A 72,089-nucleotide genomic window follows, 5' to 3' on the forward strand; every position below is an offset into this window, starting at 1 on the left:
CCATGTTTCCGGAGCTTCCTCCTGGTCAGAAGGTTGTATTGTCATTGTATTAATAGATTCTGAATCCTCTTTTTTTTGCATAAAATTTTGTAAGTATTATCATCTTTTCTTATTGAAGAATTATTATTAAGAGCGCCCCACAAAGGAGTCAGCTTTTTTTCTTGTGTTGACAAGAATCTTTTGTACATTTAGTCCTGGTATATAGCAGACTGAACCCGGATGCAGTATCCTAGGAGGAAGGAGAGAATATGAGAGCCGTCCTTCCTCTATGCTGACCGAAATGCCCTAACAAATCGAGGACCACACAAAATGGATTGGGGTATTAAGTGAAGATCACCACTGGCACTTTTGACCTCAGATCCCAAGTTTCACCTATAGGTACTCATGCACCAGGTGAAGACTCAAACTTGCACCAGAGTGCAAGGTCCACTATACACCCTGAAGAAAGGAGGATAGGCAGAGACAAACCAGCAGTAATAGACAGACACCAAGGTTGTCACCGGTGGTACTCTTGGGCTTCGTCCCACTCAATCCCACACACAGGTCCCTGTAGGGAAGAGAATAATACACCATGATGGGCTCTAACATAGTCTAGAAGGATGTATTTTTATGTTACCTAAATGCGTGTGGTATGTCAAAGCTGGATAATTGGCTGAGACAAGTTCAGTTTAAAATTGGATCGCAACGACACCATCTTGCGATGGGCCGCAAGACGCCATCTTGGAAATGAGATCGCAAGACGCCATTTTGCGAATGGCCGCCTAAGCGCCATTTTAGATAAACTCACACTTTAGTACATGTGGCGATATTACTATTAGCATCATGCGATTGCATCTGTGACCATCGCCATAAGTTACAGCAACTCATCAAAAGCCCATTTCAGGACTTTACGTAGTTTGAGTGGTCTGGATAAAGTGTGTATATTATTATAATTCCCCTAAAGGATATATTTCAGAAATGGCTGTACAGTATGTCAAAATTGGATTGCATTAGCTAAACAGAGCAAATGGCCATGTGACAACTAGCCTGTGAAGACAAGCTTCATGGACATAACGTCTGCTCTCACTCCAGGTGGCCCTGCTTGAACACAGCAAGAGGGTCGTTTGTAGCACCTTACATTAGCAGGCTTCCTACAATAAAATACATTCAAAGCCAAGAGTGTTATCTGAGGTTTGGGTCTTGTAGCTGTGCTAATTTGCATCTACACAGGCCCTGGGAGAACAAAGACCAGTATTTTGGAGCCTGAAAAGGGTGGGGGCTGCTGGGGCATGAGCAAGTCGTGGACTATAATGCTCAGCATTCCACACTGCTAGGTGTTCACTTAGTTTAAGTGAGATTTAAGTGCACCATTTCTCATACACACATTAATACGCAGAATTGCGCTGTTAACTAGTCGCATATTAGCGAATGCATAAGACCCTGTATGAAAACTCTGAATATTAGCTCCATGCACATGCATCTGCCCCAAGTTAACTAGCGTCTTTACATCAAACCCCACATACTCACACATTACATATTCACATACAAGGTTCCATAAGCTTTAAGGTATAAGATTCGAGTATGCACATTTATTATCATTGCTAGGAAATAAAGGTTATTTAGTAACTAAGGTTTTATACGTGATAAGTAATCCATGTTTGGTATTGTACTGATGCGTACTCTCTCAACAGTATTCCGGTAATATCGATGGAGAGATCGCAACATGCATTCTCAACTTATGGACCGCAGAGACTTCAAGCAACAAAATGTACATTATATGAACAACTGTTAGGATTTGCATGAGGCGGGAAACCAGAGACCACCAGTTGTTAGAGGCTAGACAGTGTCTATTTGAACCAACCTGTTAAATGCCTTGTAACATATGCCCTCTCCTTTAGGACCAATGGTATTAGCAACAAACTTCTCTATTATGTTGTTTATTTCTGGGGGGTACAAATATGTGTGCTCTGGGGGGTATAAATATGTGTGGGTTCCTAGTCTTCGTGCTGAATGCTGATTGACGAGGGGTTTCTTGCTGATGCCTAACATCTGGACCAGAGAGCACTGCATATGTATAATTGTACTTGGGTCTGTATAATCTCTAAGATTATATGAGGATCATAGCGTGTAACTGCTGTACTTTTACTTGAATAATACTTTGTGTTTTGGAACCACAGGTTTTAGATCTGGAGTCTTTATTTTCTGTATGACTGCGTACGCAAATTAGCGTCATCCTATAGGTTTATAGGCAGGATATTAGAAGGTATAGGCAGGGTTATATAGAGGTTCAAAGACAGAATCCTTAGGTGTAACAGAACCTTCTAATTCAACAAATAGCAACAGTGCTAAATAATCTACATGACACAACACACAATGTAATACAAGGACAGTTAAACCATACAAATGTTATAACAGATTAATAACCTAAGTACTGTCTCTTTAAACCTGCCTATCAAGAGCTGGCCAGCTCCTCTAGCATATGAGAGAAAGAACATAATTCAGAGCATGGGAGCCTGACAGATCTCCAAAGGATACTTGGAGGATGAGAGTCTCACAACTGCTCAAACGTCTATACACTAGCATGGGGCTACCTAACAGTGATCTGGGCTTTTACCGTGCCTACTGCAGGGCACAGAAAAGTCCTCCTTTTATAATTAGTACCTAAGGCCTACCTAATGGTGGCCACACTTTATGATCTGGGCCTAATGCCCAGAGTACTTTATTGTGGGCTCAGGCCTACAGGCCTGCCTAAAGGGACTTTAACTCAAATGGGCCTAATGCCCAGGGTTATATTATTGTCGGCTCTGACCTACAGTCCTGCCTAACTGAGGGGGATTTTAAATCAATTGTGCCTAATGCCCACCTGTATACCCACAGGCCTAGGGCCTGACTGATGACCACAGGCCTAATGCCTGCCTAACAATGACACAATCAGTGCCCTGGGCCTAATGCCCAGGACACTGTAATATGGGCATGAGACTTCCACCCACCTAATGATGGCACAGGCCTAAGGCCTGACTGTTACAAGTCACTATGGCATCTTGTTGAACACCTGTGCTCCGAGCGGTCCTTGTTCATCTGTTGCTAGGAGACTAGGATGCCAGGGTGCTTCTCCCACCTGACTGTTCCGTCACCTCTGCCTCACTCCTATTGGATTCTCCTCCTATTTACTCCTGTTAGTTCTCTGCTGCGGTGCCGGCTATAGTGTACGTAGCTTCTGGTTTCCTGTGAGTGAATTCATGCTCCTGTGTGTTCCAGTCCTTCGTGTCCAGCGTGTATCTCAACTATCTCTGCTGCACTTCAGCGTCTGTGTGGACATCCTGCTAGTAACACCATAGTGGACTTTGCTGCATTTCAGCATCTGTGTGGACAACTTGCCTGTAACACCATAGTGGTCTTTGCCGCACTTCAGCATCTGTGTGCACAACCTGATAATAACACCATAGCGGTCTTTGCCGCATTTCAGTGTCTGTGTGGACAACTTGCCTGTAACACCATAGCGGTCATTGCCGCACTTCAGCATCTGTGTGGACAACCTGCTTGGAACACCATAGCAGTCTTTGCTGCATTTCAGCATCTCTGTGTGGACAACTTGCTTGTTACACCATAGGAGTCTTTGCCGCATTTCAGTGTCTGTGTGGACTTTTTGCTAATAGCATCACAGCAGTCTTTGCTGCACTTCAGCCCACAAGGCTGCAACCAGCCAAGTTCATATCAGCCCACAAGGCTGTAACCAGCCAAGTTCATATCAGCCCACAAGGCTGCAACCAGCCAAGTTCATATCAGCCCACAAGGCTGCAACTTGGCCACTGGGCCGATCCTCAGACAAGGACCTTTTCAGTTGACCCCATCACTTCATCCTCAGAGTTATTGATTTAGTCAGAGGTGAATCTTTTCCCGTATCCTAAAACTATATGCCAACACCACTGTCACTACTCCTGGTCTCCTGGGACTGATCATTCTGTGTGATTTATCAGACGATCATAACATTATAGCCAGACCAAAAAACAGCCCAGATACAAGCCTTGACTCAAAAAGTTCAAGAACTTTCCCTCTGGGAAAGTGGATTCTTGTGGATTCTTGTTCTTCCTTCATTCAAGCAACAGTTAGGGAGCCCAAAATAAATCTTCCAGATCGTTTCTCTGGGAATCGTAAAGATTTTGTTAATTTCCGGGACAGTTGTAAACTATATTTCAAACTACGATCTCTATCCACTTGTTCAGAAACCCTCAAAACTGGACGTTTGGGTTGTCCACTACCCATACAGCACTCCACTCCATGGATGCCTTTTTTATAGCCCTTGGTCTCCTATACAAAGATCCGGATAAGGCTTTATGATAAGCTATGGCTGAAGCTAGTCTCCAATCATTAAGACAGGGATAGAAAGCAGTGGAAGATTACTGCACAGAATTTTGCAAATGGTCAGTAGACTGCAGGTGGAATGACCCAGCACTCTGTAGCTAATTTCGTCTGGGCCTTTCGGACCAGATTAAGGATATCCTTGTTCAGCATTCAATTCCTGAAAGCCTGGATGAACTAATGCAATTGGCCATCCATGTTGATCGATGACTCCCTGAACGTAGACTAGAGATAGAACTGCCTACCACTTCCCTTCGATCTCCTTTTTGGATGTTATCTTCTGAGCAAGAACCTATGCAGTTAGGAGCATTCTATCTGTCCTCAAAGGAGAAAGACAGGAGAGGAGACGATCTCTAGGTCTGTGTTTTTGTGGTGGTAAGGGACACACAGCCTTAGCTTGCCCAGTCAAGTTGGGAAAAGGCAAGGTCTAGATGTACAGGGGGAGCTACATCTAGGCCTGGCCTCTGTCCCTCCCAGTAATTGTATCCTTATCCCCACAGTAATTCAAATTCCTCGTATGGAGGTATCTACTACCACTTTCCTGGTGATGCGGCAGATAATTTTATGGACATCTCTTTCTTCAACTCTTTAAAAGTTTCCTCTGAACTCCTGCCTCATCCTATTTCCATTGTTGGCTTAGATGGCAGTCTTATGTCCAATGGAGTGGCTCGTTTCCGTTCTCCACTTGTCAGAAACTCCATTGGAACCCTACACTCGGAAAACATATTCTTTCTCTTACTTCATTGTCCTCTGGCTCCAATAATCCTGGGGTTGCCTTGGTTTAGAAACCATAATCCGGTGATTAACTGGCAGACTGGCGAGGTTCTCCAATGGGGGTCTACGTGCTTTTCTAGATGTATTAATCTTCCTGTATGAAGTGTCCTAACCATCAAATCAGACTAATTTCAACTATTCCTGCCCCTTACCGTGATCTTTTTGAGGTCTTCTTAAAAAATAAGCTGATACTCTTCCTACTCATCATGGTTATGACTGTGCTATCGAGCTATTTCCTGGAGCCAAGTTACCCAAGAGCAGGTTATGTGCTTTGTCAATCACAGAAAGCAAATTTATGCAGGAATACATCCAGGAAGGGTTACACAGAGGATTCATCTGACCTTCTAGGTCTCTCAATGGCGATCGATTCTTCTTTGTCCAGAAGAAAGATGGGTCTCTTTGCCCATACATTCATTACCGGGGATTAAATGAGATCACTGTTAAAATGTCATACCCATTGCCATAAATTTCCGTTCTGTTTGACTTCGTGAGGCAACCATCTTTTCTAAAATCTACCTGCTTGGGGCCTATAATCTGATCCTAATTAAAAAGGGAGATGGGTGGAAAACATCCCTCAATACTCATTCTGGCCACTACGAATACCTTGTCATGCCCTTTGGACTTTCTAATGCCCCGGCTGTCTTTCGAGATCTCATCAATGATGTCCTTCGAGAGTTCCTAGGGGTTTTTGTCATTGTATACCTGGACGATATACTCATTTATTCAAAGTCTCTAGAACAACATCATCATCATATCAGACAGGTATTGCTGAAGCTCATGGAGAATCAACTACAGTATATGCTAAACTTGAGAAGTCTCCTTTTTGGGATAAGTCATCTCCTCCCATGGATTTTCTATGGACCTGAGCAAAGTCAAGGCCATTTTGGACTAGGTTCAACCTACCAAGCTATCCAACACTTTCTCAGCTTCTCCAACTATTATAGGAGGTTCATCAAGTCTTTCTCTTCCATGATGGCCCCCCTTTGTAGAGTTGACCAAAAAAGGGTCTGATACAGTTAACTAGCCCATTAAAGCTGTTCAGGCTTTTGATTTTCTCAAGTCAGCCTTTACCACTACTCATGTCTTTTGTCATCCAAACCTGGGTCTTCCATTTGTATTTGAGGTGGATGCTTCAGAAGTGGGAGTTGGTGCCATCTTGTCCCACAAAGATCTTCAGTCCAATAAATTCCATCCTTGCACCTTCTGCTCTCGTAAATTTGCTGGCACTGAGAGGTACTATGCTGTCGGTAATTGGGAGTTATTGGCCATCAAATGGGCCTTTGAGGACTGGAGGCACTGGCTGGAAGGAGCGAAACACTGGATCACTGTTCTTACTTGATCATAAGAACTTATCTTATATTAAGAGAGCTAATAGATTAAATTCAAGACAAGCATGATGGGCCCTATTTTTTACCCACTTTAATTTCATTATTTATTTTCGGCCTGGCTCCAGAAATTTAAAAGTTGATGCTCTTTCATGAATGATTCAGCCCATCCAACTAACCACTGCATCTGAGGAGACCATCATTCCCGGTTTTCGCATCCATTTGGCCCTGACTCGTAATTTAGCTGACACCCTTCAAGCCTGCCAATCAGAAGCTCCGTCAGGAAAACTGTCCAGCTAACTTTTTGTTCCTAAAGGACTGAGGAAAGTGGTGTTGACAGACTTCCATTCCTGTTAGGCTATAGGCCATCTTGTCATTCAAAAACCTCCAACTTACTCACTCGCTCAGTATGGTGGCCAACTTTGCTTTAGGATGCTCGTGAATTCGTCTTGGCCTGTGATGTCTGTGCCCGAAATAAGTCCCCTTGGGTTGCTCCTCCTGGCCTCCTGCTTCCTTTCTACTCCATCCAGGCCCTGGACTCCTATCACGATGGATTTAATTTTTGACCTTCCTTCTTCACGATGCTCCGTCATTTGGACAGTGGTTGACCGGTTTAGCAAAATGGCACATTTCATACCTCTTACTAAACTTCCGTCTGCCAAAGAATTGTCTGTTTTATTTATCCAACATATATTCCATCTTCATGGATTTTCAGTGGACATTGTGTCAGACTGTGGAACACAGTTTATTGCCCGTTTTTGGAAGATCTTTTGTTCATTAGCCTCAGCCTCTCTTCTGGATTCCATCCCCAGTCCAACAGACAGACTGAAAGGGTGAAACAATCTTTGGAGCAATATCTCTAGTGCTATGTATCTAAATATCAAAATGACTGGGTCATCCATTTACCCTTGGCAGAATTCGCTTTTAATAACTCCTGTCATTCATCTTCCACAGTGTCTCCATTTTTCTATAACTCCAGTCTACATCCTAGTGTTAACTCCTTCGAAACTAATCCTGGAAGGTGTTCTTCTTCATCCTCTGTCTCTAGGCTCCGTTCCATCTGGAAGGTTCAACCAACCAAGTTCATATCAGCCCACAAGGCTGCAACCAGCCAAGTTCATATCAGCCCACAAGGCTGCAACCAGCCAAGTTCATATCAGCCGACAAGGCTGTAACCAGCCAAGTTCATATCATCCCACAAGGCTGCAACTTGGCCGCTGGGCCAAACCTCAGACAAGAACTTCCTTTTCATTTGACCCCATCGCTTTATCCTCAGCACTATTGCATTAGTCAGAGGTGAATCTTTTCACAGATCCTAAAACTATATGCCAACACCACTGTTGCTATTCCTGGTCTCCTGGGACTGATCCTTCTGTGTGATTTACCAGTGCTGGAAGACAAAAAGTGGTCCCAGCGCCGGACTCTCGCCGCGACCTTACCTCCGCCACTATATATAGACAAAAACAATCACACAAATATATATAAATATATATATATATATATATATATATACAGTCAGGTCCATAAATATTGGGACATTGACAGAATTTTCAGATTTTGGCCTCTATTCACCACCACAATGGCTTTGAAATGAAACAAACAAGATGTGATTTAACTGCAGACTTTCAGATTTAATTTGAGGGTAATTACATCCAAATCAGGTGAACGGTGTAGGAATTACAACGGTTTCTATATGTGCCTCCCACTTTTTAAGGGGCCAAAAGTAATGGGACAAACTAAACAATCCTAAATCTAACTTTCACTTTTTAATACTTTGTTACAAATCATCCTTTGCAGGCAATTACAGCCTGAAGTCTGGAACGCATAGACATCACCAGACCCTGGGTTTCATCCCTGGTGATGCTCTGCCAGGCCTCTACTGCAAATGTCTTCAGTTCCTGCTTGTTCTTGGGGCATTTTCCCTTCAGTTTTGTCTTCATCAAGTGAAATGCATGCTCAATCGGATTCAGGTCAGTGGATTGACTTGGCCATTGCATAACATTCCACTTTTTAGCCTTAAAAAACTCTTTGGTTGCTTTTGCAGTATGCTTCGGGTCATTGTCCATCTGCACTGTGAAGCGCTGTCCAATGAGTTCTGAAGCATTTGACTGAATATGAGCATATAATATTGCCCGAAACACTTCAGAATTCATTCTGCTGCTTTTGTCAGCAGTCACATCATCAATAAATACAAGGGAACCAGTTCCATTGGCAGCCATACATGCCCACGCCATGACTCTACCACCACCATGCTTCACTGATGAGGTGGTACGTTTTGGATCATGAGCAGTTCCTTTCATTCTCTTCTCTTCGCATGCAGTTGTTTTCCGTGGTCTTCCGGGTCTTTTGGTGTTGCTGAGCTCTCCGGTGCTTTCTTTCTTTTTAAGAATGTTCAAAACAGTTGATTTGGCCACACCTAATGTTTTTGCAATCTCTCTGATGGGTTTGTTTTCATTTTTCAGCCTAATGATGGCTTGCTTCACTGATAGTGACAGCTCTTTGGATCTCATATTGAGAGTTGACAGCAACTGATTCCAAATGCAAATGTCACACCTAGAATCAACTCCAGACCTTTTACCTGCTTAATTGATAATGAAATAACGAGGGAATAGCCCACACCTGTCCCTGAAATAGCTTTTGAGTTGATAGTCCCATTACTTTTGGCCCCTTAAAAAGTGGGAGGCACATATTGAAACTGTTGTAATTCCTACACCGTTCACCCAATTTGGATGTAATTACCCTCAAATTAAATCTGAAACTCTGCAGTTAAAGCACATCTTGTTTGTTTCATTTTAAAACCATTGTGGTGGTGAATAGAGGCCAAAATCTGAAAATTCTGTCAATGTCCCAATATTTATGGACCTGACTGTATATATATAAAATGCAACAAATGGCAGCACTCCATGACTTATATAATGCAAGTAGGTTTTATTACGACTGTTTGGGACCCATGCTCATCATCAGGGATACAAGTCAATAATGTGCAAACTACACATATATATACATATGAGGGTAAAATTACCTTAATCAGCAGATTGTTCACAGCCAGTCCGCGACGCTGCAGCATCTCAAAGACACGCGCCCTCACTCCGGCGTCGCTGCCCATTGGACGTCACAGAGCCGCATCCCCCGGCTCCACCAATCCACTGCACCATCCACCATTGTCAAGACAACGTAATACAATCTGTGTCCAAAACATATACACATTACAATCTCCTACAACAAAGTGCATCTATTATAACAAAGTGCATCTATTACATAAAGAGTAAAAATATTATACTCAAAATCTAAATGTACATAGAATTACATAAAAAGGTATTATAGATACAAAATTAGAGGAAGAACTGTAATCCCCAGGATTCATTAAGGCCTTTAGGGGCCATTGTATCCAACTTAAATATCCAACGCCATTCCGCTTGCAGTAGTCTTTTAGCCCTATTACAACCCCTCACACTTTGTGCAATGTGATTCTAATTCTGATATCATTCTAAAGTGCATATCTGCCACTCCATGTTGCACCACTATCCAGTGTTTAGCCACTGGCTGATCACTTGAGCCAGAATTAATACCTGAGCATATCGCAGATCTGTGGAGCGACATGGAGTCGTTCATCGCATCGTCCCAGCAGTCGTTCATCGCATCGTCCAAGCATCGCATCGTCCCAGCAGTCAGAGACCATCGCGACCATCGGGGCTTACGACGAGACCATAGGGTAGGGTCTCACTTGTCGTAAGCCCCGGAGAGCTTCTGGCTCTGTCAGAGCCGGAAGCTCTCCACTGACATTACTAGTGATGTCAGTGGGGCCTCCCCCAAACGGCAGGCATTCCCATGGGAACGCCTCCGTTTGGGCTGCCACCCCCCCGGCCCGCCTTCCAAACGGGGCGAGCTGTCAATCAACAGCTCGCCCCCTTTGGAAAGAGACCCGCTACGACCGGCGCTGTCGGTCGTAGCGGGTCTCACGCATGCGCACGAAGGAGCCGGCTCCCTCGTGCGCATGCGCACTTGACAAACATCGAGGCGGCCGTGCGGTCGTAGACCGTACGGCCGCCTCTGAATGAAGGCCAGTGTGTACCCAGCATACGATTGTAAGGATCAATTGATACATAAGGTTGCTGAATAGTTTTAATAATGAGATGTTTTATGTTCTTTCTTTCTAATAAATAATGCCAATATGTGGGGTTACATCCAAATGTAACAGCATATTAGAAGTGTGCCTGCAATTCATGCTTGGGGATGAAATATTTTCTATTCTCCCCTAATGTCCTAAATGAATTTGCTGGAATATCATTCTGTAAAATAATTGTATTTCCCCAGGGCCAAATCAGTACAATATACAGTTGTATCTGGAGCCAAAGTAAACCGTAAAATAGTTTGTTTTTAAATTAGATATCAAAATCCTTATTTGTTTTTGTCTTGTAACACTTGCACGTCTACATTCTCTCTCAAATAAGTGGCTGGCAGTAATGGAAAACACAGTATAGCATGGGTGCACAGTATGGTACAAAAAGCCGAATAAAATAACGTGCAAAGAGGATGGATCAGACTGACCCCAAATTACTCCTAATGGAGAATAAAAGTAGTTTTTACTAAAATATTTATTGTTCTAACTAGTGATCCCTGTTCAGGGGAACATGCTTTGTAACAAGCTGAAATGTAAACTCCACTAAGTGTTAATGAGATCCAAATCAGCATGTTCTACAGTTCCATGGGAAAATAACATTGTTATTGATGTAGAGTAACTGCTGTGCTTTAACTAACAGGCAACCAATGAAACTAATAACAAATAATTCATGTGATATTGACTGTCAGCTCCTATGACATACATATTGGAAACATAAACTTGCTTATGTACTACCAAATAGTAGTGTGTACTTGGTATCTCTTGATAGGATGGCTTCCTTTGTCAAGCATGCTACGCCTGAGACATGAAGTCAGTAGTAGTGATAGGACAAGTGGGTACACATCCATCCACCTCGCTGTAGTAGTGAGTAGGCTGGAGCTCCCTCCCACTGAGTGTGTTGTCAAACTGCTGGGGTGCTGCGATTGGTGCACACTGAGGACAACACCTGCTTGACTCCTTCATTCAAGTGACACCAGAGCTTCCAGGGGATATTTGAGGCACCCTCCCTCCCAGATGCGGATCAGTCCCAGTATTTGGTGAGCAGCTGAAGTTGCTGTGACAGTGTAAGGGGCAGGCTAGGGATAGGACTAAAGCACAGGCTGATCTTCCCTCTCAGCCTCTCACAGGCAGCACTCAGCGTAAGGCAGGAGAATGTGCAGAGAACTCCTTAGCAGGCTGGTCACACTGGGGCTGGTGTTCGCGAGCTTTGATGCCGTCTATGGGACCGATGCCACCGACCTGCCTGAAAGCAACCAAGATAGAGACAAGAAAGGACGGCTCTCGCTGCAGAACACAGGTATGGTACAGCCACAGCCCAGCATGCAGCTCCCACAATGCCTGCTGCAACTTTATCTCTCAAGCTTGGGACTAGAACGTGTGTGAGTGTGTGAATGTACATGACATACTGCACGTGCTCCATGTATGTGTCTGTCTGCGTGTGTGCAATATATATATATATATATATATATATAAAATGTGTGTACTGTATGTATATATATATATATATATAATATATATATATACACACATATATTGTGTGTACTGTATATATATATATATATATATATATATATATATCTACACTTATATTTATCACATGGGTATATTTCTGTCTTTATAGCTATCAATCTTTTCTTTTTAATCAGGATGAATATGACTTTAGGGAATTGTGTGTGTGAATTGCATTCTATACTTATTAATATTGTAATTATAGATAGATACGCACACAGACATAGCTAGGATTGTACATTTTGTGAAAACAAGTTATAAAGTACCTGCACATTACTATATAATCATATATTATTATTATTATTATTATTACATTTTATTTATAGGGCGTCACAAGTGGTCCGCAGCGCCGTACATACAGTAAAGGGTAGACAGAACATTACATTACAGTACAGTAACCAAAATATAAACAGAACACAAGTAACAATTAGCAACACAATTCTCCATACACAGTACAGCTCTGAAGGTGAAGGCTGTCATAGAAGTGCTAGAGAAGAGGGCTGTGAGACATTGGGGAGGAGGACCCTGCTCCTAGGAGCTTACAATCTAGGGGAGCTTACAATACATATACTGTATAAGCCTGAAGTCTCTCATGTTTGCAGGTTCAATTGGTATTAAGTGGGGGCATAAACTATTGTCTTAGGAACCCCCCTAGTAATTAAAGTTGACACTTCATTAAATGTTGCTAACAAATACCATGTTTAATATGAACATAAAGTTTATATATTTTCAAAAGTGAACAACTGAATATGAACTCATGCAATGTGCAATGATAACACCAATACAGCATTAGTACAGTAAGCACACTGTTTTGTACATCTCCATTTTGTGGGATGAGAGCAAGTATTTCCAGAATATCGTAAAAAAGGTGTTGGAATAAGTAATTTGTAGTGATATAATGCAGCGTGATGACAAGTGCTATGATTTGCAGTGTGAGTGTGCTAGATACTATCTCCCGTGCTTGTGTAAAACCACGTGCTAAGTGTGCTTAGCGGAGAAGGAATGTTACTCTAATCACATGGGGATTGCAGAGTTAATGTCTTCAACTCAGGATAAAAAAAAACACATCCCCAGACAGGCTGCAGTAGTAAATAGGTTGGTGTTTTGTCTGAAAGGACCAAGGCTGAGATCTTTTACAAGAAATGCCCTGTCTGATGCTTAGCAAACATGTCAGTGTTATCCAGTTTGCCAAATTGGGTAACAGTAGTACTTTGAGGTGATTGGTAGATGCCCAAGAAACCATTTTGCACAGAATGGTTGTACTGTAATGACTATCCTAAGTGTATTGGTATGTTCTGATTTTTAAAATTATAATTTACATATTTACATAACCCAGTTTTTTTAAGTATTAAAAACACTGTTTTAGACATGTAATGTGCTTTTCATTCTAGCTTTACACTATGCATTTCTTTGCCGTTTCTCCCTAGGGGAATGTTGCATTACCTCTGTGGTCTACAAAACCATGCCTGATTGTGCCTCGGCTGGGCAAAGTTACATTCCAAGCAAGTTAGGCTTGATAATGATTTATTCTGTTTACAAGCTACTGACTTGCAGAGGGCCAAGTGGATAGTATTGTGTGTGAAAGCTCCCGTTCTTGCTCCACAGAGCTGACAATTAGAAATAAACAAAGTTGAATCAACAGGCTGTTTCGCAGAGGTCCAAAGTACTGGCGATACAAAATTGTAATCTGCTATTGGTTTTCTGTTCTGCACTTTGATTGTACAAATTCATTTTGTTGAATTTATTGTCTATATACAGAGCTGGGACAACGACGGTCAATCACATCTGCTGTGTGTTGTGGTTGTGGTAGGACAGGAAAAACGAAATGCCAAATTCTGTTGGCCAAATGTATTACAATTTGTATCCAAAATGTGGAAAGAGGTGAATATTTCGCAGAACAGTTTTCAAAATTTCACTCATCCCCACTAACATATGTTAGTTGTTTCTCCTTAAAATATAGTGAAAAAAGTAGAACTTAGAATTGAGGACTTGTAATTTGATTAAGTGGGCAAGGACTAAAATGTTATGTCAGAGTAAATCGCTTCACAAGGGAGTGTAAAAAAAAGTTTTGAAAAGGTGATATTCCTAGTAATACTAATACACAAACTATATTAAACACACATAGTTTATTTGTATAATGATCTCCTTAAAATTGAATACATTGGTGCCTGACATATATTTAATTTATTTTATGTTTCCCTAATGTACAGTAGAATATAAAGATACTGAAAGTCACCTCAAGTTGCTGAACGTCACCTGAATGAAAGCATTGGCGTTGTCTCCTCAAATGACTTCTGATATCCTTATAGTTCACACTAGGGAGTGTATGATGCTATGTATACCATGGCTTTCATTCTAATGGTGGTAATGTAACCAATATAACATTTTCATACACTGCTAGTCATAAAGCAGTATTCAGTGTTGTGTGTGGCAGTGCTAAATTCTATTTTTTGGCTATAAAAGCACAGAAATGTGTGCGTACACACTAGGTCCAATTTAATGAGAAGCCAATTAACATACCAGTACATTTTTGGACTGTGGAAAGAACCTGGAGAGCTTGGAGGAAGCTTTTGCGGACGTGGGGAAAACACACAAAATCCATGCAAGTAGTCTCTGTTTCAGAATGGAACCCAAGGCCTCGGTGTTGCTTGACAATGCCCCATACAGGCACCACAGAGTCCCACCATTTATTTAATGTCCCACCACCAGTACAATCACCTTAGTGAATCAAATGCCTCAGGGGTAATTGAAAGTTTTTCTAATGCTCATTACTTAAAGCAGTGTGATGGTCACCTTAATACTTTGCAATGCACTTGATGGGGATACACATCAATACAAAAATAGAAAAACGCTCTTGAGCATTATATCATAGTATTATACTAGAATACACTTAGAGTAGTGAATATTACATGAGTAGTTGGTATTCCTTGCATGAGTTTGAACTGTACATGCACAGAACATCGGGTACCCGCATGTACATGTGCCTGATTCTGCAACTTACACCTGTCCACTCTTCGATGGGCTTAATGGGGTGGGACAGGGGCATTCTTTCATATTCAAGCACAGTAAGGACATGCTCGTGCCATCGCAAACATATGCAGTTAGGAAAAATAAGTATATATGTCTGGGAAAGCTGGGACTCTACATCGACCTGCTTGCGAGCGCTTCGGCGCTTGCGAGCGGGTCTGAATGAGACCCATGGTTTATATCAATGACACAATTAGAATGTAGGTGTCTGTGACGTGTGACTGGAATTATCCAGACAAATATGTTACTATAGTCACCGCAACGCATCTCAAGCTCTGCATATGGGTCAAAATACAGATGTTTCCTTGCTCATCCATCCTCGATACGCCATGCAGCGCAGTATGCTTGGCGTGAGTGAGACATCAGGTCTCGTGCTAGCGTCAGGCATCTTTTTTTGATGAAAATGCCTCTGAGACTGAGAATGGAAAGGGCACTTGGCGTGGTAAAAAGCTGTGGTCGTTGCATCGTTGCATTTCGCATACTGATTGATATACTAAATCGCGCCCAGATATACAAGTGTCACATATGAAATGAATCGGCACAGTCTCCTGGTGCATCCTAGTTGCTTCACATTGCTGCATTTTTGGCAAAAAAGATGCACAGCGCTAGCAGAGTCTCATGGGGCCTGGTGCACCAAGAGGGGCTGCTTGTCGCGATTGCAGCAAAGACAAGTGAGGACACATCTGTATGCTGGTTTTGTGATAAACTTTTTGATATGTAAGTTACACTCATTTTGCACCCAACTCTACATAGGCCTTTAAGGCCAGAATTAATTAGACTGATAAGTGCAATTACTGTAGGCTGATTTTTGCTTACACCTCCATAGGCTTCTAGTAATACATATCCCGCTTCCCCATAGTGACTGAATCTGGCCTTAGCATCCACTTTTGAAGTTCAGTTCCCAAATACAGAGTTATTCCCCCATTTTTTCAGGACACAGACTGTTTTTGCCCCATAGTTTCTAAAATTAGATGATGATAAATATATTTTCCAGATATCTCATTCTATTTCCCACAGAAGGCAGAAAGGAGAATTACCTTGCTGAAAAAGCCCATTGTTTATGAGTACTCTATTGTTATGAAGCGATGTAACTAAAGAGTAACACTCAAGTGTCATGTAACATCCCAAGGGGTTAATTCAATTCACCACAAGGGGGACAAGTTGCCGCTGCAACGGCATTTATACGCCAGCGACGGTAGCTGAATTTGCCCCCCTTGCGGCCTGGACTCACATATATTGTGCGTATCCCTGTGGGGCTGCAAAAAAAAACACAAGTTCAGAGCTATCATAAGTACGACATATAGCCGCAGCTATTCATTGGGCGAGCCACCTTGCAGCTAATTGAATTGACCCCAGTCATTGTTTTACTTGTATCAAGGAACTTGAAAGTGTGCCACCTAGACATCCTCCACACTAATACACTCCATCAGCTTGCATTGTTGGACAGATTGATCCATAATCATATGTAATTTTTACCAAATACTGGCCTTCCAGTCAGGGAGACATATCATGACTCAACAAACCAGACAGTCCCCCAAGTTTTATAGTTTGTGATCTTTAGCCCAATATATCTGCCTTTTTGTATTTTTTACAGACAGGAATGGAACTTTTTTATAGTCATCTGCTGCCATATCACTTTTGGGTTGCATAAAATTGGATTTTTAAAAAAAAAAATCAAAAACGGATTTATTTGATTTAAATAGGATTTTTTTTATTTGATTTTTTTTAAATAAACGTTTAAAAATGTAAAAAGTTAATTAAAAAAATTTTGAATAAAAAATCCTATTGAATTCCTAAAAATCTGATTTAAATCAAATAAATCCGTTTTTGATTTTTTTTTTTTTTAAATCCGATTTTATGCAACCCTGCCCGGCGGTGACAGGTTACAAAGAGTTGCACATTGTCATGTCAGATTCCATCTTTCCCTTAAATCTGCAGTCTGTCTCCAATAACAAGACCACGGTTGGCTGGGTCCATTATGGTGGTGGTCCATTCTCAAGTCATCTTTTTCAGATATCTGTGATAACAAGAGTAGAGACATGTAGCTTGATTGGGGCTCATTTCTATGCCACTTTCTGTCACTATCACTACCACTATACTATGACAAGATTCAATGCTGACCACATCTGTCCTCAATCACTGATGACCTGGGGATGACACAGTTGCTGCCCCAGCCCATGATGCTGCTGCTATCTATCACCAGCTTTCCTCCTCCTGTGTACACCACTGACTGTGACACATTCAATGGGGGATGAGACGTTATGACATAATGGTGTCTCATCCTGAGGAGGAGAGGAGCTGCAAAGAAGAGCCAAAAGCAGGGTGAAGAAAATATTGACAGAAGAGACTAGGAAGAAGACGAGGAGGAGCATGTAAGTAAAAGAAGGAGGGGAGAAGCGGCATAAAATCATTAAATATGTATAAAGGGTGGTGGGTTGGAAGAAAAATTTGTATAAAAAATGTATCTATCGGTGGGATGCCAGAAATAAGATAAAAATTATTGTTGAAACTTTAATTATAAGACTTTTGTCCCATTTTATACCAAACTTATTAAGTTTGTAATAGAATCATTTCCTTCTAAGGGGTTAGAAAAATGGCAGCATGGCTTAATTTATTTATGGAATATATAATGTAATGGCACAATTTAAAGGTTGGGGTTAAAGTGAAAGTGGCACCAAACTATGACATATTTTACAGCCCAGGGGTTCATGAATGGGGGTAAGATTGGCAAGCGGAGGGGAGCTAGCCACACCACCACCATAGCATTGGCCACGGCTCTTCCAGTGGTGCAAACTTTCACGCTAATATCAAGGCAGGTTACCAGAATGTCTGGTTACAGCTCTATCTGACAGAATGTTCAGAAAATGACAAATTATGAGGGTTCTCGAGGATACCCAGGAGAATAGACCAGCCTCCCAGATCCTGCCCACTTTCTCAGAATGGGACCGCATTATTGTGGCCCTTCCACCTGCTAGACAATGCTGTAAATCGCATTGTACAGTCATATTTACTTTGCACAGGCAAATGTATTGCTCACAGTATCAATGACTTGCAATAATCACATTCAAAGTGTAAGAACTCCTAAAGAAAGCCAATTCTAAAATTTGTTGTAAGAGTTTCTGTATACTAAAATATGTACTTAGTCCTTCTCAGTTTATTGTCCAATTGATAAACAGGGAGATAGGGAGCTGAAGTATCTCAAACCAAGAAATATTATGAAGAATAGGTAGAAAAAGTTGATTTTGAAGCTGAACTGCCACTTACCACTAGGCAAGGGCTGGCCCGTCTTTAAAAGGCAATTTTAGGAACAGTAAAGCCCCACTCTTCGATGTTCTGCTAATAAGGTGCTCTTTGTATGTGATTTGTTAATTATTTTTACAGCATGTGCCATTCATTTGGCGGTTTTCAGCTTGACGTAAGAACTTCAGAGAAGGGTGCCATTAAAGTACAGCGCTATACAGAATAGAAGCGTTAACTGGTGGAGATGAAAGTAGAGAGAAAAGAGAGGGAAGCCTCTTACCTTAAATGCTAAATTAGCATGATAAAACCTAGGTATGTCTATGGCTGACATAGGACATAAATTAAGTTTGACACATCAAACAGTATAGGTCTGCGCAAAGTGCTACTCCAGTGAGTTCTAAAGTTCTAAGAAAATGTAATGGACTTATTGCAAAAAAAACTTTAGTGACGTGGATTGAAAACCAGTCACAATGTGCCTTTAAACCGAGCTATCATGCAGGACAAGGCCTTAAATCTCTTCCATGCAATTAATGCACAAAAGAAGTGAGGAAACTTCTAATGATAAATTCTAAGCTAGCAGAGGATGTTTCATAGGTTTAAAGAAGAAAGAAGCCAACTTCACAATCAAAGTGCAGGGGGAAGCAGCTAGTGCTGATACTGTAGCTACCGAATGTTATCCACAAGAGCAAGCTAGCTTCATTTAATCTTGGGGATGCGGTCAGGAAGCCGACGGTCGAAATGCCGACCACCGGCTTTCCGACTGTGCAATCTCGGCAGGGGTCTAATGATAGGCGTTGAAATCCCAACACCTATCCCTACGCTGGGAGACCGACGCCTGGCATACCGAAGGAAGGTAAGCCGGGCGGCTGTCTATGTGGGGGGGGGGTTAGGTTAGGGGCTCCCGGGGGGCACTTAGGGTTAGGCACCCCCCAGGAAGGTTAGGTTTGGCTAGGGGAAGGGGGGGTTAGGGCTAGGCACCCCCGGGAGGGTTAGGTTGCGGGGAAGGGGGGGTTAGGTTTAGGCACTTACAGGGGGGGTTAGGCACTATTGGGGGAGGTTAGAGTTAGGCACCCCTAAGGGATGGTTAGGCGGGGGAGAGGATTAGTATTAGGTAAAAAACGTACCTGTCGGAATTTTCTGTTGCCGGTCTTCCAGCGTCGGGATCTGAACCGCCGGACGCATGTGTTTCATACCGATCCCTAATCTTGTGCATATACCAAGCAATAGATTTAGATCATGTGGATGAATACACATGGTGGGGATGATTCTGAGGCGTACACTGAGACCCCGTTAGCATGTTTTGCAGTCACGTCTGCAACTTTATGCTAATGTTAGTATCAGCCCTTCACTGGTGTACATCTGTGCGCCTAAATGTGCAAGGGATGAGATGCCCACATGGAGCGGCTGCAGTTGCAGCCATCCGAAACACAGTCTGGTCTAGCACCAGCCCCATGCTAGGTGGAGAATATGTCAGTCAGATTATGCCATCCAATGGATATGATTAAGCATCTGAGTCTGCAACCACTCCTGCGGCATTTCCATAAAACAGAACATCTCTGTGCTTCTGCATAGTCACCACCCAGGAATGTCTAATACATTCCAATGTCCATGAGGCTCAATCAGTTCTGCGACTGTATACACACATGTGGGACACATGTACAGTGCGACTTTTTGGGGATTTAGATGCATTTACAGTTGCAAAACATCGCCACCTCATGTGAATATCGGGAATCAGACCCTATCATGGAAGACGATGCCCTCTAGGATTTTTATTGCTAAAGATAATAATGCCTAGCTTCCAAGCAGCTGAATAAAGGATAATGCTTTTATTAGGGCTAATGCAGCTGGTGATTGATCACTCTGGCAATCATAGGGCTCTAAAGAACTGTGCAAAACTGGCCTCCCTGATTACTATATATCCAATTCAAAAGCTTCAATGACTCACAGTCGTTTGCTTGAAGGACTCATTTAGGCCGACAATTGAGGCTTACTAAAAAACAAATAAAATTTAAGGACAAATAAAATTCCTTTTAGGATTTTACTTCTTGCAGATGTGTACAAAGAGATGAATGTTGTTTTTCTGCTTGCAAATACAACTTCATTACTGCAGCCAATGGACCAAGAATTAATTGCCACATTTAAATCCTATTAGCAAATAAAAACTTTCGCTATAAATGGCTTAGATAGTGATACGTTACCTGGGGCGAAACAAAATAAATGAACAGCATTTTGGAAAGAATTCATGAATTTGGATGGTATTGAAACAATTAGAGATACATGGGGGAAGTTTAAGAAACTACACTGAAAGTTGTTTGGAAGAAGCTAATTCCTTAACTTATGGATGATTTTCAAGCCTTTGAAAATCCTGTGGAAGAAGTGATTTGAATAGGTTGTGGAAATGACAAAAGACTTGGAGGTTGACTGAGTATGTGACCAAATTGCTTGTCTTGCTTGATGAGATCCTAACAGATGAAGGTCTTTAAATGGAAAGAAGTATGTTTTATGAATAGATGATCCATCCTGAAGATCACTGGCCTAATGAAGGGGTGTTCTTGTGGGACACCTTGCGCCCTGTGTGCCATCTGATAGGCTCGGCAGAGGAGGGCGCAGCCGGCCAGGGCAACGTAGCAGCCAGCGCTGGGATCAGGTTTTTGATCCTAGCGCCGGAAGTCCTGATGTCCGGTGAGATGTGTCCCCAGTGGGACACAATGCTGGGACAGTGTGGCTGTCCCCAGTGCCGGTCAAGGACCAGCAGCGGGTGACATTTGGTGCCAGCCTCGATAATCGTGAATCTGCGTGCAGCATTGCAATAGTTCACAAAGGAATTTCTGGCCACACTACTGAGAGAGGACATACTTTAGTAATGCGTGTGGCCACTACATGCAATGGCAGTAGACATTGTATAAGCGCAAGTGTAGTAAAGTCAAAACAGGCCTTCAGTGCACCAGGGCAAGCCCCTACAGATACTCAGAAGAGAAGATCAAGGGATGTGGGAGGACAGACTGCATTCTCAGGCCATCCCTCCACATTTTTCTGCGGTGCCAGTAGTGTAGATTTCCATGCTAGTAAGCAGTGACCTGTCCACTTGTGCATTATGTTAGTGTGCAGGGCTTTATATGGCATGGAAGTTTCATAATATGAGGAGGGAAATGAACACAGCAAAAAACCTTAGACTGAGAGGTTGATAGTGGAAGGACAAAGGTCATTCAATAGTACAGACCAGCAAAAACAAACGGCACCAAACCTGGGCGCTCAACAGAAAAGCAGCGAGAATTTTCTCAAAAGCTGGTCACCCAAACTTGCTAAAATCACTTATATACAAACAAATAGAAATTCTTGCGCTAATCTTTGTTCCAATGGTTCACGCCTCAGTAAATGTCCAGATATATCCGATGGAACAAATTCTTCTATCACAAATTAAAGTCTTCGTTGAGTAGTATATGAGACCAAATAATAGAAGGAAAACATTTAGAGAGAAAATTCAAGACAAAGCTTAACACACGTTCTTAGATTATGTTGAACCACTGTATAGACCACAAGGTCCTATTCTCACAGCATTTATTTCAATACCAAGAAAAGGCCAAGTTGCTCACATCAGTGCTTACTTGAAACAGGTGTATGAAAATCGTATAAAGGTTTCTTTTACCCAATTGTGCCCATAACCTTAAGGATAGATTAAAAGGCAATGCTCACACTGTGGCTTACATAAGCAATATTCATGCAGGCATATAAAAGTTTCTTTCACCCCAAAGTGTCCTTGCACCTTTAAGCAGATCATAAAAGATGCTCACACTGTAGCTTACTTGAAAACCTTTAATGCAGACTTATCAAGGTCTCTTTAATGTCCTCATACAAAGAATGGCTTCCTCCAATGCTCATATAAAAAGGAAAACACCAATGAGCACCTTTATATAATTTTCATTCACCTGTTTCATGTAAGCACTGATGTGAGCAACTTGGCCTTTTCTTGTTATTAAAATAAATGCTGTGAGAATAGGACCTTGTGGCCTATACAGTGGTTCAACATAATCTATGTGTTAAGCTTTATCTTGAATTTTCTCTCTAAAAGTTTTCCTTTTATTATTTGGTTGCATATACTACTCACTGAGGACTTTCCTTTGTGATAGAAGAATTTGATCCATCGGATATATCTGGACATTTACTGGACAAGTACAGACCAGTAACTTGAGGCTTCTGTCAAAGCAATGTGGGAAGATTGTGTTTGATGAGAGCAGTTCTTTCCACTCAGTCATACGGTAAGCAATACATTTCAAGACCAACAACTAAATAGAAGATAGACATTTACAAAAATGATTTATATTAAGAGAGTAAAAATAATCAAACCATTTCATACCAGACTTTGGGGGCCATTTATCGATGAGTTTTATCATACGCAAAGAGTATTAAAACTCGTTGCGTTTGATAATGATGCCCAAGCCAATCAGCTCCCAATTGTCATTTTTTAAACAGATGACCGTTAGGAGCTGATTGGCTGGAGCACCATTATCATACGCAACAAGTTTTAAAACTCGAAGTGAACATTGCTAGCACACACATTGTAAACAAGTTTTTAGTGTGTGATGTAATCTGTTTAGAATGTCAGATGGATTGAAGTTGCTATAATGTTTGGAAATGATATGATCACTGTCTACAGCAAAGAAATGATAATTATAAATCATGTTAGCAGATAATATAGTAAACAATTATTGCTTCTGTTGTTATTGTTGTTTTGCATTAAAACTAAACAAATAGCCTCATCACAGCCCCTCTTATCCCCCTCATCACAACCCCTCACAGTACCATTCATCACAGCCCCTCCTTCACAAACTCTTCCATCACATCCCCCTCATATTTACCTGCCGACTCCTGTCCTGAACAGTGGCAACAGGGGACTGGTCTGTCGGCGACTGCTTCCTTCTGAGTAGGGATGGACATCGGAAGCCGATGGTTAACCATCGATGTTTCCTATTCAATGGAAGTAATTTTTCCATTGAATAGCGGGAATTCGATGATTGCCAGTCATTGGATGCAGCTTTCCGATGACTGGCTGTGGGAGAAGCACACACACCGCTGCTAAGCAGTGGGAGAATAGATGCCGTGCGCATGCACACAACATCTATACTCATTCTAGGGGGAGCTTGGGGGCAGCCCAGCATATCAAGAGAGTGCTTGGCACGCCCCCACAGTGACGTGAATGAGGGTACCGCGAGGCTCCGCTCCAATCCCAGAGGCTTCATCCCCTTTTTGTCCATAAGTGCGCATGTGCGAAGCTATGACTGCTTCTGTGCATACACAAAGTATAACCATCGAATGGTTGTGATGCGATGGAAACTAGCCAACTGGATTTGATGTCGGAAGACCAGCAACCATTCTATGATGGGCTTCAGATGTCCATACCTACTCTTGAGTGCTGTGTCGCGCCTGCACAGGCAGCTGTGTCACAGTGACACAGTCTGCCAGAGACCTCTGAGTACTTTCTAATTTGTGTGTCGCTCCTCTATGAGGCGCCCTACTTGGCAGCATAACCAGCGTATAGGTAAAACCGCCCCTGCATAGTGGTCTCTATGCAAGCCCTCACCTACCTGCTATGCTTTGTGATGCTTCCAATTTTCCAAGTTAAAGGATATGGCAGGACTATACAGCTGGCACAACTTTAAAGAGCAAGTGCACTGCGACTTTAGCTGTGCTGTTCTCGGGGTTCTCAATACTGTTATGCACCGTGTCACACAGTTTTAACTATACTTTGCCCATCTGTAAAGCAGACTACTGTACTCACCTTGCTATAATGGCATTACATTAATATATATGTAATTTTAAACAATATTGATTGCTATAGATCTTTTTACTTTGTAAAGCAGCAATACTCCCAATAGAGAAGTCATTTATTAATATTTTTGGTGATGCCAAGCAAACATTTGACAGCTTGTCCACATGATGGCTCTGTTAATGAACGCATGCTTACTTAAGAACATCTACATCAGCCATTCTTTATTCATGGCTGTGCTCTTAGGCAAAATTGTGAGTGATCCCACTCCCTTGGCTGAGAAGCAATCCCACACATGCATGGTCTCTGAATGCTTTACTGTTAGCATGACACAGGACTGATGGTAGCACTCACCTTTCCTTCTCCAGACAAGCATGTTTCCAGATGCCCCAAACAATCTGAAAGGGGATTCATCAGAGAAAATAACTTTACTCCAGAACTCAGCAGTCCAAACCCTTTACCTTTAGCAGAATATCATTCTGTCCCTGATGTTTTTCCTGGAGAGAAGTGGCTTCTTTGCTGCCCTTCTTGACACCAGGCCATCCTCCAAAAGTCTTTGTCCTGTGTCATGTCAACAGTAAAGCATCCGGAGACCATTCATGTGGGGTGGCTTCTCAGCCAAGTGAGTGGGCTCACTCACAATTTAGCCTAAGAACACAGCCATGAATAAAGAATGTTACCAAAACATCCTCCAAGAGCAACTTCTCCCAACCATCCAAGAACAGTTTGGTGACAAACAATGCCTTTTCCAGCATGATGGAGCACCTTGCCATAAGGCAAAAGTGATATCTAAGTGGCTCAGGGAACAAAACATCGAAATTTTGAGTTCATGGCCAGGAAAGTCCCCAGACCTTAATCCCATTGAGAACTTGTGGTGAATCCTCAAGAGGCGGGTGGACAAACAAAAACTCACAAATTCTGACAAACTCCAAGCATTGATTAGGCAAGAATGGGCGGCCATCAGTCAGTATGTGGCCCAGAATTTGATTGACAGCTTACCAGGGCGAATTACAGAGGTCTTGAAAAAGAAGGGTCAACACTGCAAATATTGACTCTTTGCATAAACTTAATGTAATTGTCAATAAAAGCCTTTGACACTTTGAAATGCTTGTAATTGTACTTCAGTATACCATACATCTGACAAATATGTCTAAAAACACTGGAGCAGCAAACTTTGTGAAAATTAATACTTGTGTCATTCTCAAAACTTTTGGCCATGTGTGTATTCATTCAAATCTACACAGATCGAATATTTGCTGTATAGCAATTATATAACTAAATACAATAATTAATAATAGAGACTACATTTTATTTATTCTCCAACAGTATGGGCTTTCTTAGTAAAGAATATTTGCAGAGTATAAGAGTCAACTTCAGTACAAGTAGGGTCACACTTCCTGGATGCTCCAGCAGATGTATAAAACATACACTGCTCCCATAGGTCACAAGGTCAGCAGTTTGTAGAGTATTTGATATCCTCAGTTTACAACTCATGGTACACGTAATAACCAGAGATGAGGGGGAGGACAAGAGGGATGTTTCCAAAATATTTATGTTACTTAGATACTTTGTGACGTGACTGAGGAACAAATTTAGAAAGCATGGATGGTTGAGAGTTTGCTTTTATCTCGAAAGATACCATTGCCAATTTTTTTATTTGTTTTTCAATATTAAGTATAAATATTCACTTTACAACTAAACATTGTGGTCAATTAATAAAATGTTTTGAATATATTTGTCGCTTTTTCTTGATTACACTTTTCTTCAATATGACGTTTAGTTATTTCTTATAGCCTGCAGTTGTCACTTTTGCTGATCATGAAGAGGTTTAATCTGTGAATAAGCGGCCTATTTATCATTGTTGGCAGTTGAGCTTCTAAACCTTCATTTATTATGGCCTCATATCAGGGCAATAAGAAATACTTTTTTATTCCCTATTTAACAAAATTATCTTGCCAGGATAGCGGCCATGATAAGAGTCTTTCCCACCAAAGGCCCGTATTCAATTTGAGGTGAAAATTCCGAGGTCGGACTTTTCGCCATCTTCAACGTTTTTTTCTGGTATAAAGTATCGGGTGCGTGCCCGCTTATCCCAGTATTCAATTATGATCCGACAAAAACGGCACCCGGCGGAAAGGTAAGTATCGGAAAAGTCCTGTAATTTTTCAGGAAATCATCCTGGCACCCCTCTATGTCCTGACATAGGGGATCACTATGGTTACCCCAGTTTTAGCCTGCAGAAGGTAAGTCGGGTTTTTTAATAATCGCGGCAGGTGGATAAATGAGGCTTTGCTAAAGTGGTGAAGAATAGCACTTAGTTATTTTTTAAAATTCTTCAAAAATGCACCGGCCGCTACCACCCGCATTCTAGAACACACCTGCCGCATACTTGGGGACCCTCCCTGAGTTTATTTCGCTAGATTTTAATTGTGTCCCCCTACATTTTTTTTCACCCACAAAATTAAAGTACATTTTTTGGGGTGTCCTGAGGATTTTTTTACTTTTTTTTACACAGATTACTTTTAGGGGACCCTCCCAGGGCTGCAGGCTATTTCTTTTAAGCCTGCACCCCTAAACCACAATTCTGCACTTTTTTCCGCCATGTATTACATGGAGAAAAGTTATCGCCGTTTTTTAACAAAGACTTTTCGCACCGGCGAAAAGTCTTTGAAATTGAATATGGGGATAATTGAAACAGACGAAAATGGCCCAAAGAGTGAAAAGTAAAGTGCTAGCGTAAGCAGGCAGTTTAGTAAATCGCTTACATGCATGCGTGGCCATAGGCGACGGCTAGAAGATACCTCTCTAGCGAAACACTAGGGAAAATGTAGCCTACAGGGAACAATGGTTAGCACCATCTAAAGATGGTGTTAGCTATAGGAGGTCAAGCCCTAAAAAGCTAGATTTTGGCTTAATAAAAGGGCCCATACATTGTTTCCATAATATTAATGAAGACAGATAAAGCTTCCAGTTTCCATTTCACAGAATTACATTTGGTCGCTGTTCTAGAACGATGGGTACTGATTCACATCCTTATGTTGTATACTCTGACACAGGTCATCCTATGATGAAAGTCATTTAGCTAATATTCACAATAAGATGGCAGATTTTTAAAGGCTGCAGACACTGCTTGAATAGCATATTTAATAATACATGACCCGATGTCCCACGCCATTGAAATGAGGCAGTTGGACAGCGAGACTGTATAAGTGGAATGTGAGACGTGTCATTTGTTTCATGTTACTCTGGGCTGTCAAGGGCAGAGGAATTTGTTATCACAAGACTTCAGAATCCAAGAGGAAAAATAATTTACAGTCATTAACCGGTAACAGATATAGGATCTCTTCCTCACATACCTGGATACACACATATACCGTTACAACATTAACAATCTAATTTTACAGAAGTTACAGCTACATCAAGCATCTGGGTGCCACTTACTTATCATGATGTTGTTGTGAATATATTGATTATGAAATAGAAACATTTACTACAACGATGGGCAATTAATACACTTTAAGGACCGCATGTGCAGCCCTCTAATCTACAACAAGACCACACATTACCCTTAATTTAAAGACTAAAAAGAAAACAGCATCAAAACAACATCAGCACCCCTTACATCTGTCATCCCAAAAAGAACCACATTTCCTTCACTTACTCCAAATGTTCACAACATACTACTTAGATATGCCACTTACTCCAAAATGACCTCACATGCCCACTTGCCACAAAGTGCCTCATCATGTTCTAAAAGTCCTACACTCCCTCAGTTCTTACATCTACTACAGAACTCCCCTACAGGCCACTTAGCCTTTCATACATGCTGATCAAACCTTCCCACATGTCACTAACCCCTCTTAAGGTGCCCATCCACTAGACGATTAAGTTGAGCGTTTGAACGATAAAACGTTTGCAAATCGTTTGCAAAACTGTCTAAAATGACCAGCGATGCGCGCTCCCGCTGGTCGTTTAGACATCTATCATTGGGCAAACATGCTGGACAACCTGAGGATAACGTCAGATTCAGTGGCGGAACTCCCGGAGACAATGGAGTCAGTTGCCACCGGGCTCCAGCACTGAAGGGGGCATCTGGCTCCATTGTCTCCAGGGTCCTGGATGTTCCACCGCACCTACACCTATAGTACTGCCGGCTTCGTTAACTTCTACTGTAAAAAGAAAGCCAGAGGAGCCGCTGCGTTCCTCCGGCTCCACTACACTCTGTGGTCTCGGCGGGTCGCGGACGTCACGTATCATGTGACCGCCCACGACCTCACCCTGTGCCTGCCCCTTCTGTCTGAGGAGCCTCCGACAGTGCACCTGCGGCTGGCAGTGGCACTGAGTCTGAACTTTGGTGGAGAGTGGCCGGGACCCGGGAGACAGGGCACGTGGTGTCAGCAGCCAGTCCCCGGCGGTCGGTGCAGTCTCCCAGCTGCTGCCCTGCACTCACTTCTCCCCAGGAAGAGAACCACTGGCCGGGACCCGGGATCTGCATAGAGGACTTCTTCCCGGTGAGTCCCTTCTCACTACTACTCCTGTCCCCTGCAGTGCTTCCCACTACTCCTCCTATCCTGCCCCCTGAAGTGCTTCCCACTACTCCTATTTTTCCCCAGTAGCATTTTGTAGTTTTTTTTTGGGGGGGGAGGGGCACCAACACTTGTCTTGCCTCCGGGCAACTGGGACGAAGTTACGCCACTGGTCAGGTTCAGCCTGTTTGCAGATGATTGATGTGCCTGCACTGAACGACTGCTCGTTCAGTGCAGGCTCATCACTCAGACTGACAAACGCCTGCACGATTACAATTTCGTAATCGTGCAGTTGTTTTAAGGTCTGCTAGTGGATGGGCACCTTTACATGCACCCCACATGCCACTCAGACTTTTCTACATGCCCCACACGCCTCCTTACATTTTTAGAAATACCTACAAAGCTGGAGAGAACCTGGTGCGGAATTCACTGCATTCTCTACTTATACATCTCAGATTAGCGGTTCTGCATTATGCAGCGTAGGTCAAGTAACACGGAAGTCAGTTGTTCACGTCAGTCTATTTCTCTCCATTACACAAAAACAAAACAGAAAATAAATTAGAGTGGTTCACAGAGCTGCGGGTCACAGGTGAGGGCTGGCAAGGCCAGTAGTGGACCTTGGGGATGCCTATTGCCCATCACTGACCTACTGGATGGTTGTGTGAGAATGTAATGCAAATTGGTTGCTTTAAGTGTTTTAACTGCATCAGTGTTAGTTCATTTTTTTAACACTCTTCAAATCTAAATATATCAATAAATAAAGTACATGTTGCACAAATGGTAACATTAAATACCAGACTGCTGATGACCACAATGTTTGGTTATGTTTCTAAGAAGAAATAGAAAAACTTCAGTTGTGCAGTTCAGAAAATTTCCAATGCAGAACTAAAATGAGCGCATGTGTATGTTGATTACACACAGGAACTTGGGAAACCCCTGGAGGATCCTGATGATAGTCGCTGATTGCACCAGAAACATTTTATGCATATTATCAAGTCCCAGTAAACATTCTATGTGTGTGTTCATATTACTTATATAATATATTTATCTTCCTTTGAACTCATTATAATGGTACGTTTTGACACTGCTTTCTCTGTGATCACAGCTGAGATCCAGCACTGTCTAGTCAACGCTGGAGATGTGGGCTGTGGAGTCTTCGAATGTTTTGAGAACAATTCCTGTGAGATCCGGGGTCTACATGAAATCTGCATGACCTTCCTGCACAACGCTGGCAGATTTGATGCACAGGTAATTTAAAAATTATCCTAAACAGATTGCACCAGAGAAGTTCATCAAGCGAATAATTAATTTTTTTTTCCTGATGTTAACTGCCCAGGCATTATTCTGATGCTAATATTTATCGGGTTGGGTACGCGATCCTGGCGCTGATAATGCCAGCGGTCAGAATCCCAGTAGTGGATATCCCAATGCATTCAGGCAAGTATTCTAACCCTTGCTCTAACTATAACCCAGCTATCCCGCAGTCTAACTCTAACCTCCCCCTTCAGCAGCCTACCCCTAAACCCCCCTCCCCGGCAGCCTAATTCTAACCATCCCCTCCAGCAGCCTGCCCCAATACTCCCCCTAGTGCCTAATCGTTATGGTCACTGGTTGGATCGCAGCCGACGATATTTTGACTGCTTTCGGCATTCCGGCGCCGGAATTCTGTTCGCCCGCATAGTCTACGACAGGATGCTGAATAAATCCCCTTATCAGAATGGGTCTTAGGATACATACACTACTTCCTGTCATCCCTGTTTGATACTGATTCACTTGCAGAGGTTTTCTAGAGCAGGGAACAAGCCCTGTATTATTCTGCCTGAGACCTTACATAGACTATCATATACATTTGTAGTGTAGTGTTCATTAAAAAAACATAGATTGTCGTTTTAATCATTAGTAAATCTCTCAACAAGTTGGAAACCACTAACTAAGAATTTTGAGATAAGAAACTATTTTATTAAAGTGATTTTTTTACAATTTTCTATGTCCAATCCCTGGTACAGTACCTGAGATTGTAGACTCAGTTTTCCTTATTTTAAACACTTCACTGAAACAGAGTTTTACATGGCCCACAGGGAAGGTTGGGTGTTAAGTTATGTACGCGGATGGCATTTAGCTGCTATTATGATACTTTATATAGAGAGCACCAGCAAAATAAGCAGCACTATACACTGAGTGGATCATGAATTGTGAATTAAATTTTGGATGAGAACAGATTGTTGGCAGCAGTGGTGGCTCCAGAGATGGGGCTGCAGCGCTGTCCAAAATTCAGATAAGGGAGCCACAAAAACTGCCACCCCATACGCTGCCAAACATCGCTGGCCGGGACTCACTGGCAGTTGGTGTGGCTCCCCTCTGGAGCTGCCAATGGCTATTCTTGGAGTGCTTTCTCACTGTAGTAACTCACAGACTGTAAAGCTGGTTACATTCTCTTATATAGTGTCCTGTCACACAATCAATTCTACTCTATACAATCTACTGCTGGCCAAAGACTCAATTTATAAGGATTCAATTGAAGGCTCTTACTTTAATATGCTGATGCTCTGCTGACTGAGCTACTCTAGCTGTTGGACAGCTCCTTGCCATTGTCATTTGTCCAGCTCAGCCTTGCTGCTACTGTAGCATGACATTCTAGCATGTTCTACATAGCTCCAACCCCTGGCTTCCTATATAAGACAGCACTGTCCCCTTCTTCCTGTCAGACTACTGTGCTCCTGCCTACAGTAGTTATTTAGTTGCTGCTGTTTCCTGCTGCATTCGGACTTAAGTTATTCTCTACACAATTACTGTTACTGACTTGTCCTCTACCTCAACCCTTTCTCCTAATCTGCGTTGTTGAGTACCATACCGGTTGCCTATCATTCTTTATTCCTGTAAACCTCTTTGGGATCTGCCTTCCTATCCAACTTTTGGACTCTGCTACTGACTACAGACCACTACACTATTGCTGGCCACACACACTGTGTTATTGTCTGCCACATACTCTATTTCGGGTAATACATTCTGTGATATTGCCTGCCATAAACTGTATTGCGGTTCACTCAGGGCCTGATGTGGCTCCATTCTGAGTGCAAATGGAACGCTAATCCTCCTATACACACCTACTCATGCACATGCATCTGTGCGATCGCATCTCCCCATACGTAAAAGCAGCCATCATCATTTTTTTACTAACTACCCGACAAACCCACAAGACAGTTATTTTGTGTGTGTTCACTTTGTTACCCACCAGAAATAGCCATTTAGCATTCAGAGATCTGAATTGTGTGTATGTTCCCGAAGATGACTCTGCTGCCCGGGATGCATGCACAGTAAGCGAGAAAGCACTAGATGTGACAACTTATGATGTTGCATGCAACTCAGAATCAGTTCTACAGTTTGCAATATTGCCTGTCACACACTCTATTGTTGGTTGTATACTCTATGATTTACCTTACCCACACTCTATGACTACTTGGCTGGCATACACTCTATTATGTGGTACATGCACTAAGCCTTGGAGAGTGATAAAGTACAATCCAACCAGCTCCTGTCAGTTTACCGGCTGTGTTTGAAAAATGACAGGAGCTGATTGGTTGGTACTTTATCACTCTCCAAGGCTTATTACATTTCCCTATTGCTGGTCACAGTCTCCAGTGTCCCCCCCGGCAATTTTTTCCAGCCGGTGGGGGCCTTCGCAATAATAAAATGTTTTAAATAATGACCTTATAATGTTTTAAACTTGAGATAACAGTTTATATATGAATATTCCTCTTCTTCTTAGAAGCCCAGTCGTTTGCAGATTTTTCATAAGCAAAGTCTGTAGGATCTGTTTCCTTTAGTGAAATCAGCATCACGTTACTTAGTGCTGGCACCACATAATACATTTTTTTATACAGCTCCCAGATACAATGTCCTCAATTGCAGGCTCCACAGATACTGGCCCCACTTGCTGGCACCACAGAATTATTTTTTTTTTACAGCTCCCAGATACTGTCCGTGCTTTTATACAGGGGGAGGGATCTCTGCCCTCCAGCCTGACACCACCCTTGCACTGTGATGGGCCCGAGCTGCACAAACCGCCTCCATGCGCTGTGTTCCGTCGCCTGGAACCCTCACTAACGTGACGTGTCCTTATTGCCGGCGGACACGGAGCCTCAGATGGGAGGAACACGTGACGTCAGCGCAGCTCGGTGTCACATCCGGCATCCGTGTCCATGGCAACAAGGACAGGTTGAGGATGACCAGGCAACAGGGGACATGGCGCTTTAAGGCGGGGGCGAGTGCTGGGTAGTAAGTTGTAGGATGTGGCGCATTGAAGCAAGAGGAAGTGCCGGGCGGTAGATGTTTCTTGCCGGGCGTTGCACCTGCAGCAAACAGCTTGGGGAGAACACTGGTCTCTGAGGTATTGCCACACACACAACTTACTTTGTCATGGTGCCTGTCATTATCTTACAGTTTGCCTGATACTGCAGCATGTGTGGAGCCCAAATGACCACCATGCCAGATACTGATCCTATAGAAATGAATGTGATTAGAAGATGACAACTCGGGTCGGCCTTTGTGTGTGAGACCATCTTACAAGCATACAGACAGGCCACAGTGGAAGTGAAAGCTATCTTGCTGCTTGGCCCAAGCTAAATAGACAGTTTTTGCTAATTTGCCCATCAACATGTGGTGCTGAGTTGAACGTGGATCCTGCTGCTCAAGGTTTGGGTGATGCAGGGTGATGGGTCTAAGTGTGGGTTCTTTGGCTGGTTAACATAAACATTGCGACTAAATAAAGCTGAAGAGTAAGAGAGAAGATCTGCTGATCAGTATAGCTGATACAGGATTATAGATTATCTGGAACCAGCCTAGGCTTTTCCATCTCTCTCCTATCAAAGATTTAATAATAAATAAAAATAACCTGCAAGTGGAAAGTCGAAACTTACTTAGAAGACCCTGCACAGAAAATATTAATGTAACTATGTACATATAGTTTTCTTTAGAGGTGTGTTTGACACACAGGCATCACAGTTCAGTTTGACAGGAGTGTGAAAACCATACTTGCCTACTTTTCAAAAAGCATTTCAGGGAGATTGTGAAAGCAGCACCTATGGGTGCGTGTTACAGTGGGCGTGTACTGATAAATCTGAGAGGCGTGTCCTAAAACTGACTTACATCCAAATGTAAACCAGCCCAAAAGCAGTTAGTACGATCTGTTTGTTGATGAAAACACACTAATACTTTTCAGAAATTCATAGGGATCATTGTGCCTTATAATAACCAATGCAAGGAAATTACACTAATGATCCCATTTGAATGTATATATCTCTGTTTTTTAATATATCAGCTTCATAATGGGGGTAAGGATGAAATGAGGGAGATGGCGAGACTCTTCAGGGAGACAGGGAGATTGCTACTATTTCAGGGAGTCTCCCTGACAATGAGGGAGAGTTGGCAAGTATGGTGAAAACTCACATAATGAAACTGCCTTTGTCAGTCTAACGTGCCATCCCAAATATAATTACCTAACAGGACAGTTCTATTCCCACCTACTTCAAAACTGGGGGTACACAAATTAGCAGAAACTGAAGATTGATTACAAGAAAGTGCTCAGATCCTAATCTAATGCACTTGAATAATCAATATACAGATGTGTCCTCTTACATCCTTGCCGATCGCGCTACAAACATGCGCACGCATAACGCCATGAGATTACCCGCATCAGCGTTCGCTGCACTATAACGCGGATTGCAATCGCACCATGCAATCCTATGGAGTCGTGGGTGCGAACGCAGTGCCCTTATCCGCTAACGGGCACATACCTCGCGCCTTGCGCTGTGTAATTTGCCGCATACACAGCAAAGATGTAGCAGGACACATCTGTACATACTAATAACACAGCACTATATACTATCCAAGCAGAAAGTAGTAAGCTGCATGCTATTTAGCGGTAGATGTACTAAGACTTGGAGAGAGATAAAGAGGGGAATTCAATTAGAGGCGAAAAGCCATATTCGCCTGTTTTGTTGTGAAAAATTTGCCTAAAAAAAAAATTCGCCAAATTCAATTCCAGGACAATTTCGCCTAAGTGGAAACAATTCTCCAAAAATGATTCTCCAATCAATAGCTGGTGAAAAGAAATGCAAAATCTTTATTTTGGGGTGCAAACGTGGGGAAACAACTTAGACCCCTTGGAACAGCCCACAACAGTTCACTTTAGAGACACAGGGCTCTATTTACTACAATCCGCATTGGTAATGCAGATTGTAGTGTGATATTACCGAGTGAATTCGCTTTGCGAATTCAGACAATATCACAGGGATTTACTACAAATCCCTTGCAGGGACAGAGCTTGCAATAAAGCTCTGTCCCTGCAAATCCCCTTCGTAGCCTTATCAGGGTATTTTCGCAAAAAATACCGTGATTAAGTGTCCGCGCATGCGCCGACCAGTCACCGCTGCTACCCCCCCTTCGGCGCTAAGCCCCACCCCTGGCGTTAAGCCCCGCCCCCCTGCGAACGCGGACCCCACGCGACCCCCCTCTCCCTTACTTACACTTACCTGCATGCTTCGGGCCTCCGGGGATGATCTCCATTCCTCCGGTCAGGTGATCTCCCATACTGCACTGGGGCCCGATCACCTGATGCCCGGGCCGCAGTGCACTGTGGGAGACCAGCTCACCGAAGGGGAGACATCGCCGGAAGCCCGATCACCAGTCCCTGGAGTCAGGTAAGTAAATTTTTTTTAACTTTTTTTTTTTACTTTTTTTTACAGTAATCAGCTTGCGGTCTGTTTAGACCACACAGCTGATTACAGGGACCGACTCCCGGCTCTGCTCTCCCCGTTAGAGCAGAGCAGGAGTCCGGTAACCGGGGGAGACCCTGGATAACGCCACCTCCAGGTGGCGTTATTATTATCACAGGGCTTTCCCCGGTATTTTTTGACAATTTATTTTTAGTAACTTTGGTCGGATCATATTTCCCATTACAATTATAGGAAATGTGATCTGCTTTACTAAAAATAAGTGATACTTAAGGGTTGGAGTAGAATTTTACGAATTCTACTCCAATTGCCCTGTAATAACTATAGGTGATACTAAAATAATGTGAAAAGGGTGTGAAAACACCCTTTTTCACATTATTTTAGTAAAAACAATGTTGATAAATAGAGCCCATAAAAACATGGTAGCACCCCAAATTTGACAGGAATATTTATTTTCACCAAAAAATACAGCTTTATGCCATTCTTCACCACTTTTACAAAGACGCTAATAGCAAGCAATTTACACAACTTAAGTACCCAAAATAGTCTTATTATGGCTATTAGTACACATCTATATTGATTTCCTATGTTAGTGCATCTTTTTCTGGGGTACAGACTGATTTCCCCAATTCTTTCAGTACTTTTCGCCTGTTCTGCATTGGCCTATTTTAGTTTTCGCCTGTTTTGCAATTGAATTAGGCGAAAAGCGGGGACGAGCACGGAATAAATTCGCATCTGAAACAGGCGAATGAAGCGAACAGTCGCACAGGCGAAACTTCGCCTCTAATTGAATATGGCTCAAAGTACCAACCAATTAGCTCCTACTGTCCTTTTTTAAACAGCCTGTAAAGTGACAGATAGGAGCTAATTAGTTGGTACTTTATATCTCTCCCAGGCTTAGTATATCTCTCCCTTCGGGCTTATATGTCTTTTCCTATTAGTAGTGCACCCCACATTAGTTTTCACCCCATATGGGGTAAAGTGAGCCAACCTAAGGGTGCTGGCATAGATTCAACATGCATTGGAGTCATTAATAGGAAAGTTGAAGCTGCAATCATTAAAGTCATTTTTGAGTCCTGCTGGTTACCTGAATGCTCTTTCTGCATCCACAGTCAAGGGCCGTATTCAATTAGCCGCAATAATTTCGCAACCTACGGCAGAATCTAGTGTCCGCCTACATCACGTGTTTTGGACGCGGTATTGGCCCCGCTATTCGCCCTACTGAATTCCAAAGGACGCGAAAATGGGACCCGCCGAAATGCAAACAGGCGAAAAGTGCTGTCAGATTTGGGGAAATCAGCCTGACACCCCCCAAAAGATGCACTAACATTGAGGGTCAATGTAGATGCCCCCGAATAGTCATACTGAAGCTTTTTGGGATACTTAAATGCTCTCAATAGCTGCTAATTAGCGTCTTTGCACAAGTGGTGAAGAATAGCATTTAGCAGGTTATTTTTAGAAGATAACTAGTCCCAACAAATTTGGGGTACATGAAAATGGGTGCTAGCATATTTAAAAGACGCAAAAGTGGCGTTTTAAAAAACGCACATTCAGCAAGCACCTCTAATCATAAAAACAGCTCCCCCATACTTGCAGACCCTCCAAAAGCTTATTACGCTAGTTTTTAAGTTTGCACCCCAACTTTGGACTTTTACGCCTTCTTCTAAGTCATTTTTGGGGTGCTCTTCATTTTTTTTAGGATTTTTTTTACGCATTTATACTTTGGGGGGCTGTCCTAAGGGTGCTGAGTGGTTTCCCGACGTTTGCACCCCAAAACCGCAATTCTGCACTTTTTTTCACCTATTCATAGGCGAATCTTTTTTGCCTATTACATTGCATTGCGTTTTCGCGTACGCGAAAACTATTTGGAATTGAATACAGCAATACTTTTCTGCCTGTTGAAATTACTTCACCCGCGATACTTTTCCGCGGAAAACAGCTTTTTGCGTCTAATTCAATATGGTCCCAAGCCTGCTACAGAGTGAAGAAGTGGACCAGTGGAGAAGTTGTCAACTTTGCTAGCATTGGGCGTCTTTTATCGCAATGCAATGCACCTAGGAAGCACCAGCAGACTGTGCTGATCAATTTGACATGTTACACTTGTATATCTGTGTGCGCCTGAGTCTGTATATAAACCAAGACGGAACTTGGAATGCAGCTGCTACATTGTAGCACTTCATATTCAGATTCAGAGGGGTAAATTTACTAAAGTGAGAGTTTTTAGAAGTGAGTTTTAGAAAAGATGTTGCCCATAGCAACCAATCAGATTCTACAGTACTTAACATTTAACTAGCACCAGGGGCAGAACTTTGGGAGACAATGGAGGCGTCTGCCGCCAGGCGCCAGCACTAATGGGGCACCTCCTCCATTGCCCACAATATATTCATCCCAATTAGAACTGTAAATATGTACCCGGAGTGTACCGTCAGAGCCGCCCAATACATGGCACCTCTTCCCAGCACCTGAGAAGCTACCATAACTATAAACTCTGAGATAGATAGATATGAGATAGTTCGATATATATATTAGATAGATAGATATGCACCAGATTTATTTTTCCTTTTTATTAAGGGGGGGGCCCGGCGTTTGGGATGAATTTACGCCACTGACTAGCACCTTCTAGAAGATAATAGCTAGAATCTGATTGGTCGCTATGGGCAACATCTCTTCTAAAACTCACTTCTAAAAACTCTCACTTTAGTAACCCCAGAGACTCAGTCGCACTCAGATATACTGAACAAGTGTCCCATATCAAATTAATCAGCACAGTCTGCTGGTGCGTCCTAGTCACATCGCATTGCGACTTAGATGCATTTTCGTAAAAAAAGGCACAAAAAAGATGCCCCACGCTAGCAGAGTCTCACGGGACCTGGCGCAGAGAGGGATTTTTTATCGCAACTGCAGCAAACATGTATAAGGACACATCTGTAAGCTGGTGCATTAAGGGTATGTATTGGCACAAGGGTTCCTCCCCGCATGGAGATGCAGATTCGCCTGTCAGCAGCCTTACCCACTGCTTGGCATAGTTACACTATGATGATGGTCTCCAGAACTAGCTGGCTGCTTCTGAAGTTGATATGTGCTATATCTGTTGTACTCTAGAGGGTTGTTTATTAAAGTCAAACTAGAAATAACAAATGCATATTTCGCTATCACTTTAAGAAACCTTTCTTGCTTTTGGCCTGGCTGTGTGTAACCGTGCCTGACATAAACCTGATGAATATGATACTGATGCAGAGATGGACACATCTTTTAAAGCTCACATCTCAAAATATGAGTGTAAATAAACTTCTTTTACTTTTCAAGATTAATTTTTGTATGAATATACGGCCAACTCCGCATCAGCCCCTAAGATATGTTAAGTGACAAAATTATATTAAAAAATAAGACCTTTTGGAATATCGGTTTCTTTTCATTTGCATTCCAGGGGAAATCGTTTATCAAGGATGCTCTGAAATGCAAGGCTCATGGACTGAGACACAAATTCAGTTGCATCAGTCGTAAGTGTCCTGCCATTAAAGAGATGGTGTACCAGCTCCAGAAGGATTGTTACGCCAAGCATGACCTTTGCTCCGCTGCCAAGGAAAACGTCCAAGTGATTGTGGAGATGATTCACTTCAAAGACCTCCTGTTACATGAGTAAGTGATGAAGGCCACAGTGCAAAGGGTGGGATTACATTTTTTTTTTTTTTTTTTAACTTATTGTCGAAAACTTTTTGGAATATGAATCCATAGCCATCACATGCAGATATGTCAATTTATTATTTTTATTTATCAATTTCAATTACATTTTAAATAGTTAGAAGTGTATTTTTGTTTCAAAGTAAAAAATAAACGATATAGCAGATGTAGGCGCACATAACTTTTAAAAAAAATATTTATGAGAACATACATATATTTTCCTAATAACATGGGTTACTGTGCTAAACTGTGCTTTAGCCCATTGCAACCCATAAGATCACTCGGTAAGTGGCCGGCAGCAAGCCGTCTGCAGGAGACTTCATTCGGTGCTAAATCATGAATACATTTTTAGTTCACTGGTTTTATGATTATAGAGCTTAGCAAACGCAATAGCTTATCGATAAGGTTCCATTATCTGCATCTCTAGTATTTTATTTGTGTTCTGATAGTTATATTTCAGACTACTACATTTGTAGAATGTTGTAACTAATAAACAGAATTTGGAAATCAATATGTGCCCAGCTTTTTGAAAGGAAAACCAGACAGGGGTTCACTCATGTCCCCATTCGTGAATTAAAACCAAATGTGAATTGAATGTCAGCCCTCACACATTTTCTTTTCCTGAGTTTTAGGAGCTAATGGTTGCTAGCAAAGGTTAAAAGCACATGCAAGAAAATTGTACTTCTACCCGAGCTGTGTCATTGGCAGGGGACATAGGGCCTGATTCAGAGCCGCTCGTAAGCGGCCGCTCGTTCGCTCCGAGCGATGTTCACACATCTGCGCATGTGTATGGGTTGTAATGCGCATGCGCCAACCAGTCAGTGCGGTCGGAAATCGTGTGCTTGCAAAATAGCGAGTGCCTGCTAATTTGAGTGACAGGATGAGGTGTTTGTGGGTGGTAACAGGGGAAGGTGCTTGAAAACGGGGAGTGGAGATCCGAACGCAGGCGTGCCAAACGGTCAAAACGGGCGTTTTAAGGGTGTGCATAATTAACAAAGCAGTGTCATCTACCACGTCACTTGGTTGTCTTTTAGCCTGAACTGTCGCATGATTGCGGTAGGAAAATGCTACCACAAGCACTGCGAGCAGTTCAGACGCCTTTCGATGTACTCGATTAATCTAATAAATAGCGGAGATGACGTATGATGCGAGCGGCCAAGGGGCGTTTTTTTCAAAATAGCGAGTGCATGTTTCGTTCGCTCAGAGATAGAGGCGTCAACAGACCGCAAAGAGCGAGCGCTCAATTTAAATAGGTAGCCCCTTTTTCAGAACGAGCGCCTGCAAATAGCGTCCGGCTCTGAATCAGGCCTATAGTCGGCATCCTGACAGTCAGGATGCTAACCGTCACAATACCGACAGCGGCATACCGACTGTCAGAATCCAGACAGATTGCGGAGGTAAGTATTAGGGTCAGGGGGAGACTTAGGTTTAGGCTGCGAGACCGGAGAGTTAGAGTAAGCGTTACAGAAATCTGTTGGGATTCCGTACCCAACCCATTGGTTTATATCAGGTCATCACCGTCATCATGTATTTGCACCTATATGTATAGGAACCAGTTATTTTTCATAATGCAAACAAGAGTAATGTAATTGAATATATTTTTCCTTCAGGCCGTATGTTGACCTGGTGAACAATCTGCTGACCTGCGGGCAAGAGGTGAAGGAAGCGATTACCCGAAGTGTGCAAGCGCAGTGTGCACAGAATTGGGGAAGCCTGTGTTACATCCTTAGCTTTTGCACGTCTGCAATGCAAGGAGATAGTGCTGTTGGGTCTAGTGCCATCCCTGGCAAAAAACAGGGGGATTCTGTGAAAGGAGATTCAAGCAAGTCCTTCCGTAACCACAGCGATTCTCCATCTCAGTCTGACCTGGAAAGAGAAGGTGTCAAATCCACCAAAAATGATAAAAATAACAAAGTACAGCCTAACACTCGTGGGAAGTCAGGCTTAAACAACAAAATAGCCTTCAGCGCCACAGAGAGCTCTGATAAACCGTTTGGTTTATCTGATATCCGGAGGTGAAATTGTATCTCCAGCAGCTTTCTCCATTGTCCTTCCATTGAGAAGTCTACCATATCCCTTTCTATGGACATTCCAAGGCATTTACCGCAGCAGAGGGCAATGCTATACCTACAATGCATTCTCAGATTCAGCAGCTTTATCCTAGGTTCCTATGGAGAGGACGGAGCCGATCTCTCTGACATGCATAATTTAAACCCCCTGCAGATCATTTCATCTACAAAAATTCTGACATTAGATGTTATACTATGCGCAAATTAAACATGAAACCAAACCGCTATACTGGTGTAGTTGCTCTGATAATTAAAAATATAAACCTATATAAAAAAAAAAAGAGAGTTACTACTAGGAGTACTTTGAATGTTTATAAGCTATATTACATTCATAATTCATTTACAAACCTGTTTTGAGGTAAAGAAACATTTTCTCCATGCTTATACATGAATAATATTGTGTTCTTTAAAGCTATTTTAACTAACGCCAGGTAAAAATGACACTTTTACAGTATGTATCTTTTTAGCAGAATTTAGAACCACAAAATTTTGCTTAAATACTGTACAAGAGACTGTATTTTCCTATTACGATTACATTTATTAATTTAATGTTAACCACACATGTATATATTATATTGAATTGTATAATATTATAATTAATTATAGCCTCTGACATTATTGCTTCAGTGGACCATCATGCATGGTCTTGCATGTATCAAATGCAGCACTTAAAAGCTGTCATTTGGCCTCGATTTCCATGGACCTTCCAAAGCCTTCACTGAATTACATGTTTTAATAGGATTAGGCCAGCAAGCATGTGTTTACACAATGATACCCGGATCATCCCAAGGAGGAGGCTTGGACTGCTCTGATGTAGAATAGTTGTCAGTACACATTTGGTCTCCAGCATTCAGAATGCTATAGACATAACACTTTGCAGAATCCAAAAGTAGGAGCCCATGCAAACAAAGCATTGAATGTCTCATTCAACAGAACACCTCAGCATGCATCATATAGCATTATTATTTCATATTACAAGGATATATTTCCTTATCTTTATATATAGAATGTGCGTGTGTGAATTTAAACAGAACATGTGTGAATGTATATATGTAAGCGTGTGTGTATCTATAGGTATATATAGGCCCACACACTAACACTGTGAGAGTTGTAGGCTTGGATGAAGTGAAATGTTTGTTTACATGTATATCTACTGGTTCATACTTTCATGATATTGTATATACTTCATGTTTCTATTTATTATATTGTTTTCCTTTCTGAACACAATAGTACATACATATATCTATACACACGCACGTTGTGCACACACCTATACACATGTACAAACACACATTGGTACACTGTTTCTGGCTCTGCCAATTTAAACCAACATCTTCCCACCTTGTGTTGTACATATTTTACGCCACTAGTAGTATATTTTGTTAAGCGACTTAATATAATTTTATGCAGTTCTGTAATGTTAATGATGTCATAACACTTTATTTATTGCTATAATTTTATTATTAATAAACATTTTATGTTAAATCAGGAATTGTGTATATGTGAACAATATGATTGAAGATTTCAAATGATTGTGTGATTCATTCTACTGCAACTTCTCAATGTTTTGCAGTAAAGTTTATTAAAGGAATATACTTCAACGAGTGTGCTAGACAGTGAATAACACAGTTACAGTAATAATTTTTCTTTTAGAGCCAGCCAGTCACAAGCTGAATTTATTTGTGATAGATCATGTTTTTACCTATTACTGTATGGTAAACTTAAGCCTGTCACAGAAGTATAGTTTATGGCAGAGGTTTCCAAACTCTGCCATTACCGTCCAGGTTTTAAGGATATCCATGCTCGAGTCCAGATGGTTAAATCAAATTGACCGATGTACTAATTAAGGCCCTCATTCAGAGCCGTACGCTCTGAGCAGAGCGCACGCTCTGAATGAGGGCCGCCCTTCATAATTATGGAGCGTCCTCCTGGACGCTCGTATAGCTGTGGGTCACCACCCACAGCCTATACGAGCGTGCAGTTTGATGGTCACGATGGTCACGACCATCATACATCACCACTGCGTGCCGGAGCCTGCGGTTGAGGTTTTCAACCGCAAGGCCCGGAGTGATTTTGGCTCTATCAGAGCCAAAATCACTCCCACTGACATCACTAGTGATGTCAGTGGGCCGGCTTCTGACGGTAGGCGTTCCCTTGGGAACGCCCCCGTCAGGGAGGTACGCCCACCAAAGGGGGCGTGCTGTCAATCAACATCGACAGCACGCCCCCTTTGATCAGACACAACGAGCGAAGGAAAGTCCTTCGCTCGTCGCGTCTGGCGCATGCGCACGACGGAGCTCCCTCCGTCGTGCGCATGCTCAGTGCAGGCCATCGACCCACTTGCGAGCGGACAGCCGCTTGCGAGTGGGTCTGAATCAGGCCCTAAGTCACTTGTGCTCAAGCATGGTTATCTTTAAAACATGGACAGTAATGGCGGTGTTTGGGAACCTCTGGTCTATGGCATAGCTATTCAACCTGCAGCTGATACATGTCCTCGAGGTGAAAGTGCCCTGGTTGTAGATATCGTTTTGGTTAGGGTGCACTTTGCTTAGATTAGTATATGTGGTGCAGTCCTATGCAGGTAATGTTTGACTATTAGGGGTCAAGTCAATTAGGAGCGAGTTTGTTTCATGAAACTTGCAAAAATTGCAAGAATGTGTGCACCCGAGAAAAGCGAAATTTGGAGCCGTATTCAATTAGAGCGGATCCGCGATACTTTTCTGCCTCCCAAACTTTTCGCCTACATTGCGTCTTTTGTAGGCGGAAAAGTGGCCGCTTTACCCAGAATTCAATATGGAAGTACGCGAAAACGGGACCTGGCGAAACTTGAACAGGCGAAAAGTACTGTCAGATTTGGGGAAATTAGCCTGACACCCCCAAAAGATGCTCTGACATGGGGGTTACTTATGGTACCCCCCGATTTGGCTTGCTGAAGGTATTTGGTGTTTTTAAACGGGCTCAATAGCTGGTAAATAGCGTTTTTCTATACATATCTGTCCCACATCATTTACTCCCCCACATATCTGTCCCACATCATTTACTCCCCCACATATCTGTCCCACATCATTTACACCTACACATATCTGTCCCAAATCATTACTCCTCCACATACCTGTCCCATATCATTACACCTACGCATATCTGTACTGCATCATTAAACCTCCACATGCCTGTCCCACATCATTACACCTTACCATACCTGTCCTACATCATTTACACCTCCACATACCTGTCCCACATCATTTACACCTCCACATACCTGTCCCATATCATTTACACCTCCACATACCTGTCCTACATCATTTACACCCCCACATATCTGTCCTACATCATTTACACCTCCACATACCTGTCCCATATCATTACACCCCCACATACCTGTCCCACATCATTTACACCTCCTCATACCTGTCCTACATCATTTACACCTCCATATACCTGCCCCACATCATTTACACCTCCACATACCTGTCCCATATCATTACACCCCCACATACCTGTCCCACATCATTTACACCCCACATATCTGTCCTACATCATTTACACCTCCACATACCTGTCCCACATCATTACACCCCCACATACCTGTCCCACATCATTTACACCTCCACATACCTGTCCCATATCATTTACACCCCCACATATCTGTCCCACATCATTTACACCCCACATACCTGCCCACATCATTTACACCTCCACATACCTGTCCCGCATCATTATACCTATACATTAATACAGGTATTCTGTAGATTGCGCACCGGAGGGGGGGGGTGTCTGCAATGGGTGTGCCACTTGTATGAGAGATTGTATAACTCTCTATAGATACAATAATGCATTAAAGGGTAACAGCGCACAACCCTTAGCAGTGTGTAAGTAAAGTATTAGTCAATTGGTGCTTGATGGAAAAAGAATATTGCACTAATGTATGTTCAAAACGTCAATTTAATGAGGTCAATCTTAATACATCGGTAAGTGGACTAAAGTCAAATAAAATAAATATAATAAAATAAAGTAAATGAAATAAATTAATGAAAATACAATGGTCCTCAGAGGGATTGGGCACAATACTGGTGAACAAATCGTGCAGTATGTGCACTGCTGTACTGTAACATTCTGGTGTGGGCAAGTACCAATGTACTGTGAACAAGTGTCTTTGGGGTGAGGGCTGATAACGGCATCCCGTTATGTGCCCTACGGTAGTCCGTGTAGCGGGGTATATGGATGGTAGATCGGTGCCCGGGTTATCTTCAGGGCGGGAGCACGCGGCTGTGCGGCAGTAAGACAGGGGTCCCTGGCTTAGTGACTAACGGTGTGTGAGGTGTAGAATTTGTAAATAAACCTTTTAATACATTCCTGCCTATAAACCTCTAAGATTCACCTGCCTAGAACCTCTAAGACAAAACCTGCCTATAAACCTCTAAGATTCACCTGCCTAGAACCTCTAAGACAAAACCCTGCCTAAAACCTCTAAACAGAACGCTAATTGCGTACGCAGTTTAACCGCAAATAAAGACAGGAGTGGAATCTGTGTTTCCAACGCACAAGTATTATTCAGGTAAAAGTACAGTCAGTTACACGCAATCTATACATACATAATTTAGGCGTAAAAAGGAAATAATACAGACCAAGTACGGTTATACATACGCTGCGCCTCCGGACCCAGAGATAGACTTCTGACTAGATATCCTCAGTTCACCCAAAATTCAGCATGAACTGGCAAACCAGTGTTTGGACACATGTATTTATTCCCCCCCAGACTGAAACAGGACAAAGGGGAAACTTCCTGCTGATCTCATTGGTTCCCAGAGGAGGAGCATATGTAACAACACATTTAACAGGTTGTTTCAAATAGACTTTCCCTGCCTCTAACAGCCAGGGTCTTTCTGGTAACGCCTCCTGTAACATTCCATCAACTAAAACATTTTGTTGCTTATAAGTTCTGCGATCCGTAACTTGAGTTTGCATGATGCGATCTCTCCACCGATAACACCGGGATTCTGTAAAAAGCGTACGCATCAGAACGAGACCAAACATACCTTGCTTATCATGTATAATACCTTAGATATCAAAAACCTCTATTTCTTAGCATTTAAACTAACTTAACCAACTTGAATCATACATTTTGATGCTTATGGAACCTTATGTGCGAATATGTAGTGTGTGGGTATTCGGGGTTTGATATAAGGACGCTAGTTATTAATGGGTGAGATTTAAGTGCATAATCTCTCATACACGAAGTGAACATCCAGCAGTGTGGATGGCTGAGGGTTGTAATTCTACATGCCCTCTGTCAGCAGGCCCCCACCTGCTGTGTTCAAAGGAAAACAAAACCTCTTTTGTTCTCACAGACTCTTGTGTGAAGTGCAAATGTATTATCACCTCAAATTGTGGGATTTGGAGCCATCTAGGATTCAGGCAAATCCAATTGTGTAGATATTATATTACAATTGCCACAACTATGCTTTATCTGCATCCAGGGATTCCCAATTTGTATGTAAAAATACCCATTGTCTCTTCTTATTTACTTCTACTCAGACAGCTGTTTTTTCCCGTTGCCCTTGGTAGAAAAACAAAAACATTGCCATCTGTTCTTAGCTCCTGGGTTATAACTTGAATTAATGCTGACCACACAAAATGGTGTCTTGCGATCTCATTTCCAACATGGAGTCTTGCGGCCATTCGCAAGATGGCGTCGCTGCGATTAAATTTTAAACTGAACTTGTCTCACTCAATTATTCAGCTTCGACAGTCCACCCTTTGATAGCAAACAACATGCTATCACAACCTAATTTGAATCTGTTTAGCCATGCATGAGAATATACCGTTCAATGTTATTATGGTATGACACAGTATGGTCATTTGAACCATTCAGATAATGCGTCTCCGGGAGGGACATAAAACTGCCCTTATACGCACACCGCGGATCCTTAAGGGATCATGGGAAAGATGTGGGGATGCACCTATCCTATAAGGAGAGCCTTGGAAGGGGTTGGGACTGCATTACCTAAGATGACTTAAAACAACATAAACGTTATATCCATGCACGACCACTCAAACTCAGGCTACATTGTTATACACTACGTCATAACTCAGGATTGAATTACAGTTCTTCCTTATTATTGTTATTCACATTTTCACAACAATTTACTGTACTGAAATTGGACCGGCACTCCCCTGATTTGGTATAGCACTCCTTCTCCTGACTCCACTCCATCAGCTCCGCCATCAGCTCACATCTCCTTTATCGGTCCCCCATCATGGACACCGAGCATCCCCAAACAGATCATCATGACAAAAAAATAAAACTTTGGAAAAAAAAAACTAGGATGACCACAGCAGACCACTCCATTGCTTGAAGCACTGATCTACACATTTCTTTAGCTCAGATATCTCACCGTCACCTTTTTAATCATTCCGGCACAAGCTCGCAATCGACAGGTCCACGTTATCGGCCTTGTCTCTGCCTTGTATCTCCACCGGTTGGTTAACCTCCCTATAGTGAGCGGAATGGACCCACGTATCTTCCCTGGCCACCCTTTGAGGATGCTGTATCGTCAGATACGGACCTTTCCACCGATCAGTCAAACAACCTGAGCTAAAAAAAAATTTGGATCATAACAAATTCTTCCAGATTTGACATCATGACAGGTTGCATTAGACATGTTAGTTAATAACACTTCCAATTTCGGTTATTCTCATTCATCTTCGTGAGACCCTGCACAGTAACCTCATTATCAATTTTTCACATGAGGCTGCCTGTTTGGACAGTATCTCAAAGGGGGGGCAAATAAAGGAAAAGACAGTCTGGGATAATCTTAGTGTTGTTACCCATCATCTTACGCATGTTCTTGAAAACGTCACCTGTAAAATAAGTCCCCCTATCACTTTTAATAATTCTGGGGATATAGTATCTGCATACAGGTTCTTGCAATTAAATCTTGTTATTAATAGCTACTGCTCTAAATAATGCCTGTGCCGCTGGGTTGGATAGTTTTCCGAGTAGTCGACCTCAGCCTGGCATGGCTGCCATTTATCCTTAGCAACCTTGTGTCCTATGAGTGGGAGATAAAGCACAACAGTTTAATATCATTTAAACATGACCCAAAATACAACAATAAATCATCCACATTTTAAATTAGAACAGATCCATTGATAGGTTGAAAAAAAATTATAAACAGTCATATAAGGCCTGGGAGAAGATACTGGGGTTACCTATGAACTCATGGGAAACTCGTGTTCCTGTGTGGTGTTCTTCGCTTTGCAGTACTTACTTACGTGTCCCACTTGGTGACAGTTAAAACATAATTTTGAACGGGGTGGATGAAAAGATTGTTGTGGGATTTGAGCAAGAGGGAAAGGTGGTGGGTATGGGTAAGGATATTGCGGGGGATATGAGTATGGGACCTGTGGTTGTGTATGATATGTGGGGTAAGAATGTGTTTGCTGTGGTGTGGGATTGGTGAGGACGTGTAATTGTTCAGGTGCAGGTGTGTGTGTGGGTGCAGGTGTGTCGGTTGGCTGTGATGTTATTGTCATTCCTTCCAGAGCTTGTATACTGACAGCCATTAGTTTTTCGCTCTGGGTCTCTCTCTTTTTGGAGATGTTTTTATCATGTTCTATGGCAGACTCTATGAGGTTATCTATTGTAAGTCCCCTCCAGCCAGGTTGTGAGGTCTGAACCCGAATCTTTAAATCGTCTTTCAGACCGTCCATGAGTACCGTGACTATCATTCCCCTGTGGTGAGTGCTATCTTTAATATCTTCTATCCCAGTGTACTGGGTGATAGCCTGCAGAGCCCGGTCGCAATAGTCTTCTGCAGTTTCACTCTCCTTTTGCTTAATTGTGAAGATTTTGTTCCAGTTAACTACTACTGGAAAATATACACCCAATTGAGTCACAATGCGGGAAATGTTACCTTGGTTTACTTGGTCTGTTAAGGGAACGTCTCCATCCAATACACAGTCCGTGATAAATTTTTTCACATCGGTATTGTGTGGCAGGCAGGCCCTTAACACTACACGCCAATCTTTATTAGTGGGCTCATGAGAACTACCCAAATTTCTCAAAAATCTTTGACATTTGGCTAGTTCCTTTTTGGGATTGGGGAAATCATTTATGATGGAATTCAGTTCTGCTCTTGTCCATGGACAATGCATTACTACTTCCCTCGTGGGCACTACACCGTTTGCATCTGCATTTCCATTCGGAACAGTTATTGTCCGAATGGGATGCAGACCGGCAGCGTTGCTACCTCTGACCTGGTTACCTGGCTGGGGGTTTAATCTGCTGCTGCTACGTATGGTATTAACAACTTCCTCTATGGGTGCAGAGTGTGTTAACACTTCCCTTGCTGTTACCGATGGAGATGGCGGCGCCACCCGTGATTGTGGTGATGCAGCATCTATCATTTGCACAGCATGGGAAATGGCAGACATTACAATAGGCTCATCATCCATATCATAAACACTTTCTTTATGGTTGCTTAAGAGAGGGTACAAGTTGCTTGTTACATTTTTATTGGTATTTTTGGTAACCGTACTTGCACCTCCATCCACATAAGGTGGGGGAGGTGAGCGTGAACTGCTGACAATACTCTCCACGACGCTACTTTGCCGCACGTGCACGCCAATTTGCGGCTCACCCGTATTGCATCTCAGCGTCGTGGATGTATTTTCTGGCAATGCGTTCGCAACGCTAGTTTGCGTCGTTTGCACATTTTTAAGCCAAGCATCCCCTTCATGCTGCCATATTTTTAAACATTCAAAATATTTCATCTTTTTCTCTCGGGATCGCACCATACTGATGTGATCCTGGACATTATCTAACACATTTTTATCAAAACTACCAATTCTGGGGAACGGACTAACACTCTTTCTCGTCATATTAAACCATATATCACAATACCTTATTGCATAAGTACCGTACTTAGTATGCATAATACAACGGGCTGATCCAATTGGAGCCTCCATTAGCAGCACATCATTGCTTAACATTTCTACCGTTTGCGTGGCTCCCATTCTGAGACAACTCCTATGCTTTTCAATAAAAATTTAAACTGGTGAAAGACAATCAAGATACTTTTACTTACCTACGGACGAAATTTCTAGATGCGCCACGCTCACCTATGGATGAAATTTCTAGATGCGCCACGCTCACCTACGGACTAAATTTCTAGATGCGCCACGCTCACCTACGGACGAAATTTCTAGATGCGCCACGCTCACCTATTATCTCTCAGCTCACAATCACACCTAGTGCGGCTCAACTACAATGCTCAAATTTTATTGAACACTGCAGTCACACTGAGAGCCGGTCCCTAACAAAAATAACAAACCATACACCTGCTCTGTGTACTGAATGGTAAGTTGCTTACCGAGCGGCTAGGCTAACCCTTGCACCTAGCCCTTAAGGATCATATGATACCCTTAACTGTCCAACACATACTCACTGTTACACACTTTTTCTCTGCACAGAAAATAAACGTTTACCCAGATATTGGTAGATAGAAAAAAAATGTAAACCTCAATGGCTTTGTTCAAACACGTGGCAGTAGAACCGGAAGTGCGTATACGCTTGTTGTGCGACCGGCCGCATACACAATTATGCAACTACCACACAAGCGTATAATGACTTTTTAACTGCGTACGCAAAAATGCATCTCAGCCGCATACTCAATACTGCGGCACCCCTCTAAACGTAAGGTTCTATCAACAGAGAAAAAAAAATTTTTTTTTTCATCTCTTGTCCCTGAATTCTGATCAGCGCTTCCTCTACACAATAACCGGCAGTACGCTCTCAGCAACACTGTGGTAATGAAAGACTAATGCGTCTTTCAAAAGGCGCCTCCACCCTTTTGCTGAGAGAGGACTGACGGAGTGTTATCGTGTATCAGATAGTGTGATAAACCGATGAGCCCCCACTGTAGAATTTGTAAATAAACCTTTTAATACATTCCTGCCTATAAACCTCTAAGATTCACCTGCCTAGAACCTCTAAGACAAAACCTGCCTATAAACCTCTAAGATTCACCTGCCTAGAACCTCTAAGACAAAACCCTGCCTAAAACCTCTAAACAGAACGCTAATTGCGTACGCAGTTTAACCGCAAATAAAGACAGGAGTGGAATCTGTGTTTCCAACGCACAAGTATTATTCAGGTAAAAGTACAGTCAGTTACACACAATCTATACATACATAATTTAGGCGTAAAAAGGAAATAATACAGACCAAGTACGGTTATACATACGCTGCGCCTCCGGACCCAGAGATAGACTTCTGACTAGATATCCTCAGTTCACCCAAAATTCAGCATGAACTGGCAAACCAGTGTTTGGACACATGTATTTATTCCCCCTCCAGACTGAAACAGGACAATGGGGAAACTTCCTGCTGATCTCATTGGTTCCCAGAGGAGGAGCATATGTAACGACACATTTAACAGGTTGTTTCAAATAGACTTTCCCTGCCTCTAACAGCCAGGGTCTTTCTGGTAACGCCTCCTGTAACATTCCATCAACTAAAACATTTTGTTGCTTATAAGTTCTGCGATCCGTAACTTGAGTTTGCATGATGCGATCTCTCCACCGATAACACCGGGATTCTGTAAAAAGCGTACGCATCAGAACGAGACCAAACATACCTTGCTTATCATGTATAATACCTTAGATATCAAAAACCTCTATTTCTTAGCATTTAAACTAACTTAACCAACTTGAGTCACACATTTTGATGCTTATGGAACCTTATGTGCGAATATGTAGTGTGTGGGTATTCGGGGTTTGATATAAGGACGCTAGTTATTAATGGGTGAGATTTAAGTGCATAATCTCTCATACACGAAGTGAACATCCAGCAGTGTGGATGGCTGAGGGTTGTAATTCTACATGCCCTCTGTCAGCAGGCCCCCACCTGCTGTGTTCAAAGGAAAACAAAACCTCTTTTGTTCTCACAGACTCTTGTGTGAAGTGCAAATGTATTATCACCTCAAATTGTGGGATTTGGAGCCATCTTGTCTAGGATTCAGGCAAATCCAATTGTGTAGATATTATATTACAATTGCCACAACTATACTTTATCTGCATCCAGGGATTCCCAATTTGTATGTAAAAATACCCATTGTCTCTTCTTATTTACTTCTACTCAGACAGCTGTTTTTTCCCGTTGCCCTTGGTAGGTAAACAAAAACATTGCCATCTGTTCTTAGCTCCTGGGTTATAACTTGAATTAATGCTGACCACACAAAATGGTGTCTTGCGATCTCATTTCCAACATGGAGTCTTGCGTCCATTCGCAAGATGGCGTCGCTGCGATTAAATTTTAAACTGAACTTGTCTCACTCAATTATTCAGCTTCGACAGGGGCCAGCGCCGTGCTTGGTGTAACATGGCTCTGGTTCCCGACCTTGCCATAGTCCTGGCTCTGCCTGGGGAGGGGATGATACCGGTTTTGATATTGCGATCTCTGCAGGGGGTGTCCTCAGAACAGAGCCGGGGGTTAAGTCACACATTTACTAATAGACAATTTTTTTTACATAGATTTTTAAGTGTTGGTAAATGTGTGATATAGGGGGGAATATTCATGAAAACTTGGAGAGAGATTAAATTGTGAAAGATATAGGACCTCATTCAGAGTCGGTCGAAGCGGCCGCACGGTCGTACATCACCGATGTTCGCTATACTGCGCATGCATAATGTTCGCAATGCGCGTGCGCAAACTAGCCGCTACGATCAGAAATTTCTCTCTCCTTGAACACAGCCAGGTCGGTAGTTTGAGTGACCGATTGAGGCATTTGTGGGTGGTAACAGAGGAAGGTGCTTGAAAACGGGGGAGTGGAGATCCGGACGCAGGCGTGCCTAATTATGCAAACGGCGTTTTATGGGAGTGCATACGGTTTATGGGAGTGCATAATTAAAAAAGTAGCGTCATGGCACATGTGACATGGGAGGTTTTTACACTGACATGATCGTAGAGCTTAAGAGAGGGTATGGTCAACCTTAAGCTCTACGACCAGTTCCGATGGTTCCCGATGGTCTCGATTAATCCTTATATGGCCGGAGATGACGTGCAATGCGTACGAGAAGGGGGCGTATATTTTTGAATTCCGGCCGCTTCCTCCCCTTGGTCGGCCAGCTACCGATCCGAACTTAGGGACGCAACTTGCGAGGGAATAATTTGCATATCCGGCCCCTTTTCCCGTACGAACGTGCGGCCGCTTCGACCGACTCTGAATGAGGTCCATAGTACCAACTAATTGGCTCCTTACTGTCATTTTTCAAACAGTCCGTACAATGGGCCTGATTCAGAGCCGCTCGTAAGCGGCAGTACGCTCGTTCCGAGCGATGTTCGCACTTCTGCGCATGCGTACGGTTTATAATACACATGCGCGAACCAGTCAGTGCGGCCGAAAATCGTTTGTTCGCTATATAGCGAATGCCTGCTACTTTGAGTGACAGGATGAGGCATATGTGGGTGGTAACAGGGGAAGGTGCTTGAAAACGGGGAGTGGAATTAAGAACGCAGGCGTGCTTAAAGGTCAAAACGGGTGTTTTATGGGTGTGCATGATTACAACAGCAGCGTCATTGACCACGTCACTGGGTTATTTTATAGCCAGAACTGCTCACAAGATTGTGGTAGCAAAAACCAACCACAAGAATAGCGAGCAGTTCATATGCTGGTTGATGTACTCGATTAATCTAATAAATAGCGGACATGACGTAGGATGCGAGCGGCCAGGGGGCGTATTTTTCCAAAAAACGACCGCAAGTTTTGTTCGCTCGTTCAGACCTAGAGGCGTGAACAGACCGCAAAGAGCGAACGGTTCATTTGAATAGCCACCCCTATTTTCTGGACGAGCGAGCGCTAATTGCGTCCGGCTCTGAATCAGGCCCCATGACAGGATCAGATTGGTTGGTACTTTATCTTTCACAATTTTATCTTTATCTAAGCTCTCATGAATACCCCCTTAGCCCTTAAAACACAACATCAATATTGATCGATTTGAAAATTGATTAAAATCTATTAGAATCGACCTTTAGTAAACCTACCACTAAACCTGCACAACCAAAGATATCGCTGATAGATTTCCCTCCAACTTTCTGTAGGTCAGGGCAAACTATTTTGGTTGTACACACTGATAGATATCTATTATAGATATTTCAGTGAAGTCATATCTTTACAGGCAAATCTTGACAAAATTGTCCAAATTGGCCTGCATGTACGGTCGACCATAGATATCGTTATCGTTCATGCGGAACGCGCATCGTTGGTCGATCGTTCACTGTATAAAGATGAACTATATGAACGATTTATCATTGAACGATATCGATATCGTTCAGGAAAATCGTCCCATGTGTATGCAGCATTGTGGTGCGTACACATGGTACGATCTGTCAGCTATAACGATATCGCTGACTGATCTTCCTGCACCTTCCCGGAGTGCTGGATAATCAATATCGATCATCCAGCACACCGCCAATCCACCAACGATGGCCAACGACCCGCGATCAATGATCGCGGGTCCCTATTTTAAACTGGTCGATATCGACCAGGTTGGACTGCATGCACGAGCGATGGACGATATCGTTATCGTCCATACATGTCCACGCATCGCAGGTTGTTGATGGGTTGTAAGCATTTTAATCGTTCCGTGTGTACCCACCATTAGTCTACAGAAATCTCCTAACAATTGTTTAGTGCAAATTTGTAAGTTCTCAGTCATTGTCACATGATCTTTGTAATAATTCCATGAGAAAATTCCAATCAATCCACAGCTATTGCCACAAACACTCACTACTGGTCAGAAGCAAAAAGTACAGCAGAGAACATCCTAGAGCACTCTCCCTAACCATGCACTTACTGTAGTTAAAGATTTAGCAGCTGATTATGAGTTGGGAGCAGAAACTTTGCTACTATTTCAGAGAGTCTCTCTAGCAATCAGGGAGAGTTGGCAAGTATAATTTATAGCTGCCGTGAGACTACACATCCCAGCATGCCCTGTCACAGATTTGCTATCAGGGCATTCTAAAACTGTGGTAGGGCATGCTGGCATGTGTAGATAAACATCAGCTAGAAGGCTGCTTTTTGACCACCCCTACAAGGGCTATATTTACTAAACAGCAAATTTTTAATCCCACCAATTGTAGCAGTTTTGCCTGTGGTATTTAAAACAAAAATGTTGGCATTTTAAATCAAGTAGGAAAAACCATGCCGCTTTATGGTGCCTTCCCAAACTTTTACTTGGTGTGCTGTGAGGCCTGGGGATCGGTATGATTTACCATCAAATCCCGACAGTGGAAGCCCAGCAGGGGTAAAGATCCCGACTGCGCTACAGGTAAGTATAAACTGACCTAAATTAGGGATGCCTAACCCTAACCTCCCCCACAAGTGCCTAACCCTAATCTCCCCTTCCTCACTGCCTAAACCTAAGTCTCCCAGGGGGTTGCCTAACCCTAACCTCCCCCGGGGGTGCCTAACCCTAACCTCCCCCCATAGTGCCTAACCCTAATCCCCCCTTCCTCACTGCCTAAACCTAAGTCTCTCGGGGGGGTGCCTAACCCTAACCCCCCCCTTCCCCTAGCCTAGACCTAAGCCTCCCATGTGGGTGCCTAACCCTAAGTCCCCGCCCAGGAGCCTCTAACCTAACCCACCATCCCCGCGGCTGTCCGCGCACGGATTACCTTTGATCGGGAAGCCGGGCGTTGGTCTCCCGGCGTAGGTAACATGACAGGCGTCGGCATCTCGACACCTGTCATTTAACCCTTGCCGGGATTAGACAGTCGGGAAGCCGGCGGTTGGGATTCCGTCCGTTGGCTTCCCGACTGCTTCCAGAGGTCTGTTGCTCCCACATACTTGTAGATGCCTTCAAGAGAGTGGCTTTGGCAAATTATAGCTGGAGCTCAATAAATTAGAGAGTAGTCTAATCAAATCCCAATTTACAAGCAAAATGAAAAGCAATTCACTGCAAACAGATTTTTTTGGCGCTACATACTATCGTACTACTAGTCCAAATACAACTCACTATTATTGTACACTCAATGCTTTCCAGTTCAAGTACAGATGGGCCCAGCTAGTTTTTTGCTCATACCGCACCATTCAGGCCTCTGAGTCGTGCCATGGAACGTTACGTGATGGCTGTACTTTGGTGTACCGTGGTATTCTACAACGAAAAATAAGCCAAGAAATTTGTACTACTGAATACCATACTGTTAAATTGGATGGATATCACATTCACGCAGTGTATTTGCATATTGCATGTCCACGCAACCAATCTTTTTAATATCACGGGATGCAAATCAGTACACATACATAACTGTACAGTAGTATAATTGCCGTGTTCTTATGACGGTATAACTGATACTGTAGATTAAAGAGATGCACGTACAGCTTTCAATGAGATGGGATTAATTATTCTCTAATGGTGGGGTACTGTGTATATTTGTACTAGTATAATATTTTGAAAGACACTTTTTTGTTATTAAAAACAGCAGCGGATGGGTGGAGTGCACACGGATGAGCCTGCTATTGACATTGTACACATTGCCTGCTGTAATTCGCAGACGACACATTACATACACTAAAGGTGCGGTTCTTGATACAGCTGGCATGTGTGGGCTAGTGGTTTGGTGAGCACCTTGCACAGTGCTTGTCCTGGATTCGAGACCTGGAAAAGAACAATTTTTTTTTTATTTTTTTTTAAATCTTCACAACAGGATTAAAAAGAAATCACTTGGTGATGTGTGAGTTCTGTCATTTATACAGGTATCTGTGTTGACCAAAAAGACGCACTCCCAGCATTGCATAAAGACCGAGCAAGTTCAGTATTCTTATCCAACCCTACTGAACACAATACATTGTCCTCAACTATCCACCACCTGGCATTTCTATGCTACTTTATGCCACTGTACTGCTGATGCACTGTGTGGTCAAGAAAGTGGTGTGCGGCGCTGCATACGCCATGTAGTGCCCTGTTAGTCGCACTATGCTGTGGCTTATGGAGTCTCATAGTACTGCGCATGCCCAGTGGAGCCGGTTGGGAGTCACACACAGTGCATCCCTGACTTACATACTATAGTGATTTCATGACTTTAGAAACAAGTAGTGGGCTCTGTTTGAAAGAGGGGTCTCTGTATTACACACTGACTGTGTTTTAAGCAGCACACTTGCATCAATGTCGGCACTGTTGGCGCTGTCCCAGACACTAGTGATTTCTTGACTTAGAAACTAGGGATCGGTATGATTTACCATCAAATCCCGACAGTGGAAGCCCAGCAGGGGTAAAGATCCCGACTGCGCTACAGGTAAGTATAAACTGACCTAAATTAGGGATGCCTAACCCTAACCTCCCCCCCAAGTGCCTAACCCTAATCTCCCCTTCCTCACTGCCTAAACCTAAGTCTCCCGGGGGGTTGCCTAACCCTAACCTCCCCCGGGGGTGCCTAACCCTAACCTCCCCCCATAGTGCCTAACCCTAATCCCCCCTTCCTCACTGCCCAAACCTAAGTCTCTCGGGGGGGTGCCTAACCCTAACCCCCCCTTCCCCTAGCCTAGACCTAAGCCTCCCATGTGGGTGCCTAACCCTAAGTCCCCGCCCAGGAGCCTCTAACCTAACCCACCATCCCCGCGGCTGTCCGCGCACGGATTACCTTTGATCGGGAAGCCGGGCGTTGGTCTCCCGGCGTAGGTAACATGACAGGCGTCGGCATCTCGACACCTGTCATTTAACCCTTGCCGGGATTAGACAGTCGGGAAGCCGGCGGTTGGGATTCCGTCCGTTGGCTTCCCGACTGCTTCCAGAGGTCTGTTGCTCCCACATACTTGTAGATGCCTTCAAGAGAGTGGCTTTGGCAAATTATAGCTGGAGCTCAATAAATTAGAGAGAAGTCTAATCAAATCCCAATTTACAAGCAAAATGAAAAGCAATTCACTGCAAACAGATTTTTTTGGTGCTACATACTATCGTACTACTAGTCCAAATACAACTCACTATTATTGTACACTCAATGCTTTCCAGTTCAAGTACAGATGGGCCCAGCTAGTTTTTTGCTCATACCGCACCATTCAGGCCTCTGAGTCGTGCCATGGAACGTTACGTGATGGCTGTACTTTGGTGTACCGTGGTATTCTACAACGAAAGATAAGCCAAGAAATTTGTACTACTGAATACCATACTGTTAAATTGGATGGATATCACATTCACGCAGTGTATTTGCATATTGCATGTCCACGCAACCAATCTTTTTAATATCACGGGATGCAAATCAGTACACATACATAACTGTACAGTAGTATAATTGCCGTGTTCTTATGACGGTATAACTGATACTGTAGATTAAAGAGATGCACGTACAGCTTTCAATGAGATGGGATTAATTATTCTCTAATGGTGGGGTACTGTGTATATTTGTACTAGTATAATATTTTGAAAGACACTTTTTTGTTATTAAAAACAGCAGCGGATGGGTGGAGTGCACACGGATGAGCCTGCTATTGACATTGTACACATTGCCTGCTGTAATTCGCAGACGACACATTACATACACTAAAGGTGCGGTTCTTGATACAGCTGGCATGTGTGGGCTAGTGGTTTGGTGAGCACCTTGCACAGTGCTTGTCCTGGATTCGAGACCTGGAAAAGAACAATTTTTTTTTAATTTTTTTTTAAATCTTCACAACAGGATTAAAAAGAAATCACTTGGTGATGTGTGAGTTCTGTCATTTATACAGGTATCTGTGTTGACCAAAAAGACGCACTCCCAGCATTGCATAAAGACCGAGCAAGTTCAGTATTCTTATCCAACCCTACTGAACACAATACATTGTCCTCAACTATCCACCACCTGGCATTTCTATGCTACTTTATGTCACTGTACTGCTGATGCACTGTGTGGTCAAGAAAGTGGTGTGCGGCGCTGCATACGCCATGTAGTGCCCTGTTAGTCGCACTATGCTGTGGCTTATGGAGTCTCATAGTACTGCGCATGCCCAGTGGAGCCGGTTGGGAGTCACACACAGTGCATCCCTGACTTACATACTATAGTGATTTCATGACTTTAGAAACAAGTAGTGGGCTCTGTTTGAAAGAGGGGTCTCTGTATTACACACTGACTGTGTTTTAAGCAGCACACTTGCATCAATGTCGGCACTGTTGGCGCTGTCCCAGACACTAGTGATTTCTTGACTTAGAAACTAGTAGTGGGGTCTGAGTGAAAGAGGGGTCTCTGGATTACAAACTGACTGTGCGGTTTAAGAAGCACACTTGCGGCACTGTCGGCACATCAGCGGTGCTGTGGTGGCTGCCAGCTCCAGGGGTTGCACATGGGATCTCCGGTGCATGCCCAGTGGAGCTGCTCCATACAGTGCCCTGCTAGTCGCGCTATGCTGTGGCATATGGAGTCTCATAGTACTGCGCATGCCCAGTGGAGCTGGTCGAGAGTCACACACAGTGCATCAGGTCCCTTCCTCCAAAGCAAGCAAGACCCTAACATTACCATAATAGAGGACGCTTTGTTATCCATTTAAGCAGTCAGCTCAAGGTCTGCCCTTGTGTCCTGAAAAGAGAAGGAATGGTGATAATTGCCAAGGATACCATCCCCCATCTGCTAGGACAACTAATGTGCTACTATGAATGTGTCGGACGCTACAGCACTGCAGATTACACAATGGCATGTTTTAGCAATTTGTAGTGTTGTCTTAACAGTGATGCATAAAACCATCACTGAACTAGAAGTCAACCCAGATAGACGTGTCTCTATATTACAAACTGACTGTGTGTTTTAAGGCGCAAAATTGTGGCACTGTCGGCACTGTCCCAGACTTAGATACTGTAGTGAATGCATGTCTTAGAAATTAGTAGTGGGGTCTGAGTCACAGAGGGGTCCCTGTATTACAAACTGACTGTGCGTTTTAAGACACACACTTGTGGCACTGTCGGCACGTCTCATAGTACTGCGCATGCCCAGTGGAGTTTAGATGAGATTACTCACCTGAAATTGCAGTATTTTCTCTCTGCCAAACTCACCCGAACATGCAGCCTGCACATATCAGTGAGATATGTGAAGGCTTCTTGTGTGGTCTACCTGTAAAAAAAAGGGTTAAATGTTTTACAAAAAATGATGTAGGGTCCCCCCCACAAAAGACATAACCAGCCCCGGACTGCTCAGCCAGTCCTGGTTCCTAAAATTCTGGGGGGAAAAACGAGTAGGGTTCCGGTCATCTTGAAACCAGCACCTGGCTGCAGGGCCAGTCCTGGTTTTAAATATAGGGGCAACAAAATGTGTAGGGGTCCCCCTATATTTAAAACCAACACCGGAGCAAAACCGCCGTGGGTGTAATGCCACAGCCAGGGGACCCTATCACTGGGTCTCCATGGCCAAAGCATTCGCACCCCAAGCCAGCCAAAGCCAGGGAACTCAGGGGAGGTGGGGACCCCCCAAGAAGGGATCCCCCCCTCTCCCAAAACTCCAGGCTTAGGCTAAAGTCCAGGGCTCTTCCCCACACACCTGGAGCAGTGGGTACGGGGGTAGTAATGTTGTATATAGTTTAAAACAATTGTAATTTACATTGGAAGTACAGGTGCTAGCATACCTGCCCTTTGGCACTTGTGGAACTACAAGTGCCAGCAGATGGCCGGCACCCATACCGCCACTGTTAATTAAATTGTTAAAAAAACACAGTACACACACACCTTCTAAAGTAAAAGTTTATTACACACCTACCTACCTCACACATATTTACCTGCTGCCAGCTGGTTGGTCCCCTTCTCTAGTAGAATCCATTTGAAATACCTGGAATAAAGATCTTAAACTCACCACCATCATCGCGCTGGTCTCCGTAGCATCCAGTGGTCTTGGCAAAAAAAAAAAAACAGAACCCAATCCATGTAGACAGCTCAGCTGAACCTACCTAAATCCTGGTGACGTTTTTATGATAAAGGCAAATTAAACTTTCTCTTCTGTAAATTGTTAAATTAAAAAATACAAAACATGGTGTATAACAAAAAGGTTTATGACAATAAATAAAAATACAATAAATAAAAAGCTTAAACAAAACGTGTTACAAAATAAAATAAAAAATCCACTAAAAGGTGGGCAATCACCCGAAATGGGCCAACATGTGCAGTGCTTGCGCTGTCGGAAAAAAAGAAAATGGCACAGTATTACAACACTAATATAAAGTACTATACTATACTATAGTAGTAAGCATTAATGTACTTTACCTCGGGTGTAGCCCCATTGGAAGTTGGCCTGTGGGCCTCGTGACCCGCGTGGGCCCCTTTGGTCCTAGCGCCTGTGTGGTCGGACAGGAATTAGCTCTGTTTTAAAAAAAAGATATGATGATTGAGTATACCCTTTACATTCTGGGCAAGCCTAGGCAGCTACCTAGGGGCGCCGACCACTAGAGGGCGCTTCTCAGTCCATCCGGTTGCTGAGGCCCGCCGGCCCAGCAATCGCACCCCCTATTTGCCGGGTGCCCGCTGAGATTGTGTTACCAGCGGGCACCCGGCTCCTCTTCGCTCTCCCCCCCGGCGCCTGTGGCAGCCGGAGGACGGAGCTCACTCCTGAGCTCCGGCTTCCGGGTCCCACAGTGCACTATGGGAGTGACGTCATTTACCGCTCAACCCCCGATCATACATCGGAGAGAAGCGGTATCAGCGCACATAACGAGCACTGATACCACTTCTGAGCTTCATACATCCCCCAATAAGATCTACAGTAATCTGCCTCATACATGGTGCATGTCTCAGCTAAATATTTTTATTATTTATATTTTTAGGTCACCATATTTTAGAATGCAATGTGGAGCATTGGACCAAATCTGGGAGTCTGGAGCAGCAGCAGAAGAACCTTCAGTACATTAACTAATTGTGACCAATCCATCTCATTGGCTGTGGAAATCCCTGACTCCACAGCTGACTCGTCAATGATTAGCGGGTCTGTGTGTAAAAAAAATGCTTTAATGTTACAGTAAATCAAGTACTTTTATTGTCTCCACATTACAACATGGGGGAGAAATGGTATCATCGTTACTGTTCAGCGCTGCGGAATATGTGTGCGCTATATAAATAACTGGTAATAAATAAATAAATAAATACATAAAATCTGTGCCACTATAATACTTCCCAGTATCACCGTTTCATACATCTCCCCCACTATACTGTACCAATATTTGGCTGGAGGCACTGATACAAAAAACGCAAGGTTAAGGCTTACCAGAATCGCTGCTCTCCTCACTCTCCAGCTCCACAAATATGATATGGAGGCGTTCTGTGCAAAGAAAAGAAAAACACAGTAATGTACTCAGCGGGAAAGTAGAGGGTAAACATACAGTAACATTACTGTACACTAAATAAAGGGGCATACACACTGGACGATTCTTATGAACGATACGAACGATAATGATATCTTCGAACAATATATCGTCCATATCGTTCAGTGTGTATGCAGTGAACAACCAACGATGCACACTCCCGCGGGTCGTTAATGATGTTTGCAGTCATGCCCACATGCAGGCCAATCTGACGATATCATCAAAGTACAGGAGGAACAGAGACATTCTTCAAAGGAAGAGAAGTACAGCAGTAAAACACAATATACTATACTACTGTATACAGTACTTTCTTGGCTGGGGAGGGCTTTTGGGCTCGGCTGCCCCATCCTCTGCCTCCACCACCTCATCCTTCTTAGGTTGCGGGCCTGCTTAAACAAAAAAATCTATCAATGTTTAAAAATAACAACGTGAATGGCGTCATCGGCCCTCCCGGACCGCCCACTTTTGGTACTTACTGTACCATAATTCTCTGAACACAATACTACTCCAATAGTGATGGCATAAGTAGCAAAAGTAGAGCCGCTGAGAGTGTAGGAAAGAGGTACAGTAGAGTACAGGCAATACTTTCTGGGCAGGGGAGGGTTGTCGGGCCCCACCGCCCCGTCCACCTCCTCAGAGGAGGGGGAGGATATCTGGCAGATGCGCCATCGATATACTACATTGAAATAAAATACTATAATAACTCTTGAAAACAAACACATACAGAACTTACTTGGCTGTGCAGGATCCCCCTCTTCTGCCTGCTGCTGTCTCCTCTGATGTACTGTAAAAAAATAACTGTGCACTGTATACTAACGTTTGTCTGACATCAATTGGAACACAATCTACAGTATGACAGGGGAGGGCAGGGGTACAACATGGCTCCAGCACAGGAATAAAAAATCAAAGACATTGGAAATAAATTAAAGACATTGGCCCCAAAGAAAAACATAAAAGAAAACTAAAGTATTGACCCAGCCCCCACAAAAGACTTACCTAACCTTATGGGAACAGATATACAGTAGGAGCTCCCAGTTGTCTTTTCCGGCGGCACACTTAAAGACCGCTAGTGTGCAGTGTTAAAAAATGCTAGTCTAGTGTGTACCCATCATGTAACTCTACAGTTTATGGCACACAAAGCTTATTCATGCTACTGTATATCTGCAGCATGCTCATTCACGTGCTGCAGACATAACTTTCTGCAGTGCTGGTCGACACATTAAAGTCGAGTACACACTTAATGATGTGTGTACTGTACCTGGCCTGGCAACATCGGCAAATGCATCCACACTTGCCGATGTCGTTAACGATGAATGAAGGCCGGGGGGGGGCGGGCGGGCAGGGCGCAGGGCCATGCTGCATTTGGCACCTTAACAATAAGTTTTAAGGTTATGCCGAAGATTAGGGCTAAGAAACATTAAAATAAAAACTATTGACTGTTGTTCTGGTAATACACACCCATTCATGTTGTGTCACACAATAATGGCGCTATGGAGGATCCTGATTACCTTTACATAACTAATTTAACTGTATAGTAATACCGTGCTTACTATGCACAAAGAGCTATCTGAGCCTCTGCAGCCATGGGACATCCCTCCTCACCAGGTACTAAACCGGCACTGTAGTGACCAGATTGATCTATCCCGGCCTACTTGGGCAAGGATATCACACCGGGCATTTACAAAAACCCGGCATTTCTCAGCATTGCTCGACCGGCACCTCTGGCTATGTGTCGAGTAGCGACATGTTGTACAAGCTCCACTAGGCATGCGTGGGATCTCGTAAGCATCGCTAGATCCCATGTTCATCCCCCCGAAGCTGGCAGCTACCAGTGTGCGGCTTAAAAAGCACAGTCAGTAGCATTTTTTCACCCCTATTTCCATCATTATTCAAACGGAAAATTGTTAAATCTAATTCTCTTTTTAGTTTCCTCTCTCTCCTAGGAATTTTTCTTTTGAAATCAGTAGTGTGTGTATATATTATTTTTCCACTGAATGGTCACTGATTTTATATAAATTATACCTTTGCCTCTATTACTAATGTGGTTAATAACACCATTATGACTGTTATCCACACTAATATTGGCATCGTTGCTAATGCTATTAATGGGAATATGGTTAATGACCTTTTCCTTATATTTCGTTCTTATATTATTTGAATATCGTTTGATATATTTATAGAAACACAAATAATATTACTAATGTAATTTATATATATTTTTTTTTTGTTTATAATATCTTTTTAATATATAGATATTATTGAGATAGACAGATATATTTATGAAGTTTAATAGAATTATCCCGATTTATTGGGTCATATTTATGCTGGGACACTAGACTGATTATTATGTTAATTATGTCATAATATTTTTGAATAATGTCATTATTTATATATATATATATATATATTTCCTTTTTCTTTTTTATATTTATATATATATATATATATATATATACAATTTGGCCACATTACGCTATAAAATCATTGATTTTGTTCCACTTTCTGATGACTTTTGCAATTGGAATCCCAGTGGATTTATCGCCTTGACGCCTTATCCCCTAGAGGTCTCAATGAGAACCTGGGTCTCATCAATTTTTTGTAAGAAAATGTTCTATTTATCACAATACTTAAAAAACATTATCCTTATGTTCTTGGTTTTCTATTATTGTTTGATAGGGACCTGAGTTTGTTTATATTCAGATGGATACCTGGATTTGTACACTCATCTTGTCATATTTCATGAGATATGTGTTATGCACAATTAAATTGCTATTCTTTTATATCCCCTACAAGTACTGGTTTTCTAGTTGGCATGGTTTTAGCCAATATTCATGTCCTTACTTTTTGATACAATGTGGTATGTTGCCACTAGATGTCAGCATTGGCAATGTGGTTAGAGCCATGGTTTAATGCTTTTTATGTATAAATTAGTTTATATTCACTTGAATATTTTTTTCACTAATTATTTTTTCATTAATTATTTGATTTATTGCTTTATGTGTTGTTCATGAAATATTGATATATTGCTATATGCTTTATTTTTATTTTTATTTTTTATTTTTATATGATGCTTTATTTGTATATTTTACATAGATATTGGTGCACATTAACTTAAATGTATTATTATAATATGTAGTACATGTTCTGTGGCTGGTCGTGCTGGCCGCTTATAGTTTCAAATTTTAGTGTCACTTATAAGGTAGACATTTGTATGTCATTTGTTTAAATTTACACTATGTTTTTTGCCGCATGTTCAGCGAGCTCAATGCTTTGTTATTTAGCAATGTTACTATGGTGATCTGGTTGTAATAGCTCCAGACGCCGGGAGGCGCGACGTCATATCCGGTTTGTGCTATTCTGCTCTTCCGGGTTGTGACGCGTGTTTCTGGCGGTGGATGGAGCTCTGCACACCTGATTAGAGGTATCGGTGAGTGTTTTGCATATTTATATTTGGTGTTTGTCTTGTTCACTTTATTGTTGTCTTGAGAAAGGGGACAAGCTCCCCGAAACGTCGACCATGACCGAATAAAGTTACCTCGGAGGGGGTCCTTCTTTTGCTACTTCTAAGTCTCTGAGTGCCGCTTTTTGGATACATTGGATTATATATATATATATATATATATATATATTTATATGTTTATTAATTGTTTTACGATATATATATAATTTTTAAATGATTAGTTTAACCAGTAGGATACATTTAAATTGCTCTGTAATTGGCTAAGATTATGGACCTCATTCAGAGCTGGTCACACAGAGTGTGCGGTCGGTCTGAATGAGGGGAGGACCTCTTGAATTTTCAAGACGTCCTCCTTTGCGGTGGTAAGGCTGTGGGTTAACACCCACAGCCTTACGACCGCCTAAGGTGATGGTCACGATGGTCAAGACCATCACGACCATCGGGGCTTACGACGAGACCCTAGGGTAGGGTCTCACTTGTCGTAAGCCGGGGAGAGCTTCTGGCTCTGTCTGAGCCGGAAGCTTTCCACTGACATCACTAGTGATGTCAGTGGGGCCTCCCCCAAACGGTAGGCGTTCCCGTGGGAACGCCTCCATTTGGGCTGCCACCCCCCAAATGGGGCGAGCTGTCAATCAACATTGACAGCTCGCCCCCTTTGGATTGAGACCCGCTACGACCGGTGCTGTCGGTCGTAGCGGGTCTCACGCATGCCCACGACGGCGATGGTGCCGTCGTGCGCATGCTCTGTGGGGGGCCATTGACCCGGTCCGAGCGCATCGGCGCTAACGACCATGTCTGAATGACCCCCTATGTGTGGTTAATTACGAGCTGTGCTGGATGGAACCTTGAATAAGCTATTATGGGTTAAAATAAACTAATTAGATTGATTGACTGACCAATCAATTCCACTCTAGGGTTATTTAAACTAAATAACGGATACAGGGGAACACCTAGGGTTGAAAAAGGCTACAGCAGTAGCCGAAACGCGTTGCCATTCCCATCAAGGAGACTGGAGATCCTATTTATATCTAATGCACATCTTTATACCTGGCTGCCCTTATAACGAGCTGAGATTTATATTATAATTTGCTCCTCATCTATCGTGGCAGAGATGTTTCTGTAGGGGAGGACTGACATATACCACGGAGCTGTAAGGACGCTGACCTAACCGTCTGTCATTGACGCTGTCTGGTCCTGAGACGGAGATCTGTCTGTGATCCTCAATGTGAGTGACTATCACCGCTTACAGTACTGTCCCCTTTACATCCCGACACCCGGCTATTGCATCCCGGAGATCGCTACTAACCTTAGCAGATACATCATGCTGGATATTCATCTGCCACAAGCAGTTGCCATTCTGCAGCACCTGGGCCCCTGATCTAAACTGATGGTGTATTGCGGCACAAACCGCTTTGGAGCAGAGGGCTAACACATATGGAGCTCTAAGGATGCTGATCTACTTGATTGCCACCTATGTCACTTGGTCTTGAAATGGCTAAATGTCTGTGAACTACTACGTGAGTAACCACAATTGATTACAGCGTCGCCCACGTTATTATTTTGTCACAGACAGAGATTCAGAGACTCGGCTACCTATTTTGGAGATACTAATTGAAGTCCAGCTGGTACATCACGCTGGAATTTTACCTGTTATAAGCAGCCACTTTCTTTTCATGATCTGGGTGGTTTTTATAGGTATACATACCCAAGAGATGCCAATGAAGCTTCCTTGATATATACGCTGCACTGATATATAGTACAAGACTTCATTTCAGCCTCTAGCATTCTGACTGTTATGTGCATGCCATACACCCCAGGTCAATGGTACTAATCCTGCTTTTCTATTTATGAAAAGAAACATTGTTACTCAGACCTGAATTTTTAAGGATCTCCAGGATTATTGCAACTTTCTAGTTTAATTTTCCACTAGCTACAAGTAACACTAGATTGATTATTCTCAAGATTGATTTTTATTTTCATTCATGTTTGTTTGTACCATTTATTAGTGTCTGTGTATGTATATGGTTTTAGATGAGAGTCTGATCAACTCCAATTTATATCCATATACTGTTCCGTATGTAATATCTTTCAATTATTGATGTAGTGTGATTTATGTACTCTTATGCAATAAATTTGTGGAATTTTATTCATGTGTATTAGACTGGTGTCCCAGCATAGACATTAGAGCGCAGTCTTTCCTTGTCTATTTTGTTTTTATAAAGTTGGCAATTACCTTATTTTGACTGCTGAATTAGTGTTTGATCCCCCTGCCTCACTAGCGCTGGGTTTCTATATCTTTTTTCTGCTCTAAACAAAATACAAAATGGTCATGAAAATAGCGCAGTAAAAAATGTGCAAGATAATCCAACAATATTCAAAACAATTTCCAATATGAATTAGTCAAAACATTAAAATACACAAAAAATTAAACAGACACAAAGATATCACACAAAAAAGGAGAGTACAAGACAGAAGGGGAGAGGAAAGGGAGGGTAGGCAGAGTTGGAAGCCCTCAGGCAACAATAGCAAGATATGTTCGTGAGGATTTAAATTCCAACCAAGGGTGCCAAGCAGCTCCTGTCATGTTACAGGCTGTGTTTGAAAAATGACAGTTAGGAGCTGATTGGTTGGTAATCTATCACTCTACAATACTTACTTTTGATTGCAGGAGGTTGTGGACCAGACTTGCTGACAATCTGGCTGCCTCCTTTGGGAGGAGGAAGCCAAATCGGCACAGCAGGGGGGTGACATGAATTGGGGGCGATTTTCATCGTGGTAACACCAGTAATCTCGGCATTGTGTAGCAGGGAGTGGGGCCATGATGACGCACCACCCACTTAAAAGGGGGAGTGGATGCAGTGGGGGGAAACAGAAACCATGTGGGGGTGCAGGCAGGTGGCGTGGGCCGGGAGACTTGCCCACCCTTCCCGGGGGGTGGGAGCACCAACCAATTTTTGGGAGGCTCCCGGCCATCCTGGGGGAGTAGGCAAGCATGTTGTACACTCTTCATCTTTCCAGAGTCACCTCAAGGAGCTGGCTGGACAGATAATAGGAATGGGTGGAGCCTCGGGGAGAGGGCAGAGCCTTGGGAGAGGCTGGACAAGAGACAGCAGTACAATGGTGGCTGATCCCAGGGGAGGGAGCAGCCACCATGCAGACAGGGAAGGGAGCAGGGTAGGTCTTTACTGCTGCTGGCTGTACTGCATCAGACATGTCAGACTGTGACATGTCTGCAGTGTTAAGTAAAATAAGGATGTCTCTTTGAGAGATATCCTTATTATTATGCTAGCAGCCTCAGTGCTGCCCCCTCAGGTGCTGGTGCCCTTAGGCAGATGACTAAAGCTGCCTAATGGTAGCACTGGCACTGACCGCGCATCATGCACCAATTATAGATACACCAATGTAGTTACTGTATCTACTTTGTTTAATGGCTTCTCTACAAGCTTCCATCTAAGTGGTGCAATCTTGGTGAACAAGTGGACACTAATAAAGTATTTCCATGCTGATATTATGGTAACTTTGTGTTGCATATTATGTTTGAAGAAGTAGTATGTTTATAGCTTCCTGGTCCATAGGGTACTGAATCCTGCAGCTCTCTAACCACATTTCTCTTGCCTGTTTGGTGGTTACAAATGGGTATTTTTATGATTTGGCTTCTTAAAGCAAACACAAAGGCGGAGTTTTACTAAGGGGTAGTTTGTTTGGCAGTTTGCAAACCACAGCCCATGAAGTGTATTGCATAACTTAGTATCCTGTGGTTTGGAAGCTGAAAATTAAACCTGCATCAAATGTGTTGCTGTATAAAAACCCATAAACCGCATGCAGCTTAAGCCAACCTGCATGATAAAATTGGATTTAAAACATATTGTTTTACCGCTTTCATTTTTACTGCTCAGCCTTGGGCTCAGTTCCCTAGGAGCAGGATGTGAGGATACCCGGTCTATGTGTGCCTTACCACCAGGACAAAAATGGACATTTACAGCGAGCACAGTATCCCGGTACCTTGAGTTATCCTATATCGCACATAAAAGACACAATAGGCAAACAATATCTTTATTTTACATGTCACACAATGTAACAATATAAAAACAGTAACTTGAACTATATACACAGAATTGCCAGCAGTTTTAACACACCTGGAGAGTCATCCATCCCAGGGCTGGCTTTGCCACGTGCGACCAAAAATGGGGGCATGGCCTAATAACCATAGACACACATGGTACCAAAGTGAGTTAACCAGCCCTCATAGTGTGGACAATTTTGGGTATACTTTCAGGTAAGCGAGGCAGGGGATCAAGTTTCATGTGACATGAATTGTGGACAGCTGCACAGCAGGTGACAAGTGATCACCGGAATCCCGACCGCTGGCTTCTCAACTGTATAATCCCGGCAAGGGTTAAATGACAAGCGTCGACATCCTGACGCCTGTCATTTTCCCTACACCGGAAGCCCAACACCCGGCTTACCGATCGAAAATAAACCGGACGATGGGCGCGGACAGCCGCAGGGGGGAGGGTTAGGTTTAGGGTACCCGGAGTGGACTTAGGGTTAGGCACGCCCTCAGGAGGTTAGGGGAAGGGGGTTAGGGTTAGGCACCCCCGGGGGAGGGTAGGGTTAGGCACCCCCCCGCCCCGGTTTAGGTGGTGGGGAAGGGGGGATTAGGGTTAGGCACTTAGGGGGGCGGTTAGGCACCTCTAAGAGAGGTTTAGGGTTAGGGGGTAGAAGTACTTACCTTAGGTCGATCGGGATTTCCTCCTCTGTCGGCCTGCCGCTGTCGGGATTTGAACCGCTGGCCATGCGGCCGGCGGTAAATCATACCAAATCCGTGATCACCAACACACTGCTTCTATTGGACTCTGTAGCTGCAAGGACCTGCCAAATGTAGGGTAACTAGAATTGCCTGCTATTAACAGAAGTCTATGAGGTATGCACCTCAGGAGCATTAGGTCCATGTACTGCCATTTTACACCCTTTGTGAGTTTGAGCCCCAGGATGCTGCCAAAGCCATACCTCCCAACATATGGGAGGTTGAAAGAGGGACCATCCGTGTGCACGGACTTAAAAAGGGGCTTAGCCTCATGGTAATATCCATATGGTCTCACATAGCCCAGTGCTCTTTGAGCTGCTCTGAGGCTCGTCCTACCACTACGTAGATTCCATGAGCATGCACACAACATTTATGCAGAGCAGTTTCCACATTTCATATTAATTTCTTAACTCTTCATAATAAATAAACTCCTTTATTATTTACTCACTGTAGGGGGTGGGGTCAGGGTGAAAGCTTCATTGTGACTCCAACCCCCGAGGTGCAAAGGCACAATTTTCGTCATTGCTCAGAGGGGTGGTGGGTGATGTGTCAATTCACTGAGAATTGTGTCATCACTCTGTACATGCCGCCCTTTTCTCTTGGAGTAACTTGCTCTAAATGGACACCTCAAAATGTTCCCAGTCGGCAACCATTCCACAGGGCTACTTGAATGTTTCGTGTGGGCTGCTTCTGGTGGGCTGATTTCTTTTAAATGCTTTTATTATATTTTATTAGGACTGATTGTTAGAAATTATATTTCTGAGCTGTAGTTCAGTTTTATAAAAGACATTGGGCTTGATTCTGCAAAGATCGTAATTGCAAAGCTGCACGCAGGCTGCTTTGCAATTGCGACCCTTGCTGATATGGTAATGCAGCGGGAGGCATCACGCATCCTGTGTTGTCCAACGCAGCATCAGATAATCTGCATACCATCGGCCAGCTGCGGTGACCCCATGGGTTACCGCAGCTGGCCGCCGCAGTTTAGAGGAAGAGGCCAGGAAATCTCTGTCAGCCGATGGAGATCCTGGCTTCTTTCCTCCCCAGAATGGTGGGGACACACCACCGTTTTGGCAAATGGAGGGCATCACCTCCCCCTCCACCCACCACAAATGGCAGCAGACTGTCAATCACTGACAGTCTGCTGACAGTCTGCGAGCGAGCTAGCAGGACCCATTCTGCAAACTCCCAGAATGGGCCCTGCACCTGTGCAGATTCCCGAACATCGGGAATCTGCGTTCAGCAGTTCACTAGTGTTCACTGCTGAATCAGGCACAGTGGCCCTGATTCAGAGCCGGACGCTCTGACAGAGCGCTCGCTCTGAATCAGGGCCGGGCTATTTTTTTTTTTAGAACGGCTTCCTGGCCACTCGCATAGCTGTGGGTGACCACCCACAGCTATAGCGAGCGGCCAGGAA

General features: G+C 43.0%; 1 protein-coding gene across 1 annotated transcript; it reads left to right on the forward strand.

The window, feature by feature from the left end:
• Positions 1-11,536: 11,536 nt before the first annotated feature.
• Positions 11,537-42,596, forward strand: STC2 (stanniocalcin 2). Its single transcript, XM_088475781.1, has 4 exons — positions 11,537-11,854; positions 29,729-29,871; positions 38,782-38,993; positions 40,646-42,596. The coding sequence occupies exons 1-4, from the start codon at positions 11,710-11,712 to the stop codon at positions 41,052-41,054; spliced, it is 909 nt and encodes a 302-aa protein (XP_088331907.1). The 5' UTR covers positions 11,537-11,709; the 3' UTR covers positions 41,055-42,596.
• The last annotated feature ends 29,493 nt before the right edge of the window (positions 42,597-72,089 follow it).

Source organism: Taudactylus pleione, unplaced genomic scaffold (assembly GCF_031769625.1).
Source record: "Taudactylus pleione unplaced genomic scaffold, aTauple2 ptg000178l, whole genome shotgun sequence".
NCBI lineage: Eukaryota > Metazoa > Chordata > Amphibia > Anura > Myobatrachidae > Taudactylus > Taudactylus pleione.

Coding starts and splice junctions, on each gene's coding strand:
- STC2 (XM_088475781.1), top strand. CDS start 11,710: ATGTGCAGAGAACTCCTTAGCAGGCTGGTCACACTGGGGCTGGTGTTC. Junction 11,855..29,728: donor GCTCTCGCTGCAGAACACAG/GTATGGTACAGC, acceptor CTGTGATCACAG/CTGAGATCCAGCACTGTCTA. Junction 38,994..40,645: donor AAAGACCTCCTGTTACATGA/GTAAGTGATGAA, acceptor TTTTTCCTTCAG/GCCGTATGTTGACCTGGTGA.